Genomic DNA, 60948 nt, shown 5'->3' with positions numbered 1-60948 from the left:
GGATGCCGAATCCCTTTATCAGGCCCTGAGTGTCTTTGAGTGAGGGATCCTCTCAGGAGCCTGTACGCAATCCCACACGGATTTGCTTGTGCTCCCCATCATAGCAAACATCCCCTTCCACCACTGGTTTAATACCTGCATTAATTGCCCACTTAAAGGCCTCAGTCGGCGGCAGGGCGGGAAGGCCGACCCCCCTCACAGGGAGGCAAGTACTAGCAAAATTAACCCAATGAGCTGTTGCAGCGTATCCTGTAGAAGGCTGTCTATGGGCCTTCCTGCCATGCACTTAATCGGCAGGAAGCAGGAGGGGGAGGGGCAGGGAGCCTACCTGCCACCCTCTCATCTGATTAAATAACCACCTGCCACCAAACTCGCATGGGGGAGGGCACAAGATTTCACCCCAACTTGGGCGGTATAGTTACCATAAAGGAAGAACGCAACAAAATACAGGAAGGTATTAATAAACATGCAGAATGAGTGTGATATTGGCAAATTAATTTCAATATAGATAAATGCAAGATGGTGCATTTTGGTAACAGGACTAAGAAGGCCACATATTGCATAGAGAATTGGAGTTTAAATGGGGAAGAGGAACAAAGCAATTATTAAAACTGCCAGGTTAACAAAGGCATTAAAAAACAAACTATGCACTGGGCCTCATTGCTAAAGGTGTAGAATTGAAAAGCAGAAAAGCTTTGCTAAATTTATCTAGGATCTTGGTAACACGACACTTGGGAGTACTGTGTACAGTTCTGATCCCTATTATAAAAATGATATAGAAACACTGGAGGAAGCGTAAAAAAGATTTACAAGGATGATACCAGAAACAGGCCAAGAGAAGGCTGCTGCGTGACCTAATAGGGGTCTTTAAGGTAATGAAAAGGTTTTATAAGGTAGGTGTAGAAAGAATATTTCCGCTTGTAGGGGTGACTAAAACTAGAGTACATATAATTATAAGATAGTTAATAATAAATCCAATATGCAATTCAGGAGAAACTTCTTTATCCAAAGAGTAGTAGGAGTGTGGAACTCCCTACTACAAGGAATAGTTGAGATATATAGCAGAAATGCATTTTAGAGGAAGTTAGCTAAGCAGACAGGAAAAAAGGAATACAAGTATTTGCTGATAGGACTAGATGAAAGTGGGTAGGGGAAGATTTGTGTGAAACATAAACGACAACAGAGACAAAAGCAAAATACTGCGGATGCTGAAAATCTGAAACAAAAACAGAACATGCTGGAAAAACTTAGCAGGTCTAACAGCATATGTGGAGGGAAAAACAGAGTTAACGTTTCGAGTCCGTATGACTCTTCTTCAGAGACAAGTTTGGCCGACTGGCCTGTTTCAGTGTTGAAGGGAGGTAGCTTCTGTTCTGGAGTATAGATTGGGTATAAGTTGCCATCCCTGCCCTTACCTCATGGGGTCGAAGGTCTTGGCGCCATATTTAAAGGGCACCCGCAGAACCATTCACTTACTTCAAGTCAGGAGCTCCAGATTCTGCAATTATCAGAAAGTCGCAGAGAAGACAATGTGTGGCCCTACGGTTCAGCAATACCTCCATGCAAATTCTCCTCCAGGCTGTCCAGGAAAGGCAAGATGTCCTGTTTCCCAGAGATGGCAGCAGGAGACTCTCCCGTTTGCTTAAGCACTGGCCATAATTAGTGAGTGTGGGGCCTGGGCACACCTAGTGCAATCCATCATTTGCAGCTCACTAGGTTCAGAGCTCTGAGAACAATGTCTGCACAAAGTATGCTGTGAAGTCATTGCATCTCCTGCCACTCACGTAGTATGCTTAACCCTCTTTGAGAACTCTTTGCATCCACGTCACACCTCACATCGGGCAAATACCAGCAGGATATGCAATTGCTGTGAATATATGAATTGCAGTGTAACTTACATAGAAAATTTCATATATAAACTAAGTCATCAGGTCAAAAACATGCAAGCATGTAACAATCATGCAGTAACAAAAATAGACAAATTCATTAGGTAACAGGCAAGTGGTGGAATGGATGTGAAAAGAAGGGTAATGTTGAATTAAAACTCTCTTAAAATTACAAACCAATGCACCATACCTACATTACAGGCACTGAAGTACATATACATTTCATCAGTTAACTACTTAATTGAGGACCAACCCGAAGAGGGCTACCTTTGGTTTGCAGTGGTCTTGGTCATAAATAAGCTAAATATTGTTCAAGTGGAATCCTTCCCTGCTGACAAAGCTCAAAACTCTACAAACAAGGAGAGTTAATATTTATACTAACTTCGGAAAATCCCTTATGCAGTCTACTCAGTTTCAGAACTGGTTACCACCGCCACACCCAGAGCGATCAAAGCGACTCAGAAGTTTGACTAAACTCCAACTCTATAAGATGCAAGACGGAAAGGTACTGCTGTTGCTGGCATTCTGCCTTTGAGCTGTGAATACCTTTCTTGAATAAAATACCATTATTACTATCATATATACGACGGGATTGATGAAAAGAGCACATTTTGTCATGTTCGTATACTCCATGACTCCTTGTACATTGGAGAATCATGTAAATTAGTATCGACATTTATGTTACAGGCTAGCACTAAAATATTGCAATATTGTGGATTTGCCAAACCTGCCTAATATTGAGACTTCACAATATAAACAACAACAAAAGATCTGCAGACACTGGAAATTTGAAACAAAAAAAGAAAAACTGGAAACACTCAGCAGGCCAATCAGCATCTTTGGAAAGATTACACAATGGTGGTAACTTCCAACTTTGGTGGGAGTAGAAAACTGATAGTATTGGACTGGCTGCCCAATTTGGGAAGGAAAATATGGTGAGGTGCGTAACGTGTGGTCGATCCAATGCTGTATGTTTTCTGCCACCTCTGAACATAAGAACTTAAGAAATATCAGGAGTAGAATATTTGATCCTTCAAATATGCTCCGCTATTCAATAAGATCATATATATTCCATACATCATATTCTTGCCCACTGACTTAACCTATCTATATCCTTTTGCGGCTTCTTTGCATCCTCAGTTTACATTTCCAACTAGCTTTGTACTGTCAACACACTTGGATGCGTCATACTGTTCTCCTTTAAAGCTAGATACTAAATTGTTATCAGGGTTCCCACTGTCTGAAGTAGGCTCTAAACCACTCTGTTCATTTTTAGCTCATGATCTCCATTTCCTTCCATGTCTGAATGATTTTAATGTCCAAGTCTTTGGAAAAAGTTGCAAACAACCAAATTATTCTCCATAACAATTGAATTCACCTCATCCTCTTCCAGGATTATTTTTAACTTCTAAGATAAAAACAAAACACTGTAGTGCTGGAAATCTGAAACAAAAACAGAAAATACTGGAAAAACTCAGCAGGCCGAGCAGCATCTGTGAAGAAAGAAACAAGAGTTAACGTTTCGAATCTGTATGACCCTTCTTCAGAGATGTAGAATTCACCTCATGTAGAGCTGTAGATGGGTGATACGGACTCGAATCATTAAACCTGTTTCTCTCTCCACAGATGCTGCCAGGCCTGAATTTTTCCAGCATTTTCTGTTTTTGTTTATTTTTAACTTCTGCCAGTTTACTGATCACTTGCCGAAGTTGAAGATGACCCCCAATATTTTTCTTCCTTTGCACAAAATAATTTCAGATGTAGTCTGTTTTTAATTGAATCCTAATATCAGTTTCCAATCTTTATAATTTAATTTGGCTGCTCCCACCATTCTGCACTCACCACCTAGCCAACGCTTTGAGCTATGGGAGTTGTAGTTTTCTAAGGGGCCTCTATAATGGAGAGAGGCTGGGCTGGGCACCTCCTTGGACTACATCACCCAGAATGCCCTGGGAGCACGGTGCACGCAGGTTTCGGGCCGGCGAGAGGCGCGATGGCGGCTGCTCAGGGGAAGCGGGTTGGGGATGAACGATGTCGAAAGATGGAGGTGCGAAGGCCGGAACAAGGTGACGGGTCATTGCAAGTCACTCCAAAACCTGAGAAGACTCGCGTCAAATTGGTTCTGTACCATTGGTCGCAGTCTTTTTGTTCACAGAAGGTGAGATGGTTTTGGATAATGCAGAGTGAGCTGGGATGGGCCGGTTGATGTTGAACATACTTCTCCTCTTCCCCTTGTTCTCCACGCCTTTGGCCCCTTCCCTGCGGTTGCCCCTTTTCCCTTCCCTCACCTCCCGCTCTGTATTAGGGCGACATGATAGATGGTGCCTTGTTATGTTTTTCTGCCATGCAATGAGGTGACCGACCTATGCCTGAAACTCCGCCTTCAGGTGGGTTTAACCTGGGTCAAGTTTATTGACACCTGAGGCCTGGGACGATTATGTTTTATGCGCAGATTCATGCCTGTGGTGATTGGTGTCATTTGCATATGGTGAAGGTGAGGTGGAGACTGGATCACCGTCAATGATAGTGTGTAGAATCAAATCATTTTGGTCTTTTGAGTTTTACACTATCTTGTGCTACAACACGGGAAATTGACTTCACAAGTCTAGGGGCATCTGATTACGTCTTGAATTAGTCGAGGACAGAGATTTCCAAACTATTTGTGTACCGCTACCAATGTACAGGTTTAATATTTTAATCCCTCTAATATCCAAGCATTACACATGTACAAATTATAATACACAAATGCAACTTAAACAACGCCTTCATAGTACAACTTGCTGTTAATGTGATGGATGAGATTTTTGAACATAGGCGTGTAACGTTTGGAGTGATAGGTAATAGTTTGAGTTGTAAGTTAAATTGGACATTGAAGCATAGTGGCATATTTTTGTGTACTCCAGTTGGGTGAGCAAAACACCATGTTCTAACCATCACCAATATAACCTATTTCTATTGATGCAACATTGCTGCCCCTCTGCTACTAAAACCCTTATCCATTCTTTGCCATCTCTACATTTAATTATTTTAATGCCCTCCCATTCTCCATGAACACCCATTCATCAAAAAACAAAAATAAAAATACCTGGAGAAACTCAGCAGGTCTGGCAGCATCTGCGGAGAGGAACACAGTTAACGCTTCGCGTCCGTATGACTCTTCAACAGAACTAAGTAAAAATAGAAAAGAGGTGAAATATAAGCTGGTTTAAGGGGGAAGGGGGGGTGGGGAAGGTGGGTGTTGGGGGGGTTGGGAGGTGGGGAAGGGGGTGTTGGGGGGGGGAAGGGGGTGTTGGGGGGGGGAAGGGGGTGTTGGGGGGGGGGAAGGGGGTGTTGGGGGGGGGGAAGGGGGTGTTGGGGGGGGAAGGGGGTGTTGGGGGGGGGAAGGGGGTGTTGGGGGGGGGGAAGGGGGTGTTGGGGGGGGGGAAGGGGGTGTTGGGGGGGGGAAGGGGGTGTTGGGGGGGGAAGGGGGTGGGGGTGTTGGTAGGTGGTGGTGGGGGGTGTTGGGAGGTGGTGGGGGGGGCTGGGAGGTGGTGGTGGGGTGGGGGGTTGGGAGGTGGTGGTGGTGGGGTGGGGGGTTGGGAGGTGGTGGTGGTGGGGGGGGGTTGGGAGGTGGTGGTGGTGGGGGGGGGTTGGGAGGTGGTGGTGGTGGGGGAGGGTTGGGGTGGTGGGGAAGGTGGGGGGATGGTGGGGAAGGTGGGGGGATGGTGGGGAAGGGGGGTGTTGGGAGGTGGGGGGATGGTGGGGAAGGGGGGTGTTGGGGGGTGGGGTAGGGGGACGACGACGACAGATAGAGCTGGATAGAGGGCCAGTGGAGATAACCAAAGATGTCATAGGCAAAAGGACAAAGAGGTGTTGAAGGTGGTGATATTATCTAAGGAATGTGCTAATTAAGGGTAGAAAGCAGGACAAGCAAGGTACAGATAGCCCTAGTGGAATGGGGTGGGGTGGGGTGAAGGGAAGGGATCGAAATAGGCTAAAAGGTAGAGATAAAACAATGGATGGAAATACATTTAAAAATAATGGAAATAGGTGGGAAAAGAAAAATCTATATGAATTGGAAAAAAAAGGGGGATCGGAAAGGGGGTGGGGATGGAGAAGAGAATTCATGATCTAAAATTGTTGAACTCAATATTCAGTCCGGAAGGCTGTAAAGTCCCTAGTTGGAAGATGAGCTGCTGTTCCTCCAGTTTGCGTTGAGCTTCACTGGAACAATGCAGCAGGCCAAGGACGGACATGTGGGCATGAGAGCAGGTTGGAGTGTTGAAATGGCAAGCGACAGGAAGGTCTGGGTCATGCTTGCGGACAGACCGAAGGTGTTCTGCAAAGCAGTCACACAGTCTGCGTTTGGTCTCTCCAATGTAGAGGAAACCGCAAATAACCTATATTCTGTTCTGCACTGAGATCCACTCACCCATCATTGACCTAAACTGGCCCTTGTCCTTGTAAACTACTCATTCTGACCAAATACCTTCATGGGCTTGTTTCACCCAATCTGTAAAACATTCTCCATGTCTTATATTACCTTCCTGGGCATTCTTCAGCCTTCTGATTTTTTTTTTGGATATATAATTCCCTCCCTCTCTTTCTCTCACCTATGGTGAATCCTTTGTGGCAACAGCTGCACACTCCCCAAGACACCTATCTATGTCCACCAACCTCTGCTCCCCTACTAATCTGTCTCCATGGCTCTTTCCCCATCAGCTTCCATATGTGAAGTGCCTTAGGAATTTTTCTTAATGTCAAATGTACTATACGAATACAAAATAAAAGCAAAATATAGTGGATGCTGGAGACCTGAAATAAAAACACATGCTTTAAATACTCAGGTCTGGCAGCATCTGCGGAGAGAAATGGTTAATGTTTTGAGTCAAATGTGACGTCTTCAGAACTGAAGAATCAAGTGCACGCTTGTGTGAAATGTAAACGATACATTTTTTTAATGAGGTGTTAACTGATGTGTAGATTCTCTGATTGTGATATCAAGAGTTGCATTTGTCTTCTAAAAAGAGTAGGGAAATTTAATTTTTTTATCTAAATTGTTGAAATTTTCAGCAGAAACTCCTGATCCTGTTTCTGCCCCCCAACTGCTCCTGCCCCCCAACTCCTCCTGTCCTCTGACCCCCTCCTGGAAATGCCCAGCTTCACTGACTCCGTTTTTAGTTCCTTTGCACTGGCAATCACTGGTGGACACTAGAAAGAACCGGACTCCTCTTGGGTCTGGAGGATGCACTCCGCTCACGGAGGAGCCAGACTGAAAACAAGGATGCCTCCTGAGCCCATGCTTGGCAGTTGAGATCAATGGCTTGAAACAGTGGACCACCCCCTGCACCCCCCCCACCCTAGATCCCTTAAGTCCAGATCCAGCTGGGATACTTGCCCTTTGAGGAAACCACTGGTGGGCAACAAATTGTCTTGCTTCTCCAGGGCTAAGGCCTTGTAAGTACGGGTGATGGGCTCTTCCTCCCAGAGGTGCATTGCTCCAGGTAACCCTCCTGACTCCCAAGTTGTTTGGAAAAGGACAATTTGGAATGCACAGCCTGAAAGGCTATTGTTAGCATGTTAAACAATTTTCAAAAGGGAATTGTATGTATTCTTGAAAAGGATCTACAGGATCATCATGCATAGATGCAGACAATTCATGTTGGCAGCACTGTTGTCAACTGTTGGTCTGCTTTTCTAGATTGTGAAGCCTTGCTTTCATCAGAGAGATGCAGCTACTACACCTCCAAGACCATCAGTCATCCCTGCATTGTTTTTAGGTTGCCAGCAGACTGCAACACCATTAGGGTTAGGGAAGGTTCTGGAATTTCTAGTTTTTTGACCAGTCATGCTTGCAAAAATGTGGTAATTAATGATGTAACCTTTGCTCACCATCTGTTTATTTTTTGATGTGGTACAGCTTTTTTGGGGGGGGTTTTGTGGGGGATGAGGTGGAGACCTGCTTTATCAGCATTAAAGATGTCATTGAGCTTATAACCAGGTAAAATTTAAGGAATTTGGTCATGTATGCTGTTACGACATTCCTGCAGAAAATGTCAACTGACCTCTCCTTATGTAGATCTGTATTTGATGACGTGGCCATTTAGGAAGTGGTTGATTGATGATGCTGAAACCAAAAGGGTTCCAAATGTTTGTGAATTTATTTGTCTTTTAAAACAAGATGAAATCAGATAACCTAGGTATGGTTGCTGTGCTGATCGGCTTCAGCTAGCTCGGCAGCCTGATTTAACATTGAGATATCCTGTTCTTTTTGCTCCTGAAATTTTTCTGGTAACCTCTGGAATGTGTGGTGGGAGCTATGTGATATTTCTGTGAAACAACTTCCTTCATTTATCTGGGATGCTCTTTACCATTAGGGTAAAACAAATATGAAGCACTTGCACGTCTAGCTAGCTACGTTGTTAAATAGAGATATAAAAAGGTTTGACAATCGCTTAGGTGATTAAGCCCTGCACCACCTGCTGTTGATCAATGGGCAAGTCAAATTGTGGATTTCACCTGTCAGGGTGCCACTTGGTTTGGGGATTTGAATCAGTTAATAATTCAAATTAAGCAATATATTCTAAATAAGTTTTTATCCCATTTTGATTCAAATTGACAGACAATTCAATTAAAGGAACTTTGGATTAAGAGGGATGTTCTTTATATGAATCAAGCAACTTATGTCTGTTAACTAATTGTAATCAATACAACTGACTGCCGGCGGAATGTTTTCATTCTCTCCTGGCTAAGTTTTCAGAGTTGTCAAAGTATAGTGGAATCTATATTTTTGAGTTTAAAATCCACTTAAAACTTTCTGCCCAGTAACTGGAGAATATGCCTGTTTTACTTGAAAGTGGAGTTTGAAAAATTATAAATCAGAATCAAGATTCCAGACTCTGTGCTGAATAAGTGAATCTCAGTTGGAGGAGCTGTGAGCCTGAGCTAGTGTTACAGGTGTTATGACAGCTTGGGGGGCCAGATCTCCCAATTTGTTTGTGAGATCCGGTGAGGGACCAATAACGTTTTGTTTAAAGTAGACAAAGTTTGAGATTTAAGACACTTGCTCAGCGAGGAAAGCCATAAGATTCCATGGGTTTTAAACAAAGAAAAATAATCTTTACTATACAAGGTCAGAAAGATAAAACAATTTGCTATCTTACACTCTTAACATTTAGCACAAGTATGAAGTTCATGTGAATTAACAAGCCAACTGTGGCCGAACACACCACACTACACAATAAATGGCAGACGTGACCAAGACAGAAACCCTGGATTTCTCAACAGTCTACCCAAGTGTCAGTAACACTGAGTCAACCAATCTCCCTAAAACTCCATTCCTCTCACGAGAGATTCCAATCTTCAAAGACCTTTGAAATTCTCTCCAAAAGTCGCTCCAACTTGGATGGCTTCAGCAACAGCCCATTTCCAGGGTTTCAATCTCATCTTCCGAGGTTCCGTTCCTCTGGATTCCCGAGTATGCATCCAAGCACCAACAAGCACAATTTAAGATCTTCGGCTGCACCAGGAAGAACGGCCCGCAGCATGGAGTCACCAACTTTTGGCTGCCTTCTTCACTTAAAGTCTGCTCCTCGCAGCCCTTTTCCTGTTTGGAGCATGTTTCACTGATCCTTTCTTGTTCCTTAACTGGGACCTGTTTCTGTCCTCTGTCTCTGTCCCTTACCTGGGAACTTACTTTTGGAACCTCTCCCTATCCCCCCTCGCCTGTTTGGGGCTGCTCACTGTCCCCCTCCCTTGCCTCCTTTCTGGGACACTTGTTGCCCATGGTGCTTCGCATGCAGTCACCTGACCTGGGTTTTCGCACCCTCTTTTTCTCTTTATGCAGGGGTGCACGGGGCCTGTCCTGAGCCCAAAGAATGTAAAGATTCAGAACTGTACATGTGCAGCCTGCTTCCGGCTTGCACGTACACGGTAAGTCTGAGGTCCATTGGGAGTTGAAGTTCTTGACCTTTGAGCTCAACCTTAAGGTAACTTTGGGTTTCATAACATGGGTTTCCATACAGTGATAACTGCTGGACTTGTTTGTGTTGATGTAGCATGTCCTCCACAGTCCAATAATTCAGCTAGCATTGACTATTAAAGTTTGTTTTTGAATAATGACCTCTGCGAGCAGCTGCAAACCATGGAATTACCAGTGTCTTCTGAATAAGCATAGGAGCATGGGAACATAGAAATAGGAGTAGACCATTCGGTCCCTCAAGCCTGCTCTGCCGTTCAACTAGATCATGGCTGATGTTCTACCTCAGTGCCATTTTCTCACACTATCCCATATCCCTTGATATCTTTAATATCTAGAAATCTATCTATGTCCATCAGGAACAAGAATTCCAAAGATTCACTACCCTCCTAAGTGAAGAAATTCCTCCTCATCTCAGTCCTAAATGGCCTACCTCTTATTCTGAGACTGTGAACCTTGATTCTGTCCATTAACCAATCCTCAATCCATGCCAGTATATTACCCCCAATCCCATATGCTTGAATTTTGCTTGCTTACCTCCTGTTTGGGACCTTATTGAAAGCCTTCTGAAAATCCAAATACACCACATCCACTGGTTCCCCCTTATCTATTCTGCTCATAACATCCTCAAAAAACTACAACTCGTTTGTCAAACAGGATTTCCCTCAGTCCCATTAATTCCTCCAGTACTACTTTTCTTTAATTATTTTCAGTTCGTTTTTTATCACTGGTCCCTTGGTGTTCTCATATTCCTGGGAAGTTTTTGTACATTCTTCCTGGAGACAGACACAAAGTCATTGTTAGTTTCTCTGCCATTTCCTTATTCCCCAATATAAATTCTCCTGCCTCTGCCAGTAGTGGACCCACATTTGTCTTTGCTAATACTTTCCTTTTCACATACCTATGGAAGCTTTTGCAGTCCGTTTTTATGTTTCTCGCTAGCTTACTTTCATATTCTATTTTCTCTTTCTTTATCAGTTCCTTGGTCCTCTTGCGCTGAATTCTAAAATGCTCTCAATCCTTTGTTTTGACAACTTTATAAGCCTCTTCCTTTGATCTAATACGATCCTTAACTTCTCTTGTTAGCCATGGTTGGATCACCTTTCCTGCTGGATTTTTGTGCCTCAAGGGAATAAATTTTGATGTAAACCATGTATTAATTCTTTAAATGCTAGCCACTATCTGTCTGCTTTTAATGTCGTTTCCCAATCTACCACAGCCAATTTCCCTTATTTATATTTATGACCCCAGTTTCAGATTGAAATACCTCACTTTAAACCTTAATGTAAAATGCCATCATATTATGGCCACTCTTCCCCAGAGGCTCCTTTACAATCAGATTATTAATTAGCCCTTTCTCGTTGCACAATACTAGATCTAAAATAGCCTGTTCTCTAGTTGGTCCTCAAAATACTGTTCTAGAAAACCATCTTGGATATGTTCCATGAATTCGCCGTCCTCAGCGTTAGTGCTAATTAGGTTTACCCAGTCTGTTTGTAGATTGAAGTCCCCCATGATTACTGTATTATCCTTGTTACATGCACCTCTAATTTCCTAATTTATACCATGCCCTATATTGCTACTATGGTTTGGTGGACCATAAACAATTCCTACCAATGTTTGTTGCCCTTCCCTCATTCTTAGCTCCACCCAAACTGATTCTATGTCTTGATCTTCCAATCTAAGATTCTCTATCACTAATGTGCTGATGTTATCCTTTATTAGCGGCACTCCTTTTTGCCTATCCTTCCTAATTGTCGTATACCCTTGAACCTTCAGCCTTGGTAATTATGTCACTTGTTTACTTCCATTTTTGCTGTCAATTCATCTACCTTATTGTGAATGCTGTGTGCATTCATATAAAGTGCCTTTAACTCTTTTTTTTCTTTACCTTTACAAGCTCTAACCTTTAACTACTGGCTCACTGAAGTTTGTACGTCTGTCCCTTCCTGCTACACTCTATCAATTCTCTTAAAGCTACCTTGCTCTCTTACCTGGACCCCTCTCTTTAATTTATTGCATCTTCTCTCACCTGATTCCTCATCCCCCCACTATTTAGATTAAAGCCCTCTCTACTTCCCCAGTTATATAACTTGCTAGAACAATGGTCCCAGCACGGTTCCGATGAAGACCATCCCAACAGTACAGCTTCCACTTTCCCTAGTACTGGTGTCAGTACCCCATGAATCGAAACCCATCTCTCCCACACTAACCTTTGAGCCATGCATTTAACTTTCCAATCTTACCCTGCTCCAATTTGCTCATGGCTCAGGTAATGAAGATCTGTTTGTTAATTTAGCCCATAGCTGATCCTACTCTCTAAGCAAAGCCTCTTTCCTAGTCCTACCTACGTTGTTGGTACCTACATGTACCACAACAACTGGATCCTCCCCCTCCCAATGCGAGTTCCTCTCCAGCCCAGAGCAGATGTCCTGAACTCTGGCACCAGCAGACAAAGCAGTCTCCTGGACTCATTCTCTTGGCTGCACAGAACTGTGCCTATCCCCCTGACTATACTGTCCCCTACTACCACTACATTCCTTTTAACTCTACCCTCGCCCCTAACACTTGAGCGGCTTCTTGTACCATAGAGCCTTGGCCTGTTTGCTCATCCACCCTGCAATTTTCATCCTTACAGGCTGCAAGAACCTCAAATCTATTGGACAATTGCAAGGGCTGAGGGTCCTCCACTTTTACTGCCTTGAGCCTCATACCTGCCTCACTCACAGTCACACCCTCCTGTTCCTGATCATGGAACAAATCAGATTTTTTAAAAATTCATTTATGGGATGTGGGTGTTGCTGGCTAGGCCAGCATTTATTGCCCATCCCTAATTGCCCTTGAGAAGTTGGTGGTGAGATGCCTTCTTGAACTGCTGCAGCCCATGTCACGTAGGTACACCCACAGTGCTGTTAGGGAGGGAGTTCCAGGATTTTGACCAGCGACAGTGAAGGAACGGTGATATATTTCCAAGTCAGGATGGTGAATGACTTGGAGGGGAACTTTCAGGTGATGTTCTCAGGTGCCTGCTGCCCTTGTCCTTCAAGATGGTAGTGGTTGTGTGTTTGTAAGGTGCTGCCTAAGGAGGCTTGGTGAGTTCCTGCAGTGCATCTTGTAGATGATATACACTGCTGCCACTGTGCGTCAGTGGTAGAGGGAGTGAATGTTTGTGGATGGGGTGCCAACAAGCAGGCTGCTTTGTCCTGGATGGTGTCAAGCTTCTTGAGTGTTGTTGGAGCTGCACTCACCCAGGCGAGTGGGAGATATTCCGTCACAGTCTGTTATAGTCCTGACTTGTACCTTGTAGATGGTGGACAGACTTTGGTGAGTCAGGAGGTGAGTTACTTGCCGCAGGGTTCCCAGCCTCTGACCTGCTCTTGTAGCCACAGTATTTATATGGCTAGCCCCATTCAGTTTCTGGTCAAATGGAACCCCCAGGATGTTGATAGTGGGGGATTCAGTGATGGCAATGCTACTTAATGTCAAGGGGTGATGGTTAGATTCTCTCTTGTTGGAGATGGTCATTGCCTGGCACTTGTGTGGCACTAATGTTACTTGCCACTTGTCAGCCCAAGTCTGGATATTGTCCAGGTCTTGCTGCATTTGGACGTGGACTGCTTCAGATGACCCTATCCTAAGGAGCGTGATCGCCTCCTGGACCAAAATATCAGGTATATTTCCCCCTCCCTAATGTGTCCCATTGAGCTGGAGGCAGAGCTGCAGAGCATGACCCTGAGGCAAAGTTCCTTCAGCTGCAGACACGTGGATCACACAGGTGCCCATGAACTCCAACATACTGCAGCTGCCACACCTGTTCTGCCATTTTTATAGTATTTATTTAATTATTTTCCTGATTAAATTTTAATTAATGTCTCTAGTCCTGCCTGTGCTTATATTCTTATTTCAAGAAATGTCCTACCTAACATGATTGAAATTCCCTAGTTAGGATAAATAGAAAATACACACCAGCCAATCTAATAAGGTTTACAAATAGTAGTAAAGCTTACTACTACTATTAAAACTTTACAATTACTAAAATTACATGAGTTTTGAAAGATAAATGAGAAAAATACCAACAATCAATTACCTGTTTCCTGTGATTTTACACTTTTATTTTTCTCAAAACGTGCGGTCCACTCTGGAGCCACAGATTGGACTGGATAACTCCCTTAGGTGCTACTCTCTGTCCTCCCTTTTCCTAGAAATTCACGTGGAAAAGAAAAGGAACTAGATTAGATACAGTAAGCCTTGGTATTATATCTGATTTTGTCACTTATTCTAAAATGAAATCTAAATAAAGAACTCTGCAGAAACAAATTCTTAGAAATGTTGACTTTCAAAATGTGTACCATGTTGTGACAAAATTCAGACCTTTTAAAAGTACATCAGCAATATGGTGGAATACTTTGAAACTGCAAATTGTAATTAGAATATGCACTTAGCTTGAATTGACTGTCATTACAGGAGGAACTCTTTCTGGAGTTATATTGGTTACCTTGGATCTTTATATTGAAGCGCCTGAAACAAACTTATTATGTAACAATGGTATTATTTGATGTTATGACTTAGGACATTGTTACAAAAACATACTATTTAGTGAGTTGCAAATATGCTTCAGAATCAACTGATAGGAGATGAGCAGGATAGGGCAGCGCTATTATTGTGAGGCCCTTTGTGATGCATCTATACCTTCATTCAGTGGCTAGAGTTTAAAGATACACAGGCTTTTCCAAAAACATGGTAAGTAATATAATTTTTTTTGCCACTTAGAACATAAATGAAAAACTCACTTATCTGTCAAGGTCCATGCATACAGAGAGATTTCTCAAAACACTTTACAGGTCAGAGAAAAGAATAAACAGTGCCAAGCAAGAGGAAAAAAGATGATGCAATGGTTAGGTGGGTGGGTCTGAAGGTATGGTTGAAGACAGCACTTTTGAGGGCAGGTGATAGCATGCAGAGGAGAGAAGCTTGGGGGTATAAGGAGTTCCTCAGGGCAGGGTTTAATTGGCTGCATGCCCAGTGACGGTAAGCTAGAGAAACTGAGGACAAAGGGTAGGCTGCTGTTGGAGGAATGGAGATTGGGTGTAGGGGCATATGGCTGCATAGGTAGATAAGCAAAAGGAGCAGGAGTAGACATTAAAATCCTTTGAGACTGCTCAGCCATTCAATAAGATCATGGCAGATAAACCTCAATTCAGTCTCCTGTTCTATTTCCATGTCCCTTGATTTCCTACTGTAGTTAGAATATGATATGTTGTGAATACATTACTGGACTATTAATTTAGAAGCCGAGATTAATAATCTGGAAATGTCAGTTCAAATCTCATCATGGTAGTTTGCAAATTTTAATTCAGTTAAAAACTAAATCTAAAATAAGAATTTGATATCAGTAATGGTGACCTTGAAGCTATCCAATTATAGTTTCAAAAAAAATCAACTGGCTCACTAATACAATTATCTGGTCTGGTTTATATGTCCAGCCTCTCAGCAATGATTCTTAACTGCCTGAAATGGCCTAGCAGGCTTGTATCAAACTGATATAAAGAAGTATAGTAAGAATAAGACTTACTTCTCTCACATCTCTCACTCTACCATTACCCTCAAGACCAGCGACCAGCACTGGTTCACTGAGGAATGTAGAAGAGTATGCCAAAAGCATACAGGTCTGCAGTGTGTACTATCTTTAAGATGAACTGCATCAACTCACTGAGGCGTCTTTGGCAGCACCTCCCAAACCTGTGACCACCTGGAAGTACAGGGGGCATGGGCATACCATCACCTTTTAAGCTCTGCTCCATGTCACACATTCTCCTGACTTGGAAATACATCACCTTGCTGCTGGGCAAAATTGTGGAACTCCCTATTTAACAACAATGTTAAGAGTACCTTCACCACACTGACCGCAGTGATTAAAGGAGGTCACTCACCACCACCTTTCCAGGACAACGAGAGATGGGCAATAAATGCTGGTCTTTCCAGTAACACCCTCATCCTGTGAATGAATAAATAGACAAAATTGAGATAGGGTGAGGCAATGCTATAGAATGCTTTGAAATGGGTGTGAGAACCTGAAATGAGTATGAGAAGCTAAAATAATTTTGCTTGGGCACTGGGAGGCTTTGGTTCTTGGCTAGAATGGGATACTTACAATTTGGGACCTTGTGCAGATGAAGCCACAAGCAGTGGAGTTTTGAATGATTGCAGGTTGGCAGGTAGAGATGGGGATGCTGACTAGAAGAGCATTAGAGAACGTAAGCCTACAGTTGGTAAAAGCCTGATCAAGATTTGGGCAATATGGGGAGATGGGTAGTTAATAGATGTCCAAAAATGTGGCCTTACAATGGAATAGAATAACTTTGAGGAAGGAATCTCTGATTAAACTCAATTATGGACTTAGCCTGAGTTGGCAGCTGGAGAACCTGTTGGTCTCCAGGATAGCGATATAGATGGCTGCAGGAGTAGGATGGCTGCTGTTTTTACCAACGCTGTTCTGAAATTTTTTGTTTTGCTTGCTTTTGAATACACTTGTTAACATGTATGCTTTAAGACAGAAGCCTTGTATACATTGAATTTGTCCTTTTGGTACGAATGTTGTTAATAAAAGCAAAAATCAAGCATGTGTATATAATAAACAAAATTCAAGCACTCGATAAATAACATAGTGTGAAAGGATTAAAAGTGTGAGGTAGAGTTGATAATATCTCTTTCCTGCGTTTCAGGTTCGTTTGGTTATTGCAGAAAAAGGTCTAAAATGTGAAGAGTATGATGTTAACCTACCATTGAGTGAGCACAATGAACCTTGGTTTATGCGTTTGAACCCAGCAGGAGAGGTACCTGTATTAATTCATGGCGACAACATTATCTGTGAATCCACTCAGATCATTGACTACCTGGAGAACACCTTTGAAGATGGTAACATTAAGGAAATACTTGGTTTCAGTGAAACTCTGTATATCTATGTGCATATCTGTGTTTCAGTGAAGATGTGATTTAGAAGCATGATATGAATTAAGGCCTAGGTTAGGTGATTCAGGTCTAGATTAGATGATTCAATCAGCAAAAATGCTTTTATAACAATCGTTTAACTGAATTTTTCCCTTCTCCCATTTCCTCTCACTGTGGTCTTGTCTTAAGGGCACTGTGACCTTCCACAGGTCGCCATTCCACAGGTCGCCATTGTCCATGTTTGAGCTTGAACAATGAGTATCAGCAGGTTGTTTAATTGTGGGGGCGTCAAAAGTAAGACCTATTCTGTGCTCACCTGAGGTCCACACATGCAGATAATAGAAAGGTGATGATGAGCATTACTTGCGTGTGAATTGGTTCATAGTGAGGGTGTGTTGCGCATCCTCATTCTCTCTCTCCTTGTCCTGATCTGCCTTGGCCCAGTGGCAAGATGAGTCCAGGTGGCTGGAAATAAATCCTAATGCAGTGGGTGACCAGGATGTCTTCTGTGTTTTGTCATGCTCTATGCATCCACTTACACAGCTCTGACAGAGGCTTCCCCTTCCTAAGGATACTTCTGGCAACTTGCCACAATCCTTGTTTGCCTTGGAAGGGAATATTGAACACAGAGTTGTGATTGATTTAAGTACTTAATGTCTTGAACAGCTGAGGCTTTCCAGGTGTCCTGTAAATGAGAGCTTTTAAGTGATGCTACTCAAGTCTGAGATTTTCAGTCAAGAAAACAAATTTAGTTTATAAATGCAGTCACAAATATAAATTACAGAATCCATTTTGTGTAAGTAGGTAAGAGAGTATGGAATGTAAATGTACTGATATCTGAGTGGATGGCCTGTCTGTTAATGGCTTGACTTATTTTGGCTCAGCTTCTAAAGCCTCATAGTAGAGTATCAGCAATCACTGTTCTTATTTAAATATAGAGTACAGCACCCCCTGCTGTATGCTTATTTATTTTCCATATGGCTTCTCTAAGTGAGATTGCTAACAGTGCTGAGTTGAAGGCAGTTTTATGGAATGTGTGCATGCTTGTTGATCCAATCGTAAATATTAAGCAAATGAGTAATCAGAGAATTTAGAATTTGCATCTTTATCAAGTATAATTTCATATTGCAAAAGCAAAACTATATTTGTTGCATTCAAAAATCAGTCACCCATTGCAGTACTGTTGATGACTTGATATGGTATATAAGGTATGGGTGGTATCTTGAGATCTGTGAAATAGTATTTGTGTACCATACATATTTTTTTAAAGAAAAGCTGCACATTTTCTGAAAGTAATGTAACATAGAACTGTGAAAAAAACTAGAGAAAACATTTTTTAAGTTCTTGTGTTCTTGGTATATACAAAACAATATTTTGATGCAGAATTCAGCAGCTTGGAGTGGGAACGTTATGTTTTTTTTCCCTTTCCCTCTGTAGCCTGTGGATGTTAAGGCCAATTATAATGCACCCAGTGCTGCACTGACAGCTATCAACTAACTCAGGATGGACTTGGCATTGGCACTGGGACTTTTGAGTGACACAGTGCACTTGACCTCTGAGTCTACTGTGATACTCCTCAGTGCCTTCAAACTCTGGGCTCCCTACCATATTACACAGCTTATTTAACCATTGAATTGTCAAGAAAATCAACCTAATCTCTTTTAAACAAAAAATTATATTCTTGTAAAGTGTTTAAATTTTACCATATTTTTCATGTAAATCTTAGTTTTCTCAATTGAACAGCTTTAGAACCATTCTTCACTCTCACCCATGCTGCTTTGCAAGAAAGCGTTGCATGTATGTGATTTTGTTGTTTCTAGCTAAACATATGTCTGAGTTTATGTATTTTACATATGAGAATTTTACATATTTTATTTCACATTTGACATTTTAACATTTATTTTCACATTATTTTTGTATTATTTAAGTTGAGCTTTATAAATCAGATTATGATTTCCTGAACACATTTACACATTTTTTGTCTTTTTTTACAGTTATTCCTTTGTTGCATCAAATCATAATGATTTTGAACTAATGTACAATATGTAGACCTAGCAGACTCAACAGCTGGAATGTTTCAGTTTCTGAGGTAACATGTTCTGCAATCTGTTTGTAATGTTCTGTTTAAATGTCTAACCAATTACTTGATGGAAATTAGAATGTATGTGGTATAGTATGCATTCTTAGACTTTGTTCAAAGAAATTTAGGATTGAAATCAGATTGGGATATTGGATATTAAAGTAAATGGGTTAATGCCTTTCTAAGTAGTGGACAAAGGAATTTCATGTTGGTTCATGTATTAATGTAGTGTGTGTTCAATTCTTTGATATTGGAAGTTAGAAAATCTAAGAAATGTAAAGGGTTCTACTTGCAGAATAATTCTTCCCTACATTCCCTTTGGAAGAGAACTGCCAAGCTTTTTTAAAGGCGAAATTGCCTGTAAAACATGCACTTTTTGCTTTTCTTAGCAACTTGATTGCTTTAATAAGAGTGCCCTTTGTGTATTGTACTTCTAGTAAACATCCCTAAATTGTTGCCAGAAGAAGGAAGCCTGTATTATCCACGAGTACAACATTATCGAGAACTACTAGACTCTCTCCCTATGGATGCCTATACCCATGGCTGCATTCTTCACCCAGAGTTAACTTTGGACTCCATGATTCCTGCATATGCAACCACTAGAATTCGCAGTAAGTAGAATCCAACAGCACAGTTGTATCAGATGAAGGATGATTTAGGAAAGTTGCATATTTTAAAATATGTAGATTAATTTATGGTTTAACATAGGCCCATACATTTTGCATCCTTTACAAAATTGTGAGGGTGTGTTAATGATGCAGCTTAGTCTCCTCCTACATTAGAGAGAACTGATATTTGCATCGCCTAGTTGAGGAGGGGCATGTTAATGGTAACACTAGAGGCACAACTGTGATTATTAGAATTTAGTAAGACATTGCCCCTATAGTACTTATTGTGCCTTTTGGAAGTAGGTTATAAGTGATATATAGTCAGGTATGTACCTGACTATGTTATGAAAAGAAAACAAAAAATATGGTGGTAGAGTGGTGGGGAAAAAAACATTTGGGGACTCCCAATACTGTTTGTAATCTGCTGATCTCTGTTGGAAAGTTTGTGTCATAGAGTCATAATGGCATAGGAGGTCATTCAGCTCATCCAAGTCCAAGCCAATGCTCTATAGAGCAATCAGTACCATTCCCCCACTCTAGTCCTGTAGCCCCGCAAGTAGTTCCCTCTCAAATCCCCATCCAATTTCCTTTTGAAATCATTCATTGACTCTGCTTCCACCATTGACAGTGAGTTCCAGGTCATTACCACTCACTGCATATAAAATGTACTTCCTCACATCCCTCTCACATCTCTTGCCCAGAACCTTAAACCTGTATCCCTTGGTCCTTGTGATATCAGCTAATGGGATCAGTTTTTCTTCATCTATCTTACCTAAACCTGTCATAATCTTTCACACCTCCATCAAACCTCCCCTCAACTCCTTTGTTCCAAGGACTACAACCACAGCTTCTCCAACTTAATCTTGTAGCTAAAACCCCTCATCCTTGTTAAATCTCCTCTGCATCCTCAAGGACCTTTTGCACCCTTCCTAAAGTGTGGCAATCAGAACTGGATGCCATACCATAGTTGTGGCTTAACAGAACTTTATAACTTTCCTGCTTTTGTAGTCAATGTCTCTATGAAACCCAAGATCCCATATACTTTGCTAACTGCTCTCTCAATATGACTTGCAACCTTCAACGATCTCTGCAGGTGAACCCCAGGTCCTTCTGTCCCTGTGTACAAGTTGTGTTCAGGGTAGAACAGGTTCAAACTCTTTCGAGTTATCAGTCACAGATTGCAACTCTTTTGAGTACAATCACAATTCTTGGTTTCCGGGAGTGGGACATGAACCCACAACCTTCTGATTCAAAGGCGAGGGTGCTATGGACTAAGCCACAGCTGACATAGAGTCTGGCTGCAATTCACCTCACTCAAATAGCTTGTGGGCACTTAATATCTGCTCATATGATGAAAAGCCACGTGAGTTGACACCTGTGAAGTTGTAAAAACAAAAAGCTAAAGGCTACTGCGGATGCTGGAAATCCAAAACAAAAACAGAATTACCTGGAAAAACTCAGCAGGTCTGGCAGCATCGGCGGAGAAGAAATCAGTTAACGTTTCGAGCCTTCATGGCCCTTCGGCAGAACTGAAGCATAGTTAGAAGAAGGGAGAAATATAAATTGGTTTAAGGTGGGTGGGGGGGGGGGGGGGGCAGGGGGGAGAGACACATTGAGGGTGTGGTGATTGTGGAGATGAGCAGATAATCAAACGATGTCACAGACAAAAGGGTCAAAGAGGTGTCGAAGGTGGTGACATTTGTCTGAGAAAAGTGCTAATTAAGAATGGAAGACAGGATATTCAAAGTACAGCTCTAGTGGGGGTGGGGTGGAAAGGCTAACAAGGTTTTAGTTTAGATTTAAAAATAATGGAAATAGGTGGGGAAAGAAGAATCTATATAAATTATTGAAAAAAAAAGGGGGGGGGGAAAGAAACGGGGTGGGGATGGGGGGAGGGGGAGTTTAAGATCTAAAGTTGTTGAATTCAATATTCAGCCCAGAAGGCTGTAAAGTGCCTAGTCGGAAGATGAGGTGCTGTTCCTCCAGTTTGCGTTGGGCTTCACTGGAACAATGCAGCAAGCCAAGGACAGACATGTGGGCAAGAGAACAGGGTGGAGTGTTAAAATGGCAAGCGACAGGGAGGTTTGGGTCTTTCTTTCTGTCCGCAAGAAAGAAAGCCTTGCATATTTTATGTTAATATTTTCATTAAAATTTGTTAATTTTTATTTTCAGGTGGAAATAGGTTTTTAATCCCCTTTTATTAATTTACTGCATTCTAACTATTGTAGTTGGGGTATACTTGCCGTAACATTAACATATCCCCAGTACCTTTACCAAAGGGAAATACAAAATGCAATGGTGGCACTGTTTTTTGAAGGTATGCTGCTATGCAGAGAATTCTTTTGAGACATTTAACAGATTAAAGAACAACATCTCCAAAAAAACAGCAATATATTTATTGCTTCTACCAACAATTCAAAATCATTTATAAATCTCCACAGCCTGCATCATTCTGCCGTCAATAACTTGTCCCAACCATGCGTTCCACACATGTTCTTTGATCCTCCAACTCTGACATTCTCCCCCTCTGGACTTCTGCTGGTGACAGAGCAATCAGCTGTTTTATCACTGCTTTGGAACTCTGTCCCTAAACATCTCTTTAAACATCCTCTGCTTCTGTGAAGTGCCTTGGGACATTTTTCATGCTAAAGTTGCTATATAAATGCAGGCTTTTAGAACAAAAAGCCTGATAAATCATAGAATCAGTACATACTGTTAATTGTGTGATAACTTTTTAAAGTAGGCACAATAGCAAATTATTCCATGATGTTTACAGTTTTGGGTGTAGTTGAAATATGAAGGGCAATTAATCGATATATTTCTAATTTCAGGGTATATCCATTTTTCCTAATGGGTAGCTCTGCGGATATTTCAAAGTTTGAATTGATCAGAATGTGGCCAATTGCAGATCACAGGATTGATAAATGATGCATACCATTCTGCCCAAATTGAGGCATCCATTCAGCAATCATCTATAGTCCCAAATTCACAAAATCCACCTGTTTTGCAAATGGTTTTCATGCTTGCATCTGCAATTTAGTTCATATTTGTTCTCTCTTGCTTTCTCTGTCCTCCAAGCTTAATGATAACTGTCCCGCTTCAATATGGCATTGTTTTAGAGTCTGTATGGCACAGAAAGTGCCCAGCACCTCAAGGGCAATGAGGGATGAGCAACAAATGCTGACCTAGCCACTTTTGCTCACATCTCATTGAGAAAAAAGTGCAGTTTCAGATTTTCTTGATTCGGTGTGCTATGATATAAAAAGCTAAATCATAGAAAACTAAGGAGTATGCTTTTGCAATTCCAAATCCCAACTATTGAATTTGAATCACCCTTCCTTTCCCTGCAGTCGAACCCCACTTAGCTCTTCAGTTCTAATGTGCACCTTCATTTACTTTCAGGCCAAATTGGAAACACTGAATCTGAGTTAAAAAAGCTTGCTGAAGAACACCCAGAATTGCGTGAAGCATATTTAACAAAGCAGAAACAAATTAAGGTAAGTGCTTTTATAAATAATATTAAAAAAGTGTTTTCATTTATTTAGTGTTTGCGTTATGTGCTTTACCTCTTTAAAATGTATTTTTAAATTATAAGCTTGCTAACAATAAACAGTAACATAAGTAAAAATTAGTTTGGTTTTAAGAACCAGCAAATGTACTATGGAAAATTGTTACCAAAAAGCAAGATACCCTGTCATGAGTAAAACCATAGGTTAAACACCCAAGTCTGGGTGCTTTGCCTTACTGCTTTCCAAAATGACCCCTTTTCTTTTTTGCCTATTACTATAGTTTAGTCTGTCAAAATCTAGCTTGTAGCATTTCTAGTAATCATCTATTTGTGTGAATAATGCTGAAGTTTTACCCCCGGACTGTATCCAGAATATGGACCCCATCCCTATTCCGTCTGAAAATCTTTTGAATTTAATATTTGTCTATATATTATAATTTTTGCAATTATTGTACATCAATGGGCTAAAATTTGTCTGCAGGCTGTGGGAAATGCCCAGAGCACAGGAAGCTTGCTGATGGCACAAATATCCCAGTTGCTGAAAACACCACATTATTTGCTAGCACACTGAGCACTAACATGGAAGTTTCAGCGTTCTCTTAATTTGTAAATGTTTAAGAAGCAGAGTATTATTCACCTTAGGCTACTCTTAGATAAACCCTGTTCCCCTTTTAAATCGATGTTTTTTTGTCTTTAGTCCAAGATACGGGACCATGATAATGTAAACTACCTGAAAAAAATATTCCGTGAGCTGGAAAATGTTTTGGACCAGGTGGAGACTGAGCTACAGCGAAGGATTGAGGAAACTCCAGGTTTGTAATAAATAAATTACCGTTATATTTGGACACTGCTTTTCTTCAGCTTTTAGTTTTTCCCTCATTCTATTCTTTAGCTTGTTTATGGGGCAGGTAACCTGCTGTCTTGGAACTTTCCAAGTGGTACTTGGGGAAATTGAGGTGTGACTCAGCCTGAGGTATCTTGTTTTCAGATTTTCTCCCTCTCCTGTTGGGAAACATCTCTCCATAATGACTTGGTTGAGATCAGAAATCTAAAACATTTGGTAGACTATGTGCAAGTGCCAGCCTCTTAATTAGAGGATTAGTGCCCTACACCATTGCTCTGTTCAGCAATATTATCATTTGAAATATTGTAATATTTTGGCAGCAGAGATTTCAGCCTCCTTGTCCCTGTGCTGTGGAAATGTTTTTTTCCTAAATCCTTCTGCCCGACATCTCTCCTCACCTTTAGACACCGCACATAACTTTACTTACAGTTCCTGCTTGGTGCCCTCTGCTCATTTATGGAGTGCTTTGGGATGTTTCTTTATAAGCATGGCACTCCATCAATTTATGTTCAAGGTACTCATGAAAATTAGGAATTGGCCCTAATTTAAAATTAATCTTTTTTCTGTTTGGAAGAGTTATACTGTGTAAAAGTTACAGCTGCTTTCCTTCCCCGTAGACCATCATACAATTTGTTATTCTGTGGTTACAAGAAAAACCTGTAGTTTCACAATGCTACAATAACTCAGTCATTTATTTTAGAAAACACAAGCACTTTTATATATAAAAAAACTTTGCCCATTTTGTTTTCTTGACTGTTCACTAGGGTACAGTTCTGTGGAAGCCTGTCACATTGTCCTTCTCTCGAGTGAGTGAACATTTGCAGGTTATTCGACCATGAGGGAAATCGAAGTGAAATCTTGTCCTTGCCTAACATCCATACCTATATACTTTGAGTAGAGTTTGCTAAGTAGTGATCAGGAGTAGGAACCCTAGCTGAATTTTCCCTCCACTAATTTAGGTGCCTGAGGCCAATTACAGTGCATATATTGCATCCCAATTTAGCTAATTTAACACACATTTTGAAGTTGGGATATTCCCGGTCTAAATCACAGCTATTCATAAGATAAACATACTAAGGCATTGCAGAACTTGATTATCCACAAATTTGAGCCAAATGCTAGAGTTAATTCCCCGGTGGAAGCTTGTGCTTCAAATCAGTAAGATGAACATTTGAGAGCACTGAACATTTAACTTTTTTGTTGCTCTTAAAGTGTGATGTTCATTTTCAGCGATGTCTGATTAAATCTTAAACAAATGGTTGTAGTAGTTGAGCATTGGATTCAACATTGGAGTCAAAGTTGAAACTTCAGCCTCAACTTGTGTTTGAAATTGTCTGGATTAATCCTGGTGTTATTGAGACTTCATGGAAGGAAACCCATGTTGTCACTTACCGTCTATCTTTACATTTTGGGTTAATTTAATCTTGAGAATTCAGTAAAAACCATAGTGCAAATTGGTTCCACAGCCAGCACTATTTAGAAGTTGAAATGTGTTGAATATTTGTTTTTTTTTTGTTTAGTCCTTTTTGTTAGGAGTTTGGCAATCTCTAGGGCACAGGCCTGCAGGCTCATTAAACTACTTAGGAAATGACCAATCTTGCCTAGTGAATTTAGATTAGCATGTGCTCTATAACATTAAAATGCTCCATTTTGAAGGCAGAGAGGGAAAATTAGCATTGGTGCATCCACCTTAACCACCTGTTGACTTCACAATCAACATTTACCATTCAATAAATGCTCCACACTCTCCCACTGTGCAGTTTAAGTAGATGGTCTTGTTTTGGAAAGTAGCACATTTGGCCAGAAATTAGGGAAAAGTGGGCAATTAAATAAAATCTAAAATTGATTTTTAATTGAGTGCTACAAACCATATTGTAAAGAAAATTCAAGTCTGAAAATCAGCTGGAATCTTTACTCTATTGATTTGTACCTTTATTAAAAGGCTATGTTTGAATCATAAAACAACTTGTTTTGTCTTGTATTAATTTGTAGAAAATGTTTAAGTAAAACAACTTGCAATATTCAGTCATTGGTGGAAATATTGATCAGCTTAACTTTTTCTTAAGCAGAAGAAGGACTTCAGCCATGGCTCTGTGGTGAGTTCTTTAGTCTTGCAGATGTATCTCTTGGTGTAACATTGCATCGGCTGAAGTTTCTTGGACTTGCCAGAAAATACTGGGGAAATGGAAAACGGCCAAATTTAGAAACTTATTATGATCGTGTGTTACAGCAAAGGACTTTCCGAAAGGTCTTGGGAAATGTGAACAACATTTTACTGTCAGCAGTACTGCCTACTGCTTTTCGGGTTGCTAAAAAACGTGCTCCATCATTTTTGGGAGCTAGTTTTATAGTAAGTCTGCTTGGAGGAATTGGGTATTTAGCCTTTTTGTTCCTTAAAAAGAGACTCTCATAAAATTTGTTGGCATGAACTTAATCAGATTCTTGGTAAAATAACTGAGGAAAAGCTATGGTATCTACAATTTCATTGCCGTTATAAAGCTAAAATATAGCTGAATAAAGACAATGCAGTAACTTGCTTCCTGTAGTAAAGAAATTTTCTGTCGCTATTTTATTTTCAGAGAGCAAGGTTGCAATATATGGAAAGTTTAAAGAAATTTGGGCACAGTGCAACCCATTTATTACAGAACTACATAAGCTTATCTATTCACTTTTGTATTTGCAGCCAATTTTAGGTAGTAGACTATGATGTCACATCCTAATGTTTCTGGGTTACAGCACATTAACAATTCTATGATGCACTTGGATAATCTTCAGTCTAGATGTGAATCACTTTGGTTCAAAGGTTAATCAAAAATCTATTCTCCAACCTAAGTTCTATTCATGTCATTCTTTTCTGACTAGCCTCAGTTGTTGTGTCCCTGAATGTGCAACATAGGCATCATTCTTGCACAATCTAGTTAGAAGTAGTGTGCACTGCATTGATCTTTACAGGCTGTTTGTGTTAACTTGGGAATACCATTTCTATATCAATACTCATGTACTTAAATAAAGGCATTAAGAAAACAACCGTGTACTACACTTTTTTTTTAAAAATTGTTTTAAAAGCTAGAATGTTAAAAGTTCTTCATTTACCTTCAACGGATAACATCATTCAATATTTATTTCTTGGATGTATGAAAATGTCCTGGTGGGAAAAAGATCAAAGGGAAACATTCAGACAAGCCTTTTCCATAAATAATTTATTTGAATAAGAGTAGAAAACTCTTTTTGGAAGCATCTGTTGACCTGCTTTTATTTGTTTTATCATCTGCATATCTTAAGGATAACTCCCATTCACCAAGAAGCAATGTCATACAGATTGTTCTGTTCCTAGAAGTCATGGGCTGCTGTGCAAACTGATGCTTAACTGATGAGAAAGAAATCAATTTGTTTAAAAAAGCTACTTAGTTTCTTTTGTTCAGTAAGAGACATGCACATGCTGAGAAGTGGCATACTTTTCCATTTTGGGATCCAGTATTAATATCCCTCAGATCCTGGTCAGCTGTACAGCCAGATGCTCGCTCTATGCTGTCTGGACAGCATTCTCTTGGCCCAACTTGAGAAGAGTGACAACTGTTTCAATTTGAATTTTTCCACGGCTATAACTTCTATCACACTTGTTGCCTCAGATTGAAATTTCCAATTTGGTGCCAATTTATGCTGGAGTTATAAGCAGTCATGCTTATTAACCTGTTCTCAATTCAAATGGATCATTGCTACAGTCTGCTTTTCTATTAACTCGCCTCTTCTAATACTGAGATTTAATTACCTTTGATTGACTTTTAAATGATTTACCAGAAGGTGAGTTAGATATTATGCCAGTCATGTCAGGAGAATATTGAACAGAAGCTCGGTGCATCTTGATGGGGAGAAATAGAAAATTATTTGAATCAAATGTGTACCAATCTCCTTCACCTCTTTTTATGTATTAGTCAGTCATTGGAATATTGGGTTGGATGCATTCCAGCTCCAGTATTAAGGACATTTTGTGTCTTATGTTTTTGTGTTTTTAAGCTATACATTTGGTGGTGGTGGTGTAGTGGCATTGTCACTGGACTAGTAACCCAGAGACCCAGGGCAATGCTCTGGGGACCTGGGTTCATATCCCACCTCGAATCCTCACCAAGTTTGAATTCAGTAAAATCTGGAATTAAAAGTCTAATTATGATCGTGAAATCATTGTCATTTGTCTTAAAAACCTATCTGTTTCACTAATGCCCTTTAGAGAGGTAAATCTGCCCTCCTAAACCTGACTCCAGACCCACAGCCATGTGAGCAAAATTGACCCTTAAATGCCCTCTGAAATGGCCTAGCAAGCCACTCAGTTCTCAAGAACATTAGGGATGGGCAATAAATGCTGGCCTAGCCAGCGATGCCCCCATCCCATGAATGAATAAAAAAAATTCTCTTTTGGTTCACTGTCCCTGACACAAACCAGAACATTTTTACCCATTTAGCATCTAGGTGCATGTATCATGACTAATGGATCAAATAACAAGTCTTTGTACATATGCTTCCACAGATATATCTAATGCTCCTTGACTTCAGTAGGCCCGTGCCCGTGCTATAAGCCGCTAGACAAATTTCTTGAACACTAAATAGGTAAATAAATGATATACGGTAGAAACAATTTATACATAAACTAATCTCTTTGATGTCAAATAGGAAAGACACTTTTCCTGTCCGAACTCTCAACATAGCATTGACCTTTGAAACATAGTTTCCATTTGTATGGCTACCTGGTATCATGGAGTCCTGTGATTAGCTTTGTGATGCTTCCAGACTCAAATTGGCAGTTGTCTGATAGCAACACAGCCAAGATATAGCTCTAAATTTCTGTGGAGGTATTCCAGAATGAAGTAAGGAGCTGGAAGTTCACAGGATTCAAAACCACATTTGTACACAGAAATGCGACTTTCCAAGAGTTGGGAAATGTCTTGATCCATTCTAAACACTTTAAGATGTGGCCCATCCAAGAAGATTTTATAGTTTGATGTTTGGCACTACACAGCAAACTGATAGCCACGCCTGGTGCCTTTTGAAATGGAAGAAACATAGTGCTCTTGATTAGGATGCATATTCTCTTCGACTGGCACGGACGCCTGGCACAGCAGCATTTGGAAGAGCAAAGCATTGAAGTCCCTTCAATTATTGTGAGCATTGATGTTAGGGGAAGGATTTCTTCTTTGGAGACTTAAAAGTCAAGATAACTAAACTAAAAGCTATATTTGCACTTCATGTTGGAGTTAACATTGCAAGAAAGAGTTGGAAAATGATCACAAAGGCAATTTCAGGTTGCAGATAAGACTGCTGCTTTTTAGCAACAAAACCTTGGACATCATGTTGATTGGGTACGAGGAGAGACACCCTTGTCAACAATATTAGGGTTATGTAGGAAGAGGTGGAGCAGGTGAATGTTGTTTCAGATATGCACTCAACCAGCTCCTTGGATGGGAAAGGAATTCAGCATTCTGGGAAAGTCCTAATGGAGTTCTGTGCATCTGCGTTTAATCAGCTACATTCAGAAATAGGATTCGGCTATTTAGTGAGATCATGGTTGATTATCTTAACTCCATCCCACCTGCCTTGCCTCCATATCTGTCTATATTCTTGACTATCAAAAATCTATCAATCTCTGAGCTGCAGTAAGTGTGCTAACATTTGCTTTTTGTGGGAGAGTTCCATACTACTTCTATTTATGAAGAAGTGTTTTCTAACTTTCCTGAATGGCCTGACTATGATTTTAAGGTTATGTCCCCTTGTCCTACACCTCCATCATCGGCAGAAAACCGTTCTCTACATCCACCCCATCAATTCACTTCAGAACCCTAGAAACAGCAATCAAATCACCCTTAACCTAGAGGTCAGGAAATAAAAGCCTGATTCTCATAACATTTCTTATAATCTAACCGTTGGAATTCTTGTAAATCTTTGTTGCACTTCTTTCAAGGCCAATATACCCTTTACAAGTTGTGCCCAAAATATAAAATGCTATCCTCCTTAGACACCTCTTGCATGAAGTGGATAGGCTGATTATGAAGACCACCTCATTGTCTTTCTGCATGCTGTTGGAAACAGTAGCATACCTCTGATACAACTCGGGAAGCTGTTTGTCATTCATTGCTGCTCTGTCACTCGGTTAAGTGCATGAACCAAGGGAGAGGCTGAAAACTGCCGATAGTCATCTTTTGAGGAATTGATCCACGACCTAGAGACTGAAATTTTATGGCAGCAGCCCTGCCTCAGCTGGTCATGGAAGCACCACCAGAATTTTAAGTTGATACGGCAGCTAGTTGCCTGCGGACAGGGCTTCCATCCCTCTTTAAGGTGGGATGTCCTGCCTCTAAGAGCTGCCGGCTAATTGATGGCAGGCAGCTCTTCAGTTCCAGAAGTGCCACAGGGAGCGATGGTCGCTGCTTGAATTGCGGCCATTTCCAGACCAGCCATAATGGAGGAGGCCCCGGAGTGCAGGTAAATCGGGCTTTTGCCAGGACTATTCAGGGAGGCCTGGCGAGGCAGGGGTGGGGGTGTGAGGTCCCTCTGTGAGCCACAGAGCCCAATCAGGAAGTTCCCCCAATGCCCTCCCTAATCTTCTGAGCCTGGAAGGATGCTGTCAGTTTTTACCTGGTAGTCCCCCTGTGGAAGAATAAAATACATCTACAGGTCAACTAAGGGTTAAACAGTTAGCACCATAGTGGAATACCACAGCACAGTTCCCTCTTTTGTTCTAGCAGGCACACCTGCAGCTGCCAGCTAATTGAGCAGGAGGGGAGAAAGGGGAGTGTCATGGGCAGGCTTCCTGGAGTCCTTGAGACGGGGCTGGGATGTCTGCCCCCAGGATCAAGCAATGGGCATCTGTTCTCTAGAGTGTACACCCCCTAGCACTAAAGATAAGGTCAAGCATGGTTATCTATTCTCTGTCTCACTTTTTATTACTACGTGAGCTTCCCCCAATATCCTGTATAGTCATAAACTTAGAATAGACTAATTGTGTGTTGCATGCCAAAGACAATGATTCTCAATGTAATTGATCATTGAAAGTTAGACAGTCTTATCACCTTCAAGCTCTTTGATATGTACAACTTCTACTATAAATACGTGTGTGTGCTCTGATGTTTCCTCAGAGTGTCAGCTAGCTCCATTGTATGCTGCTGGGCTCTCCGTGATATCACGATTTAATAAAGGCTTCCGAGACAAACCTCCTGGGTCTGAGTGTTCGCTCTGTTTTCCGCGACACCCCCCATGTATCAAAGTGCCCATCTGCCACTGGTAAAATGCCAGCAGCAGTGGGAAGAGGCCCTTAATTGGCCACTCAGCCTCAACTGATTTGAGGGCGGGCAGGTCATCTGCCACCTACCGCACTGCTGGTAAAATGCCAGTAGCAGTAGGAAGGCAACCCCTAGCCATTCGACCCGAGCTCCTCCACCTGCTTTCCAGCACATTCCCTGAGGCCAAAGAATCTAGGTTGAGACAATTAGTAAGGTAAGCAGGTGGTGACCTTGGTGCAGTATTTCATCAAAGGGTGCTTCTCTCAAGTAAGTATACATTGTACTAATTGCAATCATACCTGACACCACTACCCTTTCACATGTCACTGAACAGATATTGCAAGGAAAGTCTTCCATATTCCAATTGAAACTTCTCCTATTATGTATTTCTAGGGACACTCAAGGAACAGAAGATTTGAAGGCCAGAGCAAACCTTATCCACTTGCCACTTCCCACCACATGCATTAATCTCTCCACCTGCTGTAAGCATCAGTTGAAGAATATCCACTTCAGGCAATAGAGTTTGAGTGGGGAGCACCAAGTGTAGGAGACACTACAAGTGCAGCTTGTAGTAGAGGAGCAGCCTGAAGAAGGTTATAGAGTTGTAGTACATGCTCTCGGTCACTATGATCTGAGTTGCAGGATCTGCCTATAAATGAAGGTTGCTTGCTGAACACCATCTAGTTATTTTATAAAGAGCATACAAAGTTAGCGTGGAAGCTTTCACTTTTGTCCAGTCACCTTTATCTGATTAGTAGAAATGTACTTTACACTGGAGTGCATGACGCCTCCAGGGCCATCTTAGAAGAGCCATAATGCCCAAGCTTCTAACACAGCTTTGGGATCTTAAGACTGCCATAACTGATGTCATGGAGACTGGGTTTCTGAATGATGAACTTGTTCTTAGGGAAATATTTTATCCTAGGGGAGCATTTTTACATGATTTTAAGCCACACATTCCCTTTTGCATTTCTTCTGAGGTTGTGGACAATGGAGGCAAGGCCTTATTTATTGCCCAAATTGTCATGTAGATGCTGGTATGGTAACTAATAGGGGTGGGGCTTGTTCTGAACCGTATCTTCAACACTACAATCGGGATATTGTTGGGGCCCGTAGCCGTCACTGTCTCCATTGCATTCAGCCAATTCTTGTCATCACATGGAATGAATCAAATTGGCTGAAAACTGGAATCGGCAATGGCAGGCACCTCAACAAAAAGCTGAAAAGGACCATGCAGTCAGCAGTTCCAGTTGAATATGGATGTAATTGCTTCAACCTTGTCTTTTGCACTCGTGCTGTGGTTGCTCATAGAGTCTCCTCGCATTAGATGGTTAATTATGCACCACCAATTCTCATTGGTTGTAGGATTGCTTGGCTCTGGCTATAGTGTGCTGCTTTTACTGTTTAGCAAGCGCGTAACCCCATGTTGTAGCTTCACTGGGGGTTGGCATATTGTTCTTGGGTATACCTGGTGCTTCTTCCAAGTGACGTACAGCGCGGAGGAGTACTGATTCATCAGCTGAATGAGGGCAGTTGATAGTGATAAGCAGGAGGATAATTTACATCACAAAATTGATGGAGTAGTTCTTCCTGCCCTATGAGGGGAAATTTAAGGACCTGGTAACAGAAGCCAGGATTTTCTTGGCCTTTGACACCCCCTCCCACCTGCCAGCAGCACCCCATCACCGCACCCCCCCCCCCCCCCACTCCTGGCTGGGCCACCAGATTCAGGTGCAGCTCAGCTTAGACAGAGGGAGTGCAGTTTGGGCATGCTGTGCCTATTCAAGATCCAGGCAAGAATTGGGAGAACAGGAAAATTGCCTCTGACAAGTTTAAGAATTAATGGAAAGCAAACAGCAGATTCTGCAAAAGATGCGCAATGCTCCACACTAGATTTTCTTTTCTACTTCCTGCCTATGCAATGACCAACTTGGGTGGTAAAAATAAAAAATCTGCCTCCACCAATAAGTGAGTAGAGTTCACGAATTTCTTTGTCACTAGGGTTCAGATCATCCGATCAGCTGCCTCTGCCACTTGCTTCCCTTCCCCAAGCCCACTGAGCCAAACTTGCTCTAAAGCTCTCCCCTGCTGTCCTAACCTGAACTCATATTGTGTTCTCATTTCTACCGTTCTTCTCTTATGTCCTCTCCGATCGCATCTTGTCCATGAGACTCACCTCCTCCCTCGACCCCTATTCTCAATGAACTGCTGTCCACCCAACTTCCCTTCCTAGTCCTGTTGTTAGCTAATAATTTTAATAGTCCTCTCTTTCGAAATACTGTCTTATGTGACAGTGACAAAGGTAAAGCATATCTCCTATTGATTCGTAGTCAAAGTAATAAAGTGGAGAAAAAAAAACAGAATTACCTGGAAAAACTCAGCAGGTCTGGCAGCATCGGTGGAGAAGAAATCAGTTGACGTTTCGAGTCCTCACGACCCTTCGGCAGAACTGAAGTATAGTTAGGAGAGAGGTGAAATATAAGCTGGTCTAAGGTGGGGGGCGGGGGGCAGAGAGAAGTTGGGGGTGGGGTGGTTGTGGGGATAAGCAAGCAGTGATAGGAGAAGATAATCAAAAGATGTCACAGACAAAAGGATCAAAGAGGTGTTGAAGGTGGTGATATTATCTAAGAAAAGTGCTAATTAAGAATGGAAGGCAGGATACTCAAGGTACAGCTCTAGTGGGGGTGGGGTGGAAAGACTAACAAATTTTTAGTTTTAGATTTAAAAATAATGGAAGTAGGTGGGAAAAGAAGAATCTATATAAATTATTGAAAAAAAAGAGAGGGGGAAGAAACGGGGTGGGGATGGGGGGAGGGGGAGTTCAAGATCTAAAGTTGTTGAATTCAATATTCAGCCCGGAAGGCTGTAAAGTGCCTAGTCGGAAGATGAGGTGCTGTTCCTCCAGTTTGCGTTGGGCTTCACTGGAACAATGCAGCAAGCCAAGGACAGACATGTGGGCAAAAGAACAGGGTGGAGTGTTAAAATGGCAAGCGACAGGGAGGTTTGGGTCTTTCTTGCGGACAGACCGCAGGTGTTCTGCAAAGCGGTCGCCCAGTTTGCGTTTGGTCTCTCCAATGTAGAGGAGACCGCATTGGGAGCAACGAATGCAGTCGACTAAGTTAGGGGAAATGCAAGTGAAATGCTGCTTCACTTGAAAGGAGTGTTTGGGCCCTTGGATGGTGAGGAGAGAGGAAGTGAAGGGGCAGGTGTTGCATCTTCTGCGTGGGCATGGGGAGGTGCCATAGGTGGGGGTTGAGGAGTAGGGGGTGATGGAGGAGTGGACCAGGGTGTCCCGGAGGGAACGATCCCTACGGAATGCCGCCAGGGGGGGGTGAAGGGAAGATGTGTTTGTTGGTGGAACTGGGCGACCGCTTTGCAGAACACCTGCGGTCTGTCCGCAAGAAAGACCCAAACCTCCCTGTCGCTTGCCATTTTAACACTCCACCCTGTTCTCTTGCCCACATGTCTGTCCTTGGCTTGCTGCATTGTTCCAGTGAAGCCCAACGCAAACTGGAGGAACAGCACCTCATCTTCCGACTAGGCACTTTACAGCCTTCTGGGCTGAATATTGAATTCAACAACTTTAGATCTTAAACTCCCCCTCCCCCCATCCCCACCCCGTTTCTTTCCCCCCCCCTTTTTTTTTCAATAATTTATATAGATTCTTCTTCTCCCACCTATTTCCATTATTTTTAAATCTAAAACTAAAACTTTGTTAGTCTTTCCACCCCACCCCCACTAGAGCTGTACCTTGAGTATCCTGCCATCCATTCTTAATTAGCAATTTTCTTAGATAATACCTTCAACACCTCTTTGATCCTTTTGTCTGTGACATCTTTTGATTATCTTCTCCTATCACTGCTTGCTTATCCCCACAACCACCCCACCCTCAACTTCTCTCTCCCCCTGCCCCCACCTTAGACCAGCTTATATTTCACCTCTCTCCTAACTATACTTCAGTTCTGCCGAAGGGTCGTGAAGACTCGAAACGTCAACTGATTTCTTCTCCACCGGTGCTGCCAGACCTGCTGAGTTTTTCCAGGTAATTCTGTTTTTGTTTTGGATTTCCAGCATCCGCAGTAGCTTTTAGCTTTTTGTAATAAAGTGGAGGTTAGAAGAATGAGAGGCGACCTTACTGAAACATATAAGATTCTTAGGGGGCTTGACAGGGTGGATGCTGAGAGGTTGTTTACCCTTATGGGAGAGTCTAGGACCAGAGAGCATAATCTCAGAGTAAGGGGGCGCCCATTTTAAACAGATGAGGAATTTCTTCTCTCAGAGGGTGGTGAATCTGTGGAATTCTTTACCGCAGAGGGCTGTAGAGACTGGATCATTAAGTATATTCAAGGCTGAGATAGACAGATTTTTAATCAGTAAGAGAATCAAGGCTTATGGGAAAAGGCAAAAAAGAAGAGTTGAGGATTATCTGATCAGCAATGATCTCATTGAATAGTGGAGCAGACGCGATGGGCTGAGTGGCCTACTTCTGCTCCTGCATCTTATGGTCTTATGGTCTTATAACCTGCAATTGCTTCCCTTCTCATTCCCACATCAACACCTCTGTTATCCCCCAAGGATCTATCCTTGGCTCCCTCCTATTTCTCATCTACATGCTGCCCCTTGGTGAAATTATCTGAAAATACAGCATCGGTGTGGACATGTACCCAGTTCTACCTCACCACCATCTCTCTTAACTCCACTGTCACTAATTTATCAGACTGCTGATTGACACTCAATACTTGATGAACAGAAATTTCTTCCAATTAAATTTTGGTAAAAGGGAACGCTTTGTTTTCAATCCCTGGCTGCCACAAACTCCATTCGCTAGACATCAGCTCCATCCCTCTCCCTGGCAAAGTGTCTGAGGTTGAACCATACTGTTCGCAAATGCGACATCATATTTGGCCCTGAAGTGAGCTTCCAACAGACATCTGTCTCAAGCTATTTCCAACTCTGTAACATTGCCCAGCTCTACCCTTGTCTCAGCTCATCTGCTGCTGAAACCTTCACCAATGTCTTTGTTACCTCTAGACTTGATTATTCCAATGCACTCAATGCTAGCCTCCCACATTCTACTCTTCATAAACTTGAGGTTATTCTGAACTCTGCTGCCCATGTCTTAACTTGCACCAAGCCCTATTCACCCACCACTTCTGTGCTCGCTGACCTACATTAGCTCCCAGATAAGCAATGTCTCCATTTTAAAATTTGCACCCTTGCTTTCATAGCCTTGCTTCTCCCTATGCCTGTGATCTCCTGCAGCTCTACAACTCTGAGAAATCTGCACTCTAATTCTGACCATCTGCCCTAATGTCATTTTATGTGGCTTGCTGTCAAATTTTGCTTTATATTGCTTCTGTAAAGTGTCTTGGAATATTTTATTCTGTTAAAGATGTTATATAAATACAAGTTATACTGCCCTAATTTCTTTCTTTCCTGAACTAAATGTTTTTAGTAGCATGAACATTTTGCCACTAGATGTCAGTATTTTACTAGAGCTGTCTCTTTAAAGTAACTAAACATAGTGGAAGTAGGAAACCTGCAAGCAGGAAGAATTCATTGCTATAGAAATGAAAGATTGAATTGATTGTAATGAATAATGAAGTTCGAATTGGAATATTTCAGCAGATCACAAATATTCACAGTATTGAATGCTATCTTGTTTCAATTTCTATTTTTAACATGAACGAGTGAAGCTGTCTGGTCATACTGAACATTAAAACAGAGGAACATATATTCAGTCTAGGGAGCCTCTATTCAGTTGCTTTCACACTCGTGCCCTCGACTTTTCTACCAGGCATTGTCCACACTCCTCTGCCTCGCCCAATTTGTTGTTTATCAAGTTTGATTCGAGACACCATGCAGCAATATGATGTTCATTCAAGTAGAGTATCACAACAGAGCCCAATCCTGTTCTCACTACACATACACACACAATACACCACAAACCACAAGTGCACATTCCTTCTAGCTGGGGTCCCAACACCCTGGTGAAACCATGTTCCCACATTACTACGCTTGTGTTAGAACGCATTTTGGCTTGTAAATAGAATCATAATAATTACAGGCAGAAAGAGACTATTCAGCTTGCCATGCCTGTGCTGGCTCTTTGAAAGGAGCAATCGTTGTTAATCCCACATCCCTGCTTTATGCCCATAGCTTCCTAAATCCCTCATGTTCAAGCACCTGCATAATTTCCATTTACAATTATTTATGGAATCAGCTTCAATCATCTTTTCAGGTTGAGTGTTCCGAGTCCCATCAACTAAGTAGAGAAAAAGTCTTCTCATTCCCTCCTAGTTCTTTTGCCAATTAGTTTAAAACAATGGCTTCTGGCTACTGACCTACTTTCCCCAGAGAACAGCCTTTATCTTATTAATCCAACCTCCTCATCATCTTGACAACTTCTGTTAAGCCACCACTTAATCTTTTTCCAAGAAGAACAGTCCTAAATTTTCTCTCATGACTGAGGTCCTTCCTTCTTGGTAACACCTTGATAAATCTCCTCAGTATCATTTCCTAGGCCTTTACATCTTTGCCCAAAATGCCCACAAAACTCCAGTTGAGGTCTAACCAATGTTTTATAAACTTCTAGATTGATCTCTTTGCTTTTATATTCTATGCCTCAATTTATAAACCCAAGTAATCCATATGCTTTTTTAACCACATAATCACTAATTCATGAACAAAAATAGATTAATGTGCAATGGTCCTTAGGCTGAGAGCATTGTAATAAGATCTTGATGGAATGTTATCAATACTGCATTCTGTTGTAGTGAGACAAGAAGGAGCAATAAAATAACTGGAAGTGTGGTTTTTGTAAAGCTAATTAAAATCTGGCAGTATAGTTTCTGAGTAACATTCTGAAAGTGACCCACATAGCTGTATAGGTTAGTATAATTGGTCAGGTCGCCTGAATTGGGAATTTTTGTAGTGATTTAGGGTGAGAAATTGTTCACCAACATTTGGAAGTTTTTGAAGGTGATTTGAAAGCTTAATGCATTTCAGCAAATGTGGAAGAAAATAAAATTTTATGGCATAGGACAATGAGGTGCATTGTTAGAAAAATTCAAGTGTGTAGTATAGAAGGAAATATAACAGTATGAATGGATAGGCGGTTGATAGAAAATAAAGAGCTAGTGTGAATGGATTTGATTGGCTTGGAGGAAGATTGAAAGGTGATGTAACCCAGGGTAAGTATTGGGCCCATTTTTGTTTTGAGTGAGTATATAGGCCATGAAATTCAGTTCATAGTGCTGATGGTGCTACAGAAACTCCGAAGGTTTAAAATGGCATCAGTGGTGCTCTTGCCGCTTACAACTCGTGCAGTGCCCCATGCTGTGAAAGGTGCTAGCATGGGCGTGTTGTGCATCTGCTGGTAGCATCAGAATAGGTCCTGTCATGAAGTCAAACAGCCGTTTCAGCTGATTTGACACTTGCTTTTCCTAATTTGGTCTGCACATAAGCACTGAAGGCATCTGTTAATCATCACAAGTGAACAAGCTTTCAGCAGCAGGAGGGATCCCCCACTAGCCTTATTTAAAGGGACAACCACCAATTTGCAGGTGAAATGCTTTTGGCTTCTCCTGGTTGGGCAAAGTTAGTGGAAGTGCTGTGGATTGAATTTGGAGGTGTTTTGGAGAGCTGTTATGTACATTCAGGGAGGCAACAGGATTTTGTAATCCAATTCTGCAAGAGGTATGGAGGCTGTGCTGTTGCAGTGCCAAAGAGAGGGGAAGCTCTACAAATTTCCTTCATTGACGCTGGGTCAAAATCCTGGAACTCCCTTCCTAACAGCACTGTGGGTGTACCTACAGCACAGGGACTGCACCACCTTCTCAAGAGCAATTAGGGATGTTGGCCTAGCCAGTGACGCCCATATCCCAATGAATAAAAATAAAGAGGGATGAGGAGGAGAGCTCTCCTTGGAAGGCCCTACCCACCATGGGTTTTTTGAGAGCGCTTTCATCTGCCTCCACCTCACCCAGTAGTGCTTGAGCTCACTCAAGTTCAACAAGGAGGTGATCACAGAACTGTGCCACCTCTTTCAATACGATCTGGAGCCTCGCACCAAAGTGATGGCAGTACTGCCAGTGACTGTAAAGGTCACAGTGACTGTAAAGTTCACAGTGAACTTTTATATGTCTAGTTCTTTCCAAACTGGTGCAGGAAACATTTCCAACATCTCCTTACACTGACTGTTGATGCATTTGGGAGATGATGCAGAGAGAGCTGGAGATATCATTTTCTCCCTCAGCAGGAAAAAGCAGGATGAGAAGGCATGTGGCTTTGCCAGGATAGCGGGATTCTCAATGGTGTAAGTCCTGCATGTCAATGAGGAGAGGTACAGGAACCACAAGGGCTACTATTCTGTCAATGTGCAGTTGTGTGACTATGCACAATGTATCTTGCTGGTGAATGACCACTATTCTGACAGCAGCCATGATGCCTTTTGTTCTGAGGCAATCTTTGCCTCTCCATGGAGAACCAGAGGTGGTCTGCTCAGATACAAAGGTTATCCCCTGCACACCTGGCTGATGACTTGCACCCCACTTGCCACCTGACCATGTGAAGACAGCATGCTTATAATGAGAGCCATGAAGTCATGAGGAGCTTTGTTGGGCAGACCATTGGTGTGCTGAAGCAACTCTTCCACTTGCTTGGACTAGTTGGTGGCATGGGGTGGAGGGCGTAGTTGGGGTGGGCGTGGGGGGCCTTTGGGGGTTGGGAAACCCTGCAGTACACTCCAGAGTGGGTGTTCAAGTTCTTGGTGGTCTGCTATGCCCTCCATAACCTTGCAACCTTGAGAGCATAGCCATTTCCACTAGAAATTTGGAGAATTAGGAGGAGGAGCCAGGGAGGATGCATTCCAGACCTCTTTATGCTGGATGGGCTGTCGAAGAACACCTGCTCAGACTTTGATTTTCATCAAATGACTTCCCTTTACCGCCATGGATGCACTATTCCCCATCGTTATAGCCATCTGAGGTGTCACATCACAGTGTCCCCTTGGCCACCATCCTACAATAAAAGCCACCACAATATCATATTCATTAACATCTTTATCCAACAACACAACCAATTATATAAACAGAAATGAACTATTCACCCTTATGTATTCCCTTAATGCCTGTTTTGTGGATGCTTTTGCCTGTCCTCGTGCTTCCATGCAGTTTTATCCCCGTGGCTGTAGCGTGGCTGTAACATGGCTGTTGGAAGGCTGCCACATTTCCCTAGGGAAGACTGCATACGACTTTGCAGGGTGACGTTGATCACCTCTGAGCCTTGAGGGAATGGCTTCGGACTGCACCACTTAGTCTAGGCTGGCTGGCTGAGAGGCAACAGCAATGGCACTGATGACGTGGCAGTGCTGTGAGCATGAATGTTGTCATTTTGAGAGAGGACAGCAGATTTGTGTTCCATGGTGTGGCTGCCACTTCCACAGGGTGGCACCTCAGCAACTTGTAGCTAGCATCATGATGTGGAGCATCATTTCCTCCATTTGGCTCAGGGGTTGAAGGTTACTTGACCCAGCTGATTCTCTGATGCTTCCACCTATTGCTGGCAATCTTGACCTGCAAGAGAGCAGATTTCTTTCTTTTTAGCATGTCAGTGATTGCGTTGGGTGATGTGCTTGTTATAGATGAGAGGTGGGTGTGCAGGCGTCTTTGGAAGGTGCGAGAGGCTGAGATGGACTTTATGAATGTTAGGCTTAGGTCTCAAATGCTCGGGACTGTTGCTCAGTGAGTGTTGGGAGTGTGGTGCATTGAGCAGCATGAGATGCTGATGGCATGGTGGGCAGTCTTGACTGCTCGCATAAGGTCATTAGACTTCTTCTGGAATAGCTGACAGGTTCTCATGTCCAGATTCCAGTCGTTACCTCTCTGGCCACCTGCTTCTGCTTCCTTTGGAGTGCAGCCCTTAATGGTCTCCTGGCCTCCTGCGGAAAGATAGCGTCTCTCCTCCTGTGAACTTGCAGCTTCTTTTAGCACAGCATCTGTCAACCCTGGAGCCCTTTCTCTACCCTGGCGTCCTACTTCCATTCTCTACATTTGCAGTAGCAACAGCAACAGCAGGGTCTCGCAAGGTACAAGGTACAAGTCAGGAGCATGATAGACTGTCCTGAGAAACTCCTACGGCAATATCTTTGGGCTGAGACAATTGGCCTCTAACAATCTCAACCATCTTCTCTTGTGTATGTGAAGTGTGAAAGGTTAAGAGAATTTTTTTATTCAGAGGTATTTTGGAGCTTCAAGGAACAGTTGGAGCAAATATCATTGCATTTTTAAAGGAAAAACTGATAATTATTTGAGCAGAGAGATACAGGGCTATAAGGAGAGAATGGAATTAGAATAAACCTAACAAAGAGCCAGCTTAGACTTTGATGAGGTGAATAACTGCCTTCTACAATATATGCTTCTATACTTTTATGATTAATGGGTATGCACTTAAAACCTGTTGGCAAAAATTACTATTTCTTCTCAAGCAATCTACCTAAACATGGGGTGGTTATGGATTCCCTTGCAATCCTTTCAAAACAAACTTGACAAGTTCTTCAATGGAGAGGGTATTTCCAGTAATAGAGAGTAAGTTGTTGGCTAACTGATTACAAGTGATGGTCTCCCAGTGAGGAATTTCCCAGCCTTTTTCCTAGGCCTACCCTATGATAGTGGTCGTGTATGAAATGGTTCATAGTAGTATATGTGTGAATATGTGTATATGTATGAAATGGTTCATAGTAGTACTATGATAGTAGCCAATATGAAATGGTTCATTTTCACTATAAATAAAATAATAATTACACTTTGAAAGGGGATAGCTGGGTGGTATGAAAGAGTGGAAGGATTTGGATGTTCAGACATATAAGACATTATAAGCAGTAGTGGACAAGGCCATAGAGCTAATGGAGTACTGTTTTTTGGCAAGAGGCACAGGTTATAAAAATCATGATATTTCAGTGAATTCATATAAAACTTCACTAAGACCACAGTTGGAGTGCTGTATGCAGTTTTGGGCTCCACATTATAGGAAGGATGTTGAGGCAATCTAGAGGTATGATGACCTTTGGTCCAGAAAATTTGTTCCTTTTAAAATGCCTGTGGAATCTGTAATTGTTCTTAAAATGTTTGAAAAAGCCTTTTAAGAGTTTTCATCAATTATAAAGAGATCAGGTGTAATTTTCTTGGATAATAAGAAATACTGGTTATGTGGCTTGGCGACTCTTGACCTGGAAGCAATACCAACAGGAAGGAAGCTAACATACGAAAGCCATATGTCTGACAGACGCAAAGGAGTGCTGGAGGTGGAACCCAATCATCACACAGATGCAAGAGCTCTTGGAGGCATTGTGCGAGTGGGCTAAATAGGTCTAAAACCTGGAAGATTGTGTGAACAGTTTGGAGGCAGTAAAGAGTTGGATGTTTTACCTGAAGCAGCCAAACCATGAGTGGGGTCCTATTGGTTGATTGGTTGCAAAGGAATTCTGGCGAGCCGCACCATCAGGACTGTCATGATCCAAGGGAGAGAGGGTCCCTTGAAGTGTGCCTTGCTGGTGATAATCAAACTGTTGAAACTTAGGGGCAAAAGCTGTTGTCAGATAGGACCCCTGACCTACCCAGCATGAATAAAGAACAGCACATTGTGAAACTGTGTAGCTATGTAATGCCTAACATGTTGATGGGGAATGCTTGTGGTTGCGCAAGACGTATCTTTGGTGTATCGACTGTTGAAAGTGAAATTTATCTTTTTATTTGAAGTATCAATTGTCTGTTAATTCAGGATTAATTTGCATTGGTTCTGACTCCTGTTAAAGTAAAAGTTACAAAAAGTGAAATCTTATTGGTAATTTCTTAATTTGGTTATTTTGGTTTGTGGTTTCCCCACGCGGATTGTAACCAAGGGTACAGCATAGATTCACTTGGATGCTGGGTATGGGGAAATACAAATATGAAGAAAGACCTGAAAAAATAGGGCATTTTTGTTAGAACAGAGGCAGTTGAAGCATGATTTGATAGAGATGTTTAAAATTATGAAAGGATAGGACAGGGTAGATTGTAGAAACAGACTGCTTTCAGTGGTTGGAGGATCTAGAACTGTAGAATTATTACAGCATGTTTGAGTTCTGTGTATAACTACGGTCTGCATCTGTCTGAACTGTTTCACTTTTTTCAAGTAAAGATCATCTGTTTTATATGCACATTTATATATAACTGTAAGCTTGTAAAACTGATTCTAACGTAACTAGGAAATTTATAGCAACTTGGATAGATTAGTTGAGAAGGCTTTTGTATTTGTTTCTCTATGTGGGCACAAATAAACAATGACGCACCAACTGCTGGATTTTCTGTATATTTTTGGTTAGATTTCACAAACTATGTGAACCATTGCCCATTGTCTATAGGGAGCAATAAATTAGTGATCATGACTACATTTTCCACGGTGCTGCCCTGTAAGACATAATTGTTAATGAAAGCATACAGTCAAATAATGATAAATGTGCAATGATTTAGCCAAGAAATATTATGCTTAAACTGTGATTAAGATTGGATCAAGATTTCTATAAAATATAGATAGAACCAGTCCTATTATGAATCTATATACCAAAACCCCTGTAATAAGTTTCACTGTGTCCAACCGAATGTAACAGAAGACACTTGAAAACATATATTTTGTAGAATTTGTTGCAAGGTGACAACTGTCACGAGGTTGATCATTCAATATACTCAGCACTGATAACTGGATAATTAGGTGATATTTTATGGCAATTTGATGGTGAGCAGTTGTATTTTGGGCGGGGTGCTAAGCAGCCACATAAGCCTCCAAATGGCTGACAGAAATCTCGCACATATTTCCAGCCACAAGTCCATTGCTTAGCTTTTCTGTTGACTCCAGAGCATTCAGCAGAAGGTAAATATGTTAGTTCATTTTCCTGATCCTAGTATACCTCAGTGCCTGGCTGGCCACATGCTGAACTCACCAGTGCTTTTTAAAGAGATTGTATGGAACTTAGGTTTGTCATTTCAGGATGTTGGTTAACTTCTGGCTGTTTCTTGGTATGTTTCTTTGTTTTAGAAAGTTCCATTTGCCTACTGAGAAGATGGTGCTGATGATGCACTTTTGCTGGCTATCTCATAAATAGTTTGACTGTTGTCATAGGTGGTCTCCTAGGGCTGTCTAGGGCTGGAGGATGAGGGAAGTCAGGAAGGAAGACAGGATAAGATTGAGGAAGAGGAGGGCATTGTGCAGTAGGCCAAACCCACAGAGGAGCAATATATGAAGTGCCTTTGCTTTACAAAGAAAGCTCTAACCCAGCCACGTGACTTGCTGTAGCCAGACCTGAAGCCTTGCAACAGGGCATAGACAGCAGAGTTTGTGCGTGTCAAGGTCACCATGGCCCTTCACCTTTATTCCAGGAGCCCCTTTTAGGCTGATCATGTGATATCAGTAACATATCATAGTTTGCTGTCCACCAATGTATCAGACTCATCACCAAGGTTCTCTACAACAGGAGGAAAACCTATTTCTCGTTCCTCATGGACTGAGTGAAGCAGGAAGAGAAAACACTTCACTTCAAACATGGGTCAGTATTGCAACACAAGGATGCTGGAAAAATATCTTGACCCCCAAATTCATTTGGGGTGGCTATCTAAAACAAGTGCTAGGCCCTAGAATCTGTTAATGAGATTCTTTTTACTCTTTCAGCGGGCATCACATCATTTGCTGCCCATCCCTAATTGCCCTTGAACTGTGTGGCTTGCTGTGCCATTTCAGAGCCAACCACATTATTATGAGTCTGGAGTCACATGTTACCAGACCAGGTAAGGACAGCAGATTTCCATCCCTAAAGGAAGCCAGTGAACCATATGGGTTTTTAATAACAATCAGTGGCAGTTTCATGCTCATCACCGAGACTTAATTCCAGATTTAATTAATTGAATTCAAATTCATCATATACCCAGAGCATTAACCTGGGCCTCTGGATTACTAGTCCAGTGAGATTACCACTATGCCTCCATCTCCCTCATGTGATTTAATATATGTTTTAGGATCCCTGTGAAAATTAGATTGCTTTGAATGGAGCAGGTTGGACATGGATGTGACCTAGCCATCAGTTGTCATTGCAAAAGTAAGTATAATCATTAAAAAAAGTAGCAGAGCTATTTCTCGGCTCCATAGTATTCTCACTGGCTGTAGTTGGCCACGATTGGCTCTATCCTACTGTTCTCCAATCTCTCCCAGTGTCCTCGAACCTGCCCCACCCCATCTCCAAATTTATTTGAGAACTGCAGCCAGCAAGGCAGGCGGCCCAAAATTGGATTCTATAGTTAGGCAATTTGCCTGTGGAGACACAATTTGTACTTGAGAGCTAGTTGCAGTTATGTGGGTGAGGCCGGAGGACCAATTTCATGTGATCCTTGTGCCTCACGGTAATTGTCATTTGTGCCATGTGACACTTGAAAGCTGGCCTAAACTAATTTATAGACCGTTGATTCTTCCTGGGTTGTGTAAGGATGTGTTAATGTTGTCCAGAGCCACCTAGTGGTTGAAGATGGGACAGCTATGCATACACCAGAGGGAAGCGTTTCAATAGGATCCTTCCAATCTTCTGCTGTAACATTGGCAAACTCCCTGAAGAAATGATGTAAGTGAATATTTTTAGCTGTTTATGTCTGTTTTTCTGGATGTTCTGCTGCTCTTCTGCCAGAGAACATCCACAAAAATTAAGGTGCATGTGCTCAGAGAAGGAAACAAATATTTTAAGGCATGCTGCTGACAGAATCCTGATATTTATTGTTCAAAAGGACTTGAAAATTTGAGACAGTTTCCTTAGCAAAACAACTGTAACAACAACCTATATTTATGTAGCATCTTTAATGTAATGAAATGCTCCCAGGTGCTTCACAGGTGCATTATAAAATAAAGAATGATACCGAGCCACATAAGGAGATACTCGGTCAGATGACCAAAAGCTTGGTCAAAGGGATATGTTTAAGTAGTGTCTTAAAGATTAAAATTATGAAGAAGTGGGCCAGAGTAGATAGAATCAGACTGTTTCCAGTGGTTGAGTGTCTAGATTGAAAGGGTGTTGATAAATGATTAAATATAAGAAATTTAGGACAGAGAGCTGGAGAAAGAGCTTTGTGAGGCTGTGGAATGAATTACCGCAGTTAGTGTTTGAAGCAGGGACAATGACAACTTTTAGAAGTAAGTTAGACAAGTAGTTGAAGGAAAAAAGGAATAAAGTGACATGGAAACAGGGCAGCCAAATGCTGTGGCTGGAAGAGCAGGTTAGAGGCTGGGAATTCTGCAGCAAGTAACTCACTTCCTGCCTTCTCAAAGCCTGTCTATCATCCATAAGGCACATGTCAGGAGTGTGATGGAATACTGTCCTCTTGCCTGAATCAGTGCAGCTCAAACTACATTGAAGAAGCTTGACACCATCCAGGAGAAAGCATCCCGCTTGATTGGCACCCCATCCACCATCTTAAACATTCACTCCTTCCACCACCAACGCACAGTAGCAGTAGTGTGTACCATCTACAAGATGCACTGCAGCAACTCACCAAGGCTCCTTAGACAGCACCTTCCAAACCAGTGGCCTCTATTACCTTGAAGGACAAGGGTAACAGAATAGAAACACCACCGACTACAAGTTTCCATTCAAGCCACACATCATCCTGACTTCATAGAATCACAGAATGGTTACAGCACAGAAGGAGGCCATTCGTCTCCTTGTGTCTGCAGCGGCTCTTTGAATGAGCATTTCACCTAGTGCCATTCTCCTGCCTCCTCCCCGTAACCTTGCACATTGTTTCTTTGCAAATAGTCATCAAATTCCCTTTTGAATGCCTTGTTTGAACCTGCCTCCACCACACTCTCAGACCGTGCGTTCCAGACCCTACCCACTCACTGTGTGAAAAAGTTTTTTCTCACATCGCTTTTGCTTCCAATACCAATTATCTTACTCTGTGCCCTCTCATTCTTGATCCTTCCGCCGATGGGAACAGTTTCCCCATACCTATTCTGTCCAGGATCCTCATGATTTTGAATACTTGCATCAAATCTCCTCTCAGCCTTCTTTTCTCTAAGGAAGAGAGTCCCAACTTCTCCAATCTATACTTCAAACTGTATCACTGTTCCTTCACTGTCGCTGGGTCAAAATCCTGGAACTCCCTTTCAAACAGCACTGTGGGTGTACTGAAACCACATGGGCTGCAGCATTTCAAAAGGGTAGCTCACCACCACCTTCCCAAGGGCAATTAGGGATGGGCAGTAAATGCTGGCCTAGCCAGTGATGCCAACACTCTGGACGTAATTTTCAGAGCCCGCTGGCGGTGGGCATGATGGGTGGTGCCTGTGGAAAATATGGCGGGACCCACTTCACGACGGCGTGAAGGCAGGAGTTTCACTGACCTTCCGTTCAGCCCGCCGATGGCGGGTCACATTTCCTGCCATCGGTCAGAGGGGAGCTAATTGTAATACATCAGCATATAATTAAAAGGCCATCCGCTAGGCTCTTGGAGTCCCGCTCCATGCCGATGTGTTTCACAACAACACGCAGGCAACATGCATTTGGCGGCCTTCACTTTGGGGGAAAACTGAGGTGAATGAGCAGCAGCGTTCTCCATCACTCGCCCGTTGTTTACAGGTCTCAGGGGCGCCGGGGTGGGCGGGGGAAACTGATGCCTGGCCCCAGAGGCAACTGCTGACGGGTGGGGGGGTGTCTGGGGGCAAGTGCTGGCCAGCCTCAGAGGCGTCTGCTCGGGAGAGGTGGGGGGGTGTCAAGTGCATCCCTGGCCCTGCATCCCGGGCACAGGCAATCGAGGGAAATGGCCACACACTAGGGACACCTATATAAATTGACCATGCCTCTGCAACATAGACAGATCAGGCGCAGCTACAGTGATATGATTGGGGTCAGGCTTTAAGCCTGCCTGCCCATGCAAGCATCGTGGAGGCACCAAAGGGCCACCAAGCGCTCCATATCTTAACTCCTCCCCGCCACCCCCATCGGCACAGACTTCGAGTCCACCACCACTTTATTGGACCGCGGAGCAGTTGGACTGCACACGTTGTACAATCTCCTCGCCAACGCTGACCATGTAGCAGTCACTGCTGGAGGTGCTCACAGCCTCTTGCAATCTCAGCATCCTGGTTTGGACCAGTGCCCCCCATGTCGCAGGTTGACAGGGCAGCCATGCAGCACACTCAGGGGTGACCAGCCCTCTCCGGGAAGCATTAAGGGACGGTCACACAGGGCCAAGAAAGGTGCTAATTACAGCTATGATAACCATGTCTCTCTCTCTCTTTCATGCTGCAGGAGGACTACGTCAGGATCATGGAGCTTGGTGACCTAGCTGTATGCCTGGTGGCCTACAGAGACCGTAGAAGATGGAGGAGAGGGCGACTGAGGCTCCTGGCCGCGCAAAAGCAGGAGCAGCAGCCTCATGAAGAAGGGGCAGCAGGGGCTCCCGCACACACTGCCCAGGAGCGACATCGAGCCTGGCTGGTTGGCATCTAGCGACACCCAGGGTCTATAGATGCCGCCTGCCATTCCTGCAGATGACTGAGAACCAGTGGTACCGATGCACATGTCTAGGGACCTGGTGGCTCACATCTGCCACTTGCTGCAGGACTTGGCACCACGGAGACATGGAGGGCATTACTGCCAGTGGCTGTGAAAGTAACCACGGCGCTCAATTTCTATGCCAGTGGCTCCTTTCAGGGCTCCACAGGTGCCCTCTGTGGGATTTCACAATCCGCCACCCACAAATCCATCCATGAGGTCACGGATGCCATCTTCTCCATGGCACACAACTTTATGCATTTCGCTCGGGACCGGGACAGCCAGGATGCAAGGGCCATTGGATTGGCCCTGATCTTGGGATTCCCACAGGTGCAGGGTGCGATTGACTGCACTCATGTGGCGCTCAGGTCTCTGTCGCTACACACGGTGAACTTCATTAACCGCAAGGGCTTCCACTCACTGAATGTGCATCTGGTATGCGACCACCAGAAATACACCCTGCAGGTGTGCGACCGGTTTCCAGGGAGTGTACACGACGCCTACATCCTGAGTCGCTCGCAGATCCCTGCAGTCTTCCAGGGCCCACAGATGCTGCAGGGTTGATTCCTTGGGGACAAGGGCTACCCGCAGAGGCCGTGGCTGATGACACCCGTGCGGCGGCCTCAGATTGCAGCAAAGCAACGCTATAATGAGGCTCATGCAGCTCACAACTTGGTGGAGCAGATCATCGGGATGCTGAAGATGAGGTTCCAGTGCCTGGACCAGTCTGGTGGAGCCCTGTAATACAGTCCACAGAGGGTGTCACACATCATTGTCGTCTGCTGCGCCCTTTCCAGCCTGGCACTCCAACAGGGTGAGGAGCTGGTTGACGAGGAGATGGAGGAGCTGCACGTCTCCACCGATGAGGACGCTGACGGGGATGAGGGTGAGGGGGTCCTTGGTGGTGACAACGATGGGGATGAGGCTCTCGCACTGGCTAGACGAGGCAGGCGCACTCGGGAGGCCCTCATAGCGGTCAGATTTATGGAGGATGATGATGACATGCAGTGAAGTGTCCCCATAGATCCTCACATCGCAGCTGTGAATGTTTGACTCCAGTCTGGCTTATCTCAGTGCCAATATCCTCTGAGAGAGTGCTCCTGTTATGGAGATGCAGTGGAGGCCCTAATAGTCGCTTGATCACAGGAGAATGATGACAATATGCAGTGAGGAAACGCCATAGATCTTCACATGGCCTCAGAGAATGTCTGACTCCTGTCTGGCCAAGGGCAGCTCGCTTGTGCTCCATGATCAGGGCCATCTCAGAGATGCAGCTATGAAACTTTCGATGCATCTGATGCTGTGTCCACCTTCAGCACCTCAGCCCTTCAGGAGTTGGTGCACAGCATCACTGGTCACAGATGCTGGTGTGATGGGGGCCAGCCCCACCTTAAAGATGCTGAGAGCACACAGAGAGAATGAGAGGACTCTGTGGCATCTGCCCACTACATTCTGGCAGCAATGACCAGCACCGCCAAGGTGCAGGCATCAGTAATGTTTCCAGGGAGTGTGAGGCTGGATCATCACTATAGTCTGAAGGCAGCACAGAGCACAGGGAAGAGGCCCTGGACTGAGACACCTGCTTTTATCTTGTGCAGAAAGGTTTCACATCTGAGTGACAAGAACACTGCTCATCAGAACAACAAGCCATAGGCAGGGAGACATTCTTGGGAGCTTATTGACAATAGTGAACATTAAGTACAAATGATTAACACCTGTGCCCAGGCTGTGCAACTACGTGTCAGCTGTGGAGGTGTCAGCTGTGGCTCAGTTCATAGCACCCTCACCTTTGAGTCAGAAGGTTGTGGGTTCATGTCCCACTCCCAAAAAAAAAGTCAAGAACTGTGAATGTACACGAAAGAGTTACGTGTCAGTTGTGGCTCACGTGTCAGCTGTGGCTCAGTTCATAGCACCCTCGCCTTTGAATCAGAAGGTTGTGGGTTCATGTCCCACTCCCGGAAACCAAGAACTGTGAATGTACTCGGAAGAGTTACAATCTGTGACTGTTGATAACTCGAAAGAGTTACGTGTCAGCTGTGGCTCAGTTCATAGCACCCTCGTCTTTGAATCAGAAGGTTGTGGGTTCATGTCCCACTCCCGGAAACCAAGAACTGTGAATGTACTCGAAAGAGTTACATGCGATCTGTTGATAACTCGAAAGAGTTACACTGCAAATGTTATGAGGTGTCAGCTGTGGCTCAGTTCATAGCACCCTCGTCTTTGAATCAGAAGGTTGTGGGTTCATGTCCCACTCCCGGAAACCAAGAATTGTGAATGTACTCGAAAGAGTTACAATCTGTGACTGTTGATAACTCGAAAGAGTTACAACCAGTGGAAAATTTGAGGTGTCAGCTGTGGCTCAGTTCATAGCACCCTCACCTTTGAGTCAGAAGGTTGTGGGTTCATGTCCCACTCCCGGAAACCAAGAACTGTGAATGTACTCGAAAGAGTTACATGCGATCTGTTGATAACTCGAAAGAGTTACGTGTCAGCTGTGGCTCAGTTCATAGCACCCTCGCCTTTGAATCAGAAGGTTGTGGGTTCATGTCCCACTCCCGGAAACCAAGAACTGTGAATGTACTCGGAAGAGTTACAATCTGTGACTGTTGATAACTCGAAAGAGTTACGTGTCAGCTGTGGCTCAGTTCATAGCACCCTCGCCTTTGCATCAGAAGGTTGTGGGTTCATGTCCCACTCCCGGAAACCAAGAACTGTGAATGTACTCGAAAGAGTTACATGCGATCTGTTGATAACTCGAAAGAGTTACTTTTGCTTAACTTTCCTAACCCAGCTGCTATGTCTTTGTGCTCCCCAGCCATCCACAGCAGAGATGGAGGCAGCCTGCTGACTGTGATGCCCTGTCTGTGATGACATTGGTGAGCGTCCTTTGGAGGACCAAGACTCGGAGGGCCTGCTTTCAGGGTCCTGCTGTGGGCAGTGGCATCCTCCTCGGCCTTTGAAGCTGGATCTGCGGAGGTCACAGGAAGAGAGGAGTCAGATGGGCTGTTCACTCCCAGAGTCACCTGGGTGGATGGCCCTGGAGCATGCACCTTCTAATCCTCCTCCCTATGGGTACCTGAGGGCCCCTGGCTGACTCCATGAGCAAAAGGGGTAGCTGGAGTGACATCGAGCTGCCCAGCACCCCTCTCGTGTACGCACTATTGGAGGCCAACTATGGCATCAGCGATGGAGTTAAACCCACGCAGCAGTGCAGGAGTGACATCCTGAACCAAGGTCTCCATGGCTGCTGCCATCCTGCCAGTGTTGACCAGTGTTGCAATGCCGGCACTATCACCTCAGCCTGAAGGCGGACGGACTCTTCCATCATGCCTTGCAATCTGAGGAGTGCAGCGGCCATCCCTTCCTGATGTTCTTGAGCTTGCCTTTGCAGCTCCAGCAACAGTGACATGACCGAGTCTAGAGGCTTGTCATCTGACTCCGGCTCAGCAACGTCCTGGCCTCCGGCAATCCTCCGAGTGCCAGAAACCTGGGAAGTCCCTGCCTCCGCCTGCTGTGGATCAGAAAGTGCGATGTGCTCACCAGATTGTGGTCCCGAGGCTACTCTAAAGCTAGGTCCCACCGAGGTGTGTGTCTCTGCGCTGCTTGAGGGTGTGGGTGAGCGCTGTGATGGGACTTCAGGGAGGGTGCCTTCAGATTTCTCTTCAGAGGTTTCTTCGGAGCTTGCTTGGAGGCCCTGGGTTGTGGACTCCTTTGGCTGCTTCCCAGATGTGCCTGCAAAATCAGGGGAAATAATTAGTGCATGGCAGTGGCCTGTGAAAGAGAACATATCACTCACAGCTTGGTTGCCTGATGGATGTTGCACTGCTGGATCCTCACTTGATAGAGCAGTGCCGACCTCACCATCAACACAGGACTGGTCTCAGTCATCGCCGGCCAGCTGGATGGCTCTGTTTTCAAATTCTGTCAGAACTTTGACCTCCGGCATCCCCTCACCTGTCTGCGACCTTTCCCTCCTGTTGTGAGCCAGTTTGTCCTGCATGGATAGAGATGGGGAGAGTGTATCAGGATGCCTGCCGGGCCAGATGATAAGTATGCCTGGCCTGTGTGGGTGGTGAGTGGTCCCATGGACGGGATGAGGACAATGATGGTGTGTGTGATGGGTTTGTGAGTGTGTGAGTTGGGAGTGATGAAAAGAATGGCTTACCCTGGTGGAATGGAGGAGATCATTCATCCTTTTGTGGCAATGGGTGGCTGTCCTCTTCTGAAGGGCATTGGTGCTGACCACCACTGCCACCGCCTCCCAAGCCGGGTTGGTGACATTGCTACCCATCCTGCGGCCAGAATGGGAGTAGAGCACATCCTGGCAGGCCTCCATGGCACCTAGCAGTCGCTCGAAGGACCCGTTGATGAAGCGGGCGGCTGCAGTCTTTTTTCCTTTGCAGGCCATGTCTCCCAGGCAGCGGTGGTGAGCTGGTGGCACTGAGCGCTTTGCTGGCGTCTGCCTTTTAAAGATAGTGGCTGGCATGATGCAACAGCGGGGTGATGGCAAGCGGGCGAATGAGAGCCCGCCCGCCATGGAAACAGTGTGTTTTGCGGGAGTGAATATATACTGAGGTGGGCTTGGGAAGATATGGCGTGAAAACCCGCCATTTTCATTGGCGGGTAGGACTCCATTTTACCTGCCCGCTACCGAACTTATTGCAATTCTGGGACAATTCAGCCACCTTTGAAAAAATAAAAAATAATGAATAAAATGAATAAAAATGAAATAATGTATAAAAAATAAAGAATAATCGTGTCGGTGCAGACTCGATGGGCCAAATGGCCTCTTCTGCACTGTGTGATCATGTGATTCTGATTCTATGAATGTTGGGCGACGGGCCTGATTCTGTGTTATAATTTATATGTAAAGCTTCAGAATTACAGCTAATATGTGGATTTGCAGAGAGTGAACGGAAACACGCGAGAAGGTTGGAAATGATCTAAAGGTAAGAAAGAGAACATATGAAGCTGATATGAATGTGAAAGTTGAAAGTGCATCATACACATGTAGAATAGAGGACTTAAAGCTGATTGGGGAGAATGATGGAAACAATGGAGCAATAAAAGGACCGTGATGAACTATTTAGATTTAGATAATCAACTTATGAGATATCAATAGACTGGTAAGAAAACAACTTGAAAAAGATGGGAGTACAGCTTTGGACTGAGAAACTTGAATGGAAGTTTCCGAGAGTTGTATCGCCTAGTGATGAAAACTCCAATCCTGATAAACTATGACATGACCAGATGGTTAGTGTTGACGTTTCCAATTCAGTAGTAGGCACAGGATTGTGTCAGGGGGAAGACTTACTCCTTCCATTCTAAAGCAGAAGAAATGCTGGGTTCCATTCATTTTGCTCAGCTACATTCTTTCTCACTGTAGCAGATGGTAGCAGATTTAATATTGATTTGAATGAAATCCAAATATATATATCCCAACTATCTACCAAGGTCTGCCAAAAATTCACATAATTTCAGTGGCTCTATGCATACTTTTTTTTTTGAATATGAACTATTAAACATCTGCAATTTACGACAACAGACTGAGTAATAATGATGCACTCTAGGAATTTAAGTGCATTGCACATACTCAGATTGCACAACTGAAATTCACCTGAGTGTCACAGCACTGGGCACTGGGTGGAAATTCAGAGACACTGTGAGCTGCAAGGTGGGCCTTGCACTAGGGTTATTTAAAGGGCCAGACACCCAACTTGCAGGTTAGGTTATTTTTAAGAACTTCTGCTATTGCAAAGTGTCTGGAAGCATGCTGGAGTAGTTTTGGATGTGTTGTGAGGGTCACATGGGTGAGTAGCATATTGTTATGTTTGTAAGTGTTCCTTTCATGTTTGTAAATAAGCCCATATCTCACACACCCTCATGCTGATGTATTAATACTGTGCCATGGCTGTGTTATCTGGAGGTAGAGGAGAGCTTGACTGTATTGAAACAGGACAGGAGGACTTGTGAGTTTATGTTTGGAAAGGCTCAGTGGGTTGATATGACAGCGACAGGATTTGCTCAGTGAACATGGGCAAAGGTTTGTACACATTGCGACCACACATCTGTAATGCCGGGACTTTGGAGACTATTGAAACCTCTGCCTTATTAAGGCATCGCCGGTGTCACGGCCATCCATGCGATCATGGCCAGGGCCTTCACCCTGAACGTCACCGTGTTCCCTCACTTTATCCTTGCCCTCATCATCTGAGGATTGGCCCCTATCTGCCGTGCCCTCATCCTCCTGTGCATCCCCTCTTTGGATTGCGAGGTTATGGAGGACGCAGCACACCCGACCATCAGGGGCACACGTTAGGGGGTGTACTGCAATGCTCCTCCAAATCTGTCCAGGCACCTGAATCTCATCTTTAAGAGATGTATGGTCTGCTTGCCGATGGCACTGGTTCTTGTGTGACTCTCATTGTACCTCCTGTCCTCCTCTGTTCTGGGCACCCACACAGGTGCCATTAGCCATCTCTTCAACAGATGCCCCTTGTCACCCAAGAGCCATCCATTGAGGGAATCAGGGTCGCTAAATAGGCCTGGCACCTGTGAGTTTTGAAGGATGAATGAGTCGCGGCTGCTGCCTGGGCACCTGGCGCAAACTTGCGTGATCCGCCAATGATTTAAAAAATATATTTATTCATGGGATGTGGGCTTCGCTGGCTATGCCAGCATTTATTGCCCATCCTTAATTGCCCTTGGGAAGTGGTGGTGAGCTGTCTTCTTGAACCGCTGCAGTCAATGTGCTGCAGGTACATCCACAGTGCTGTTAGGGAGAGAGTTCCAGGATTTTGACCCAGTGACAGTAAAGGAACGGCGATATAGTTCCAAGTCAGGATGGTGACTGACTTGGATGGGATCTTGCAGGTGGTGGTGTTCCCATGTGTATGCTGCCCTTGTCCTTCTAGGTGGTAGTGGTCGTGGGTTTGGAAGATGATGTCTTAAGGAGACTTAGTGAGTTTCTGCAGTGCATCTTGCAGATGGTACACACTGCTGCCTCTGTGCATTGGTGGTGGAGGGAGTGAATGTTTGTGGATGGGGTGCCAAGCAAGCATGCTGCTTTGTCCTGGATGGCGTCAAATTTCTTGAGTGTTGTTGGAGCTGCACACATCCAGGCAGGTGGAGAACATTTCATCACACTCCTGACTTGTGCCTTGTAGATAGTGGAGAAGGGGAGTCAGGAGGTGAGTTAATCGCCACAGGATTCCTAGCCTCTGACCTGCTCTTGTAGCCATAGTATTTATATGGCTAGTCCAGTTCAGTTTCTGGTCAGTGGTAACCCCCAGGATGTTGATAGTAGGGGCTTCAGCGATGGTGATGTCAAGGGGCAATTGTTAGATTCTCTCTTGTTGGAGATGGTCATTGCCTGACACTTGTGTGGCGTGAATGTTAGTTGACATTTGTCAGCTCAAGCCTGGATATTGTCCAGGTCTTGCTGCATTTGGACATGAACTGCCTCAGCATATGAGGAGTCACGAATGGTGTTGAACATTGTGCAATCATCAGCGAACATCCCAACTTCTAAATTACTGAAGGATAGTCATTGATGAAGCAGCTGAAGATGTCTGGAGAATGCCTAGGACACTACCCTGAGAAACTCCTACAGTGATGCTCTGGACCTGAGATGATTGACCTCCAACAACCACAACCTTTGTGCTAGGTATGACTCCAGCTTGCGGAGAGTTTTCCCCTGATTCCCATTGACTCCAGTTTTGTTAGTGCTCCCTGATGCTGCACTCGGTTAACTGTGGCCTTGATGTCAAGGGCAGTCTCAGCTCACCTCTGGAGTTCAGCTCTTTTGTCCATGTTTACACCAAGCCTGTCATCGTGTCCATGCCGGCCATCAAGCACCTATCTATTCTCATCCAATTTTCCAGCACTTGGCCCATAGCCCTGTATGCTATGGCGTTTCAAGTGCTCATCTAAATACTTCTTAAATGTTGTGAGTGTTCCTGCCTCTTCCACCCCTCAGGCAGTGTATTCCAGATTCCAACCACCCTCTGGGTGAAAAGAAAATCCTCAAATCCCCTCTAAACCTCCTGCCCCTTACCTTAAATCTATGCCCCCTGGTTATTGACACCTCCACTAAGGGGAAAAGTTTCTTCCTAAGTACCCTATCTATGCCCCTCATAATTTTGTATACCTCTATCAGGTTCCCCCCTCAGCCTTCTCTGCTCTAAGGAAAACAACCCAGCCTATCCAGTCTCTCTTCATAGCTGAAATGCTCCAGCCCAGGAAACATCCTGGTGAATCTCCTCTGCACCCTTTCCAGTGCAATCACATCCTTCCTATAGTGTGGCGACCAGAACTGCACTCAGTACTCCAGCTGTGGTCTAACTAGTTTTATATAGCTCCAACATAACCTCCCTGCTCTTATATTCTATGCCTCGGCTAATAAAGGCAAGTATCCCGTATGGCTTCTTAACTACCTGTGCTGCTGCCTTCAGGGACCTATGGACATGTACACCAATGTCCCTCTGATCCTCTGTACTTCCTGAAGTCTTACCATTCATTGTGTATTCCCTTGCTGTGTTAGTTCTCCCATCACCTCACATTTCTTAGGATTAAATTCCATTTGCCACTGCTCTGCCCATCTTACCAGCCCATCTATATCTTCCTGTAATCTAAGGCTTTCTTCCTCCTCCAAAACCAATTTTCATGTTATCTGCGAACTTACTGATCATACCTCCTATATTCACGTCTAAATCATTAATGTACACTACAAACAGCAAGGGTCCCAGCACCAATCCCTGCAGTACACCACTCGTCACAGGCTTCTAATCCCAAAAACAACCTTTGACCATCACTCTCTGCTTCCTGCCACTAAGCCAATTTTGGATCCAATTTACCAAATTGCCCTGGATCCCAGAGGCTCTTAACTTATTGACCATTCCCCCATGCGGGTCCTTGTCAAAAGCCTTACTGAAGTCCATGTAGACTACATCAATTGCACTACCCTCATCTACACAACTAGTCACCTCCTTGAAAAATTCAATCAAAATTGTTAGACATGATCTCCCCTGGACAAAGCCATGCTATCCTTGATTAGTTCCTTCCTCTCCAAGTGGCAATTAATCCTGCACCTCAGAATTTTTTCGAATAGTTTCCCTACCACTGATGTTGGATTCACTGGCCTGTAATTACCTGGTTTATCCCTACTACCCTTCTTGAATAATAGTACCACATTCGCTATCCTCCAGTCCTCTGGCACCTCTCCTGTGGCCAGAGAGGATTTGGAAATTAGTGTCAGAGCCCCTGCAATCTCCTCCCTTGTTCACACAGCAGCTTGGGATACATCTCATCTGGGCCTGGGGTTTTATCCACTTTTAAGTCCGCTAAAACCCCTAATATCTCCTCCCTTTCAATGCCAGTTTGTTCAAGTTTATCGCAGTCCCCCTCCCTGATTTCTACACCTATATCATCCTTCTCCATAGTGAACACAGGTGAAAAGTAATCATTCAGATCCTCACCTACATCCTCCGGCTCCATGCACAGATTGCCACTTTGGTCCCGAATTGGCCCTACTCTTTCCCTGGTTATCCTCTTGCCCTTAATCTATTTATAAAATGTCTTGGAATTTTCCTTTATCTTGCCCACCAGTGCTTTTTCATGCCCCCTCTTCCCTCTCCTAATTACTTTTTCAAGTACCCCCCTACACTTTCTATACTCCTCTAGGGCTTCCGTTGTTTTCAGCCCTCTGCAACTGCCAAAGCCTCTGTTTTTTCCCTTATCCAATCCTCTACATCCCTTGACACCCAGGGTTCCCTGGACTTGTAGGTCCTACCCTTCACCTTTATGGGAACATGTTGGCCCTGAACTCTCACTGACTCAGTGACTTTTGAATGACTCCCACTGGTCTGATGTAGACTTTCCTATAAATAGCTGCTCCCAGTCCACTTTGGCCAGATCCTGTCTTATCATATTGAAATCGGCCTTCCCCCAATTCAGGACCTTTATTTCCAGTCGACCTTTGCCTTTATCCATGACTACCTTAAATCTTACAGAGTTATGGTCACTGTCCCCGAAATGGTCCCCCACTGACACTTCTACCGCTTGCCTATCTTCATTTCCTAAGATTAGGTCCAGTACCGCCCCTTCTCATGTAGGACTTTCTACGTGCTGACTCAAAAAGCTCTCCTGGATGCACTGTAAGAATTCTGCCTCCTCTAAGCCTTTCACATTAGGATTATCCCAATTAATATTGGGGAAGTTGAAATCCCCTACTATTATTACTCTATTTATTTTACACTTCTCTGAGATTTGCCTACACACCTGCTTCTCTACCTCCCCCTGACTGTTTGGAGGCCTACAGTACACTCCCAGCAAAGCGATTGCCCCCTTTTTGTTTTTAAGTTCTACCCATATGGCCTCATCTGAGGAACCTTCTAATATACCTCCCTCCTTACTGCAGTAATTGACTCCTTGATCAATACTGCAATCCCACCTCTTTTACACACCTGCTATTACGCCTGAAGATTCTAAAACCTGGGATATTGAGCTGCCAGTCCTGCCCTTCCCTCAACCATGTCTCTATGCTAGCAACAATATCATATTCCCATGTGTTAATCAATGCCCTTAATCTATCTGCCTTACTTTTAAGATTCCTTGTGTTAAAATAGATACAATCCAGCCGTGCATTATTTCCTTGAGCCTTAACAGGTCTATATTTCCTCTGCCTTCCAAACTGACTTAGTTTCTCTTCTATATTTGGCTGCGCATCACCCCCTACTGTACCTCCACTCTATATCCCACCCCCCTACCAAATTAGTTTAAACGCCCCCCCCAACAGCACTAGCGAACCTCCCCGCAAGGATGTTGGCCCCGTTCCGGTTCAGGAGCAACCTGTTCAACTTGTACAGGCCCCACCTCTGCCACATCCAGTGATCCAGGAAACTAAAGTGCCCTCCTCCTGCACCATCTCCTCAGCCACGCGTTCATCCTCTATCCTTCTATTTCTATACTCACTAGCATGTGGCACAGGGAGTAATCCAGAGATTACAACCTTTGAGGTCCTGCTTTTTAATCTGCTACCTAGCTCCCTAAATTCTGGTTGCAGTACCTCATCCCTCGTTCTACCTATGTCATTTGTACCAATGTGAACCACAACCTCTGACTGTTTGCCCTCCCCCTTCAGAATGCCCTGCAGCCGTTCAGTGACATCCTTGACCCTGGCATCAGAAAGGCAACATGCAATCTTGGAGTCACATCTACAGCCACAGAAGCACCTGTCTGTACCTGTCTGCACCTCTCACTATTGAGTCTCCTACCGCTGTTGTTCTTGCACTCTTACTCCTCCCAACTTGTGCAGCTGAGCCCCCCACAGTGCCTTGAACTTTGCTCTGCACTCCCCAGAGGAACCTTCACCCTCATCGTTTTCCAACACAGAGAAATGGTTCTTGAGTGAGATGCACTCTGGGGCTTTCCTGACTACCTGTCTGCCTCCCTTCTTCTGACAGGTGGTCACCCATTGCCTCTCTGACTGCACTTCCTTAAGCTGCGGAGTGACCACATCTAAAAATGTGCTATCCACGTAACCCTCAGCCTTGCGGGTGCACCGCTGTGTTTTCAGCTGACGCTCAAGCTCCGAAACCTGTTGCTTAAGCCGGTGGCACTTCCTGCACATGTGGTCATCCAAATTGCATGGACTGTCTAAGAATTCCCACATGCTGCAGGCCGTACAACACACGGGGCTGAATTCCCTTCCCATACTTTTCGTTTGTTTTTAATTAAAAGACTATTTCCTTAAATTTAAGCCCTGCTGTGCTCAGTGAAGTCTTGCTCTTTACAACCCCGCTCTGCTCTGAGAAGTCTCACTCTTTACAGCCACACTCAGCTCTGCGAAGTCTCGCTCTTTACAGCCACACTCTGCTCACTGAAGTCTCGCTCTTTACAGCCACACTCTGCTCACTAAAGCCTCGCTCTTCACAGCCCCGCTCTGCTCACTAAAGCCTCGCTCTTCACAGCCCCGCTGTTTACAAACCCACTCTGCTCAGTGAAGTCTCACTTTTTACAACCCTGCTCTGCTCAGTGAAGTCTGAAGTAATGAGGTCAGGAGCTGAGTGGCCCTGGAAGAACCCAAACTGAGCATCAGTGAGCAGTTTATTGCTAAGCAAGCGCTACTTGATAGAACTGTTGATGACCCCTTCCATTACTTTACTGATGAACGAGAGTAGACTGATGGGGAGGTAATTGGCCAGGTTGGATTTTTTCTGCTTTTTGTGTACAGGACATACCTGGGCAATTTTCCACATAGCTGGGCAGATGCCAGTGATGTAGC

At 43.6% G+C, this 60948-nt stretch overlaps 1 protein-coding gene across 2 annotated transcripts; it reads left to right on the top strand.

The window, feature by feature from the left end:
- The first annotated feature begins 3851 nt into the window (after positions 1 to 3851).
- Positions 3852 to 26858, top strand: gdap1 (ganglioside induced differentiation associated protein 1). Of its 2 annotated transcripts, none has more exons than XM_078540292.1 (6): positions 3852 to 4044; positions 16566 to 16758; positions 19309 to 19482; positions 22882 to 22976; positions 23685 to 23799; positions 25901 to 26858. In XM_078540292.1, the coding sequence occupies exons 1-6, from the start codon at positions 3880 to 3882 to the stop codon at positions 26242 to 26244; spliced, it is 1086 nt and encodes a 361-aa protein (XP_078396418.1). In that variant the 5' UTR covers positions 3852 to 3879; the 3' UTR covers positions 26245 to 26858. The 2 variants fall into 2 exon arrangements, with proteins under 2 accessions (XP_078396418.1, XP_078396419.1); XM_078540293.1 differs by lacking the exon at positions 3852 to 4044 and adding an exon at positions 13973 to 14084.
- Positions 26859 to 60948: the final 34090 nt, after the last annotated feature.

This window comes from Cetorhinus maximus, chromosome 4 (assembly GCF_964194155.1).
Source record: "Cetorhinus maximus chromosome 4, sCetMax3.hap1.1, whole genome shotgun sequence".
NCBI lineage: Eukaryota > Metazoa > Chordata > Chondrichthyes > Lamniformes > Cetorhinidae > Cetorhinus > Cetorhinus maximus.
Note: the sequence above shows the minus strand (reverse complement) of the source record. Positions and strands in the feature narration are given on the sequence as shown.

What these genes read in the sequence shown, in the direction of transcription:
- gdap1 (XM_078540292.1), top strand. Translation starts at nt 3,880, where the DNA reads ATGGCGGCTGCTCAGGGGAAGCGGGTTGGGGATGAACGATGTCGAAAG. An exon ending in CAAAGCAGAAACAAATTAAG is followed by an intron (nt 22,977 to 23,684) that starts GTAAGTGCTTTT and finishes TTTTGTCTTTAG; the next exon opens with TCCAAGATACGGGACCATGA. An exon ending in AAGGATTGAGGAAACTCCAG is followed by an intron (nt 23,800 to 25,900) that starts GTTTGTAATAAA and finishes TTTCTTAAGCAG; the next exon opens with AAGAAGGACTTCAGCCATGG.